Source organism: Protopterus annectens, chromosome 2.part1 (genome assembly GCF_019279795.1).
Source record: "Protopterus annectens isolate FY-2018-M chromosome 2.part1, PAN1.0, whole genome shotgun sequence".
NCBI classification, from domain to species: domain Eukaryota; kingdom Metazoa; phylum Chordata; order Ceratodontiformes; family Protopteridae; genus Protopterus; species Protopterus annectens.
In genome coordinates, this window is record NC_056729.1 from 1,619,833,526 (window position 1) to 1,619,905,614 (window position 72,089).

Consider the following 72,089-nt stretch of genomic DNA (forward strand, 5'->3'; position numbering starts at 1 on the left):
TGCAGAGAATTGATAGTGGATTGAACCTGCAAGAAATCTGAGGTATCTTCTGCAGCTTTGTCTGATTGGGACATGCAGGTATGCCTCCTTGAGGTCCAATGTTACCAGCCAAAACTCCTTGCCCAGCATGGGAAGAAGTTGCTGTAATGTGAGCATCTTGAATTTTGGTGCAGTAGAAATGTGTTTAGGATTGATAAGTCCAGAATGGGTCTCCAGTCGGTTCCTTTTCTTGGTACCAGGAAAAGTCTTGAATAAAAACCTTGACCTTGTTGGTGCGTAGGTACCTTTTGTATAGCCCTCATGTTTAGGAGCTTTGAAATTTGCAGTTGTGCCTCTACCCTTTGATTTTGTGGTAGGTTTGGCATGCCTCTCATTTTTGGAAGAGTGTGAAATTGAAATTTGTAGCCTCTGTTTATAATGTCCAGTATCCATTTGTCTGTTGTGACAATATGTCAATTGCTTGCAAATAGTGCTAGTTTCCCTCCCAAAGGTGCTGCCAGTTGAATCTTGCTTGGCATGGAGATGAGGGAGTCATTGAGTTTGCTTCCTGTACTGTTGTGCACTGTCTTCACCACCTCTTGGTGCTGGAGATTGCCATTGTCTGCCTCTATATGACCCTTGTGATTGCCCTCTGCCCCTTCCGCGTCTGTATCTGCCTCTTTGGGGCTTGTCAGTGGCTGGAAAGGACCAGTTTTTTGATGGCCAATTCCTGCTAAATCGTGGTGGCTGGACCTGTAAGAAAGCTTTGACAGTTTGCATAGATTTTGCTTTCTCTTCCATTTTTCGTAATATATCCTCAGCATTTGTACCAAAAAGAACATCCTTTTGTAAAGGTGCATCAAGAAGTTTTGCTTTCACATGATCAGGCAGATTTTGTTCCCTAAGCCATGCATGTCTGCGAATGACTGATCCTGTAGCGGCCGCTCTGCTGGAGGCCTCTAGGGCATCATAACCACATTGTAAAGTGTGTTTACCCACTTGTTCTGCACTATGCATCATATCCTGTAACTCTTTTAAATCTGGTTGTTCAGGTTGAGACATTTTGTTGTTTAATTGTGATAACAGGAATTGTTGATATTTAATCATATGAAACTGGCAGTTTAAGGCCCTCATGGCTAGGGTGGCCGAGGTATAAACCTTCTTACCCCACCTTTCTAGAGATCTAGATTCCCTTTCAGCAGGAAGTGGATTCTTAGCAGTGGAGGCCTTAATTCCCTTAGGGCCTTGAGAAATTGTTTCAGGGTCTGCATTATGGGCTTTGTAGAGGAATTGATGAGAACTAGGTACTCTATAATATCTATCAGGCTTAACTGGTGCAGGAGGCAGTGAGTCAGGATTAAAGCAAGCCTCCGAGTAGACATCATCCAGTACCTCCAAAACAGGGGGAATAGCCAAAGGTCTATGCTGAGGTAACCAAAGAAATTCCCTAAGCCTTTTCTTGGAGTCTGAAAAGTCTTGGCCTTCCCAGTGGAAGTGTTCCCTCAAGGTGTGCAAGGTTCCCCAAAAGAAAAATCCTCAGGGGGGGATACAGAAGGAATAGACTGCTCTGCATCCGAATCCTCAAAAGGGGAAAAAGAGTGTTCCTCAGCATCAGAATGCTCTGATAAAATGGATCCCTGGTCAGAAGAGGGAGATTCCTCCTCCACTCTGGGTCTCTTGTCCGAAGGGGCCTGAGAACCTCTGATAAGAGTGATAAGGTCCTCAGCCATTTTAAGCATGTGTTTCTTAGGCATGGGTCCAGGAGATGGGCCTTGTGCAGCAGGCCTAGTGTGATGCCTGGCTGCTTTGGATTTAGTGAAGGCCTTAATAGAGAAAGAGGATGAAGGCCTAAATACACCATGGGTGGATGTAGATCTGTCCACATTAGTAGGTTCGACATAAGCAGGGGCTTCGGTTGTAGTCTGGGAAAGGGCCGAAGAACCAGCGGTCTCGGGTACAGAAGACACCGCTGAAGGAGTGTCGTCGGTAGTCAGGGACTGCAAAGGTGTCCAACTGAGAACCGGACCACGTGGAGCCTGTTTCGGCGTGGTGTCGGTGGAGACCGCGGGCCTCGCCTGGTGGTCCTTTTCCTTGCGTTTTTTGGATAAAACGGTAGTCGGAGTGTCCGACGACATTTTATAATCAAAAGCTTTACCAAAAAAGTGTTGGGCGAACTCCGCCCGACGCTTGATAGTGCGTTTATTGAAGGTAGCGCAAAAGCGACAGCCCGAGACGTCGTGGTCTGGGCCCAAACAAGGTATGCAAAGGGAATGGAAATCCTTATGCGGTATTTGCTTCCCACAAGAAATACAATTATTAACTTTTTCTGACATCGGTCTGAGGCAAGAAAAGATTCCCCAACGGGGTACTTAGCTTTAAGAAGACTTCGGTTCCAAATATTTTTCGTAATTCAGGAGCTGGCCGACCGGCACTTGCGAACTGCTTCTGCCGGCACCGCGGCAAAAAAGACTGAAGAACATGGCGTCGGCTGTGTCTTATATACTCTGGCCTTCCTGACGTCAGAAGAGTACGCGACAACAACCGACGCCGGACCAAGACTTTGGAATTCGGCCGACCGAGGGACCGCCTGACGGCTGAAAACCCATATGTGATTACTGCAGCTGTATGCACGATGAACATCAGGTGAAGCATGTACAGATGGAACTTTTAGGAAGGCTGCATTCAGATAATTGATGTTTTAGGAAGGCTACATTTGGATAATTGATGTTTTAGGAAGGCTGCATTCAGACAACTGATGTTTTAGGACGGCTACATTCGAATAACTGACATTTTGGATGATCGGTTCTCTACTGTACAATGGCTTCTAATATTTATAATTTTCATAATTCTTCAAATATGTATGATTTAGTATAGTGTAGTATTTATTTATTGACAGCAAGTCACATACATAGATTAGCATTTGGCCCCCGGGCAACTGGCTAGTGTGCCTATGAATTAAGATGGCACTGATCCCAAATTAGCAGCAGCTCTCTCTACAAAATGTTTTGTTTTCAAATGCAATATGATGTATCACTGTTTGATTTTATTTGGTTGAGGATTTGCTCATAGGAGACTCCATTGTGAGACACACAGATGTGCCTCTCACCAGGCTGGATAGGGAGAAAGTCACGGTTAGTTGTCTGTCAGGGGCCAGCATCCACCCTATCACATATGCACTCAAGTCTCTCAACAATGGGTACTGTTATGACTCTGTCATAGTCCATGTTGGTGTGAATGACTTCAGATGTACCTCCCTGGACTATATGAAGAGAGACATGATTGAACTCGCTGAATATGTGTCCCAGGTGGGTATGTCCCCATCCTGAAGCAGCATTATACCATGACCCAGAATGATTCCTCAATACAAACAGAAAATGACTGACTTTAACATTTGGCTTAGATTCTTGTGTCATTCTAGGTGGAACCAGTACCTCTCAGCCTGGGAAGATATAATCGACAGACCACGATGCTTTGCCAGAGATGGCCTGCATCTGGCTCGCTTGGGCTTCAGGCTTTTGGCAAAGGCTCTTGCCTTCACCATACTGCCGTTTTTAGGAAAAGTGATGAGGTTAAAACTACCATCATAAAAATTTCAACAAAACGCAAACTAAAGGTCATGCTGCTAAATGTTAGGAATCTAAACATGAAACTGCACTCATTGCAAGCATTCTTAACCCTGGAAAATGCTGACATCTGAGCAGTCACAGAAACCTTACCTGGTTACTCATCCTATCATACATTCAGACCCCAAACTGTGGGCAATAAAGCCAAAGGAGGTGGAGTTTCAATATATATTAAAGACATACACACCTCCAGACTGGTCAAACAGTATGACACACTGGTTAACCATTGACAAGACCCCTATAGAAATCATAGCTAGCTACAGGCCCCCAAACCTGACTCAAGATGCCCACTCTCCCTCTTTGCACCTCTTAGAATCTATCAAGATTCAACCCTTTACACTCATCCTTGGTGACTTTAACTACCCAAACATAGACTAGAAGAACTACTCATACTAGAACACAAATGCCCAGAGATTCCTCGATTTTCTCAATGCAAATGCCTTTGAACAGCTAGCTGATATCCCCACAAGAGGTGATAATATCTTTGACTTCATATTAACCAACATGAGTAACCACTGCAGCATCCCTGCAGCTTCATCCTCCCTGGTATGATCCGTCCATAAAGCGGTCACTTTCAAAGTCACCATCTCCCCTGATCCCCCTCTAGTCAGAGTAAAAAAAAAATTCTCTAAAGCTCATTACAGACTCCTGAGGAATGGTATAAACAGCTTCACAGCCCCACCCCCTCTGTAGGAACTGGCACCAGTATCCAAAACTATACCAAAGCACTATACAAGAATTTATATTGATGCATGGAATCAGGAATACCCAACAAGACTAAATCATCCTCCGCAAGGAAGAGTAAACCTGTCTGATGGACATCTGCAATAAATAAACTCTATAACAAAATGAAAAAAATGCTGTCCAGTTGGAAGCAATCTTTTCTTAGCCTGAACAAGCAAATAAGAGCACTAGTGAAATCATACAAAGCAAACTTTGAGTCCTAATTGGCCACATCTACTAGAGATAATCCTAAGGCCTTCTTCACATATGTCCGCAATCTCAAAGGAAGCACCCAGATCTGTTCAGAACTGGTGATCAAAGATACCACATATACAAATGTCATAGCTATAGCAAACTTGCTGGCTGACATAGTCAGTAAAAACTTCACCCCTCTGTCCCCCCCAGCAGTAAATCAGGACATTCCCCAGTACCTGCTCCCTTCCCCTTATATCTAGGAAACAGGTTATCACTGCTCTCTCATAGGTTCATAGGTAAGTACTAGGCTATTGGCCCTAGGGTATAATTAAGCCTAGCCAACATATTTTGACTTTCGCCTCCCATGAGGTTTAGTTACCTGCGCCTCTGTCGAGCAGGGCCGCAGACATGATTCCTGGGGTGAATTTCTTCTTTCCCATCCACTCATCAAGATTCCTCTTGAAGAGCGCTAGTGAGGGGCTCTGCCTCACATATATGGGGACCTTATTCCAGAGCAAGGGGAGTCTCTGGGACACGAATCTGTCCCTCCAACAAGTCCTGTTTATTGTTGCTGTCAGGTTAATGTCCCTTGAGCGTATAACTCTGGTGGATTAGGTTTTCCTTAGGTGGAGCATTTCCAGCAATTTGGGGTTTGCCATAGCTTGTATGTTAGGCATAGGTCACCTCTGAGTAGTCGGTATGCAACCGAGTATAGTTTGAGTTTTTTTAGCCTCGTGGCATAGGGCATGTGTTTAAGGCCCATTATCCTCTTTGTGAGATACTTTTGAGGCCTCTCCAGTTGTTGCAGATGTCTTGTAAGGTACATCCCGAATGGGGCATTGTACTCAATTACGGGTCTAATGAGTGATGAGTAGAGGGGGACAATAACTTCCTTATTCCTAGATGCAAACCCCTTTGTGATAAGATGGGCCATGTAGAAGGATTTTCTAACCACTTTAGCAATGTAGTTGTCGAAGGAGAGGTTACTATCCACCTGTGTCCCTAGGTCTCTTATCACACTCTCTGTGATAAGTGGGCTGCCACCTATGTTGTAATTCATTGGTACTTGTTTTTTCCCAAAAGGTATGACAATGCACTTTTTGGCATTTAACTTGAGACTGTGATTTTGGCACCACATATCTGTATCAGTGAGACCCCTCTGAAGGATGTCTACATCAGTAGGAGTCTCAATTATGGCGCCCAGTTTGCAGTCATCTGCAAACTTTGTTAGCCATAATCCCTCCGTGTTTGCTTGTACCTCTGAGAAATAGACGCCGAACAGGAGGAGTCCCAATACTGAACCCTGTGGTACTCTACTAGTCACAGGTTTGGAGTCTGATCTAGTGTTCCCTATTCTCACTGAATGGGTTCTATCCATGAGCCAGTTGGCAACCCATCTTGTTATGTAGGGTTTTATGTTTAAGTTAGTGAGGCAAAAAACATCCGAGTCTGCATCCTACATGAACTCAGGCAGGAACATGTAATACCATTAGGTGACCTATTCAACCAAAGCCTGAGTACTGGCCTTGTACCAGCAGAGTGGATGACAGCCACTGTCATTCCTTTGCACAAAGGTGGAGCATCGACCGATCCGGGAAATTATAGACTCATCAGTCTAACTAGCCTGAGCTACAAGGCCATGGAATGGATTATCATGGACCTCATTAACAAGGACACTGGCAACCACAATACACTCAATCCCACACAGTTTGGCTTTGTCAAGGGGAGATTATGTCTGTTAAATTTGGTCGACTTCCTTGAGACAGTCACAAAAGCCATGGAAGAGGGGAAGACAGTGCACACCACCTACCTTAACCTGGCCAAAGCTTTTGACACTATTCCCCACTCAGGCATAATAGACAAACTCTCTCAACTAGGCAACAATCCGTATGTTACCAGATAGGTGGCTAACTGGCTCACTGATAGAACCCACATAGTCAAAATAGGGGAAGCCACCTCAAGCAGTAGACCTGCAATGAGTGGCATACCCTAGGGTTTGGTCTTCGGCCTCTGTTATTTGGGATATACTTTTCTGAGGTGCAGGCCAAATCTAGTGGGCTATGGCTGACCAAGTTTGCAGATGACTGCAAGCTGGGTGCTGTCATCAATTCCCCTAGTGATGTGGACATCCTCCAAGACGGTCTCACCCGAACAAATGATTGGTGCCAGAAACATGGCCTCAAGCTGAATACCAAAAAATGCTTCATCGTCCCTTTTGGGGAGAGTGATGTCTCTACAAATTATCACATTAATAACAATGTCCTAAGCATGCAATCAGTTGTGAGGCATTTTGGCACCCAGGTTGATAGCAACCTGACTTTTGACCACCGTGTTGCTTATGTTGTACGAAAGCTTTCTACATTGCCCACCTCATAATTAAGGGTATGTCATCCAGGGACAAGGAGGTCATAACATTCCTGTATTCTTCCCTTATAAGCCTCATTATTGAGTACAATTCCCCGTTCAGCATGTACCTTGCAAAGCGCATGCAGCAGCTAGAGAGTCCACAGAGGTTCCTCATCAGGAGAATCCAGGGCCTCAAAAATCTGCCATACACAGATAAGCTAAAAGCCTTATCCCTCTACTCAGTTTTATACAGTGTCTTCAAAGGTGACCTCTGTCTGGCATACAAGATGATCTCGGACCCCACTTTGATGGGAATTGTTGCATATCTCCAAGTCAAGCTCCACTTGAATAACCCACACGTATGGCCTCAACCTGGTCTGTGGCATCAATAGGGCTTGTTGGCAGGACAGACTTGTGTCCCAGTGACTCCACCTTCTGTGGAATAGAATCCCTCTCCATGTCAAGCAGAATACATCTTTACCCCTTTTTAAGTGCAACCTGGATAACTGGATGAGAAACAGAAAATACATCCCTGGGATTCCACCTGTGTCCCTGCTGGACAGGGGCATCGGGTGCTGACTTGTCTAAACATGGACTAAACTCTTGGCTAGGCTTATAAGGGCCTCAGGGCCAATAGTCTAGTAACTTCCTATGATCCTATGCAGTTTAGGTTATGGATCATTGGTATGTTGAGTAACAGTACAGATAGAAGATCGATAGTGATGACAAAAGTAGCCCTCAAAGAACGACTCAAGAAGTATAAAACCAAATGAAAAGTTTATGAAGCACTTTTCGTCAGGTTCGCTGACCCAACTTCCACAGATAACACCCAAATAATACATACAAAGTTTAAATACATTCAAAATATCATGTGATAAAGTCATTTACATAATAAACACGCTGACATAAATTAAACCATGTGTTTTTGAGGTTTTAAATTGTATTAGGAATGGCTTTAATTCTACTTAAAGCAGTGAATATTTATTATTATTTTTACTTATTTTTAATAACTTTTACTTGTTTTCTAGTTAATTGTTTAACTTTTTGTATTAGTTAGGATATTACTTTAAAGCAGGGTAGTTTAAAGAATGTAATGAGATACTATGTAGTTAATTGCTATTGAAGCAATTTATTATGTAAATGACTTTATCACATGATATTTTGAATGTATTTAAACTTTGTATGTATTATTTGGCTGTTATCTGAGGAAGATGGGTCAGCGAACCTGACGAAAAGTGCTTCATAAACTTTTCATTTGGTTTTATCCTTCTTGAGTCGTTATTTGAGGGCTACGTTAAGTTGTTTCAGCAGTTTCAGTACTTGCCTTTATACAGTGATGACAAAAGGATAAGTGGATATTGCATCATCTAAATCCTAGCAAATAATTTGGCAAAAGGAGACTTGGTTAATAATTATAAATCCTTGGGGACATTAAATATGTTTTTGGGTATGTGACTAACATAACATCCTTTTAGATTTCTTATAGGTTTGCTGAAGTCAGTTTGTCTTTATTTATTTTTCAAGATGAATTTTATTTGCAATTTAAAGAATAGCTATGGGGGGCAATAACTGCTATGAGTTACAATGCTCCATCTGTGGGGGTCATGAGGTTTATTCTATCTTTGTGGATGATTTATTTTTCATAATAGATGGGCGATTAAATTAATCTGAAACATTTTTTGATTTGTAGCCCAATGCATTCTAATTTCCTTTACACACAACATACAAATAAAGGAAATAATTTCTGGATGTTTCTTTGAAGATTGATGAAGGAAAGTTGTGTACTAGTTTGCACAGAAAGTGAGCTTCAGGCGATATGTTTCAGCATGCAGAAATATGCTTTCTTTCATTCTTCCACACACAGACATAGTTAATACAGGCTCTGCATTAATGAACATCAGAGAGAACAAGCTGTGTTCACAAAGCAAAGAGTTTTTAAGAAGCATCAATGCAAATGACTGAATTATACATCTGGCAGTTTCTTATTTCAAAATACTTCAAAAGAAGAGAGCAGAATTGTTAAAAGTGAAAAATGACATGGTAAAAATCAGAAGAAACTAAATAAAGATATGTATTGTGTGTGTTCCATTCTAGAGAAAGTATATGCAAATATTTGCAAACACTGAAACATTTTATTTTTCCAGATTTATTCATTTCAATTATATTTTTACATTAAACAGAAAAACATTGTGCAGAAATGAATACAAGTGTGGTAGCATACCTATCAACTGTACAGATTTTTGCAGGATGTCCAGATTTTTGCCTCATATTTTTGGCGTGTTCCTCCCAAAATCTGTACTTTTCTGGAAAATAGCTGAGGATTGAAGTTATTATATAATGACAAACATTTGAGTTTAAGACTTCACATCCTTCAGAAAATACATGCTAATGCAAAATATATTATTCTATCTACTTTCTAAGTTTGTAAGAGCAATATTTAAAATCTTTCTCTATTTGTCCCCCCATCATTTTAGGCTTTGTCCAGATTTTTTGCTCTAAGAGGTTGAAAGGTATGTTTGGCAGACAGGTTGGTGCTTTCAATAAAATGTTTAAATTCATGGGTTATATCTGTACAAAAACAGAAGCACTTTACAATGTTAGGGTTGCTCTTTCTTTTTGTGGAAAAGAGTTCTACATGGACTATAAATGTCAATAAATAAATAATGTTATGTGCCCTTTTATTTTAGCTGTAATTCTGAAAATACTGCATATTGTTTTTTCCCTTTCGCCCTCATGACTAAACAAAGCCAACTGTGGGTAAATAGAGCATTACCCACACAAAGCCATGGGTTATTGCTATTATACAATATTATTATTTATGAAAAAAAGTTACTTACTTTTCTTAAATAAATGTCTTTGTATAAATGCGGCGTACTGCTCGTCTATGTTTTTTACTGGTATCTTAGCACTTTTGTGATGTACTGCACTTGCATATGGGACTTTTGTCCCCATGCTTTATAAATAAAGCAAAAAAGGAAGATCTCTGTTGCTCATTTTTTTTTTAAATAAAGGTTGAAATTCGGACACTTAAGATGTATGAGAGAGATAGGATGGAGAAAATACAAGGAAAATCAGGTATGTTTCTTTAGTTTTAAATAATGTAACTGACTTTCCAAGTATTTTCTTCGTACTGTGTCTCTCATACCTCCGGACTAGTGACAGATGTCTCTCTAAAACATTTGAGACCTGGGATATTATGCTCAGCCTCACACTTTTTGTCACTAAATAACATTTGATGTAGAAACTTTTATTCTTTTCTGAATGCCTAACACACACTTTAAGGGGGCACAAAATAACTGAGACCATGTTTTAATAACACGAGTCTGACATATCAGGCGATAATATGATTGGGCGCTGCCAAAACCTCAGAAGATTTGTCTTCAAACCATATGGGATAAGATCATTCTCATTGTGCTTGGTGTGTTGAACGATGATCCTACTTGGTGTAATATGGTTTGTTTTATGCACTACCACTTTCACAGACACACGTAGAAACAGAAATGAAAGAGATTGTGTATGTTTGCCTTGATTTGTGGCAGAACTTGACATGCCCAGCATACGATGCCACGCATTCAAGTTGTTACCCTTTTAATTCATACAGTGACAGAATGTGTACATGATTCACTGAAGACTTTCACAGGTATCGAACCACAGTCTCATTTTGTGATGCTCACTTCAAGTTTAGAGGGATATGCATTTTTGGTACATCCTTGTGTGTTGTTGCATTGCTTACTTATGAAGGCTATATCAGTAAAAGCATTTATCTGTAAACTGACTTAAAAGACAAGTACCTGCCCCTTCATTGACTGTTTTTGTAAGGTTTCCATAGGTGTGTACTAACATAACCTAGGTTTCTATTACTCTAATAATGGAAGTTAAAAGCTTTTTTTTCCTTTGCATGTAAGCCAAGATTTACCAACTGTCCATCTTTTCACATGACAGTCCTGATTTGTCCAGCTATGTCCCGTGAAAAACGCCAAGAAAAATGACAAATACCCCAATATTTTGGGAGCAATTTCTAACATTCCTCTGTATATTGCAGTTAACTATGACACTGTATCTAATAGCTAGACAATAACACAAAACAACAAAAAGAACTACAGTTTTATCACATTCAGTTAATGCAGTGACATTAAGTATTTTGTGTCAGGTAGAGTATGGTTTGTCCTGTAAAATTCTTACCTGTCAGTAAAAACAAATCTCCCTTGCTGGGCATCTGAAAAGGCAGAATCACAGTAGCTTGCTACTGTCTTCCGATGCAGTTTTTTCTGATAAAATAAGCCCAAGTTCACTGACAAATTAGGAACGGAAACCCCAAAAAAGTAGGGTATGACTGTATGCATTGAGAGGCAGAAGTTACTTGGAGATATTACTTACTGAAGCATTCCAGGAGCTGTGGCTTTTCATGTTACCATATATAGTTGCGTGGGTTTCCTCCCACATCCCAAAGACATACTGTAGGTGGACTGGACACTCTAAATTGGCCCTAGGCTTGAGTGCATGCCTGTTTGTGCCTTCTGTGGAAGGTTGGGTGCCGGGCTGGCAACTCGACACCGTAAAACTCTACTGCCAATCGTGAGCGGGCAGGTGATCCACTGTGGTGACCCCTAACTGGGAAAAGCCAACAGAAGAAGAAGATATATCTGTGCACCCTAGGTAAAATGACAAGGCTTTTTTGGAACATTTCCTCTGCAGAAAAGCAATTGATTTAATGCACTGAGTACAGGAGAGACATGTCTTTATCTATTTTTACAACTTTATCATGAAATCAAGGACTTTAAACCAACTGCACATGCCTTTATTTTTATTAGGCCCATTAGGCCAACATAGTAAATTTAAATATTAAGGGTGTGCACTTGTGCTTTGTATCACCCTGTAATATGCTGCCCATCTATAATTTGTGGATTGCACCAGGTAGTACATTACCATTTTCCTGGGAATTATCAGTGCTTTGGAAAGGAAACAACTGAGAATGGAAGATCTCCATTGCTTCATTATTTATTTATTTAAAAAAAAAAAAGTAAAAAAGTTTGAAATCCGGACATTTCGGCAGTTCAAGAGAGACAGGGCAGAAATACAAGGAAAATCATGTATATTTCTTTAGTTTTGCATAACGTACCTGATTTTCCTTGTATTTCTGCCTGTTATCTCTCGTACCGATAAACTGTCCAGATTTTAGTTTTCATATTTCTTGACCTGAACCGTAGCAAATATTAATAGAAGAAAGTCTGGGCAACTGCACTTTTTTCTGTTGGTATATGCTGGATTTTACAACAGGCACACTGGTAGGGCTGGCCAATCAGCATGCACATTTTTGAATGTTAATGGCCACTCATTATATAATACTGATTATACAATGCCCCCCCCCATTAATATTCCAAAGCGTGCACGCTGATTGGTCAGTGTGCACGTTGCAAATCAGACTTATACTAATGGAAAAAGGTCCGGTTGCCCGCAAGATCTTTGTTGTTTTTTAGAAACTGTCTCGCTATGTTAAAGGAGTTTAACATAGCGAGACAGCTTAAAAAAAAGCAATGGAGAAAGGAAGATCTCTGTTGCTTTTTTTAAAACTGTCTCGCTATGTTAAACTCCTTTAACATAGCAAGACAGTTTCTAAACAGCAACAGAGATCTTGCTTTCTCTGTTACTTCCACCCACAGCTGTGATGTACTGCATAAGCATACGCATGCGCAGTACATCAGAACTGCCGCAGAATACCAGACAGCTGCGGAAGGGCAGCACTGAGGCATTATACAATGCCATTATTTAAGAAAAGTAAGTATTTTTTTTCTTAAATTATGTCATTGTATAATAGCGGGTGGCCACGGTGGTGCAGTGGTTAGCGTTGCTGCCTCACAGCAAGAGGTTCTCCGGTTCTATTCTCGGCTGGGGTGCCTTCTGTGCAGAGTCTGCATGTCCTCCCTGTGGTCGTGTGGGTTTCCTCCGGGTGCTCCGGTTTCCTCCCACATCCCAAAGACATGCAGTAGGTGGATTGGACACTCTAAATTGGCCCTAGGTGTGAGTGTGTGCATGTGTGTGCTTTCTGTGAAAGGTTGGATGCTGGGCTGGCAACTCAACACTGTAAAACCCCACTGCCAACCATGAGCAGACAGATGATCCACTGTGGCGACCCCTAACTGGGAAAAAGCTGAAAAAAGACGAATGTCATTGTATAATAGCAATAACCCACTTCTGGGTGTGGGTAATGCTGGATTTACCCACGGTTGTCTTTGTTTGGCCACTCGGGCTTTGCCTTCATGGCCAAACCACACCAACCGTGGGTAAATCCAGCATTACCCACACCCAGGCATGGGTTATTGCTTAAATAATCCACTGTAAAGGTAAGGTTTACTGGAACAAGAGAGGAACATTAGAAATAATTCCCTCAACAGCTCTTTATTAAACATGACAGTTACTCAATGTACTAATATGTTTTTAATTCAGAAAAACATAATGAAAAATGTTTTACACAAAAAGAAGCAGAATATATATATATATATATATATATATATATATATATATATATATATATATATTTTTTTTTTTTTTTTTTTTTTTAAAGGTCCCCTATTACGTGATCAAAACCTTAGGTTATCGAACACCTAAAGGTCGAACACTAAATGTCAAAGTCTGAAAATTGCGAACGGCCGTTTCCACACAGAGAAACGAGTCATTTGGCCGTTACATGGATTTTGTTCTTTCTCTGCTATAGGGCGATCTCAGAATTGGTATATTTAGTTAGGGGTCGTGTGGGTGGCACAGCCCCCCACTTCAATTCTGTTTAAAACTTTTTTTTTTATTTGGCCAGTGGTATTGTTTCCCTATGTGGAAACAGACATTTTCGATGTTAAGGGTTTGATATTTAGTGATAGACCTTTAGGTGTTCGATAACCTATGGTTTCAATCGTGTAATATAGACCCTATTTAAATAAAATATATCAATTCTGATAAGAATGAATAATGAACTGATGTGAACATATCTATTTCATCATCCTGTCTTATGAAACTCTAAATACTATATTGATTAAATATTATAGAACTGTAGATGTGTTAAATATATGTTTAAATGGAGTTTTATACAGGCATGTAGGTGTTTGCCTTACAAACACAAGGTTCAGGGTTTGAGTCTCACAAGGGATAATTGGCTAGGCTTACAATGGCTCGCAAGGGCAGTTAGCCTAGTACTAACCTATGAACCTACGTGATTTAAAAAAATCCATTTGAAGGCTAAATTGAGGCATCAGGATATACAATCAGTGATATTTGCATATTTTACCTCCTTACCTTGATGTATTTAAAAATACATTTAGAAGTATTGGTAGACAAGGGAAATAGAATTATAGGCAAGAAAGGGGCAGTTGAAATGGACTGCTTAGTCCCTAGCAAGGAATCAATATGTTACTACACAAAAGGTCAGTTAAAAATTAGATTTGGATTGGTCAAAAGGTCAAAGGGTAATTGAGCCATAAAGCAATGGCTATACACAGAAGGAAACAGTGAAAAAATAAATGGACTACACTCAGATGAAAAGATGATTAGTATTGTGTGCCACAGGACTCAGTCCTTGGGCCATTCCTTTTTAGTGAGCATATAAATAACACGACAGAAGGCCTGGAAGGAAGAGTAGCCTTTTTCCTGATGATACAAATAAATGCAAGCGTTTTGATTTTTAAGAAGGTATAAAAGGTGAAAAGGAATTTGGTAAAATTGGATAAATTGTCTAAAATATGGTAGTTTAAATTATTTTCGTAAATAGATATATCTGGGAAGCCATAATCTAATAAAAGAGTATTGAAATTATATAGAAAAATCAATAGTGAAAATCCTAACAAATAATGTGATAATGCACACAGGTCTGTGGGGTGCACTGAGAAAAAGACATCAAAGTACATATAAAGACATTATCATCCTTTTATCTGTTTATACTTACAAAGCAAATTCAGGACCTCATATTTGCATATACAGAGACATGACAGAGGCAGCTCAAACAAAGGCAATAAACACAGACAGATCAGAAGCTTTTAATAATTACAGTTGGGGAAAAAGACGGAGAGTTTAAGGAGAGAAAGATTTAAAAACATCAACTGAAATCATTGGTCCAGGGGGATACCATGTTTTAAACTTGCATCCGAAGAAAGAAGAAATTTTTAAAGATATGAGATGACTAGTATTTTTTCTCAGAAAGAGAGATAGATGTTTGATCTAGCCTTTCTGAAGAAGTTATGGAGCCAAATTCTATGATGGAATTCAAGAACGCAAGAGAGAGACATAAGGCTTTTTATGAGGAGTAGGACAACTCAGCTTCTTGTTAAACAGACTCTGTAATGTACCCATTTGATAGGAAAGTGGCAAGACTAAGTTGGCCAAGTTTGTTTCTCTTATAATACTTTTCTAAATATTTTCTGATGCAACAATAATTCTTTCAGTAGAGTCTGTGAAATGCATTTGCTGCATAGAAAGGCGTGCTAGAAGCAGTCCTTCAGAAGACTTAGCACACTAGTGCTTTCTATCACCGCTGCTATTCTGAAAAGGCACTGTACATTTGTTCTTCAAGATTTCAGATATTCAAAGGGGCTTTGTATTTCCACACACACTCTGCATTGCTGTTTTGTCTCCTTGGTCCTATATAGATAGCTGCATGGAAAACAACTTAGGCTCAGAGTGACTTGAAAATGTTACATGAAGTACATAATGAAATGTCTCTCCATGTCTATAGTATCCAAACCCAGACCAAGGTTAATACCTGTTTGCATCTCTGGCCATAGTTCATTAGTGCATTCAATATGCTGAGGAGACACTATGTTAAAATGCACACTCAGTCTATGTTTATAGTCAATGTAAACTAATATCTTATTAAACAGTACCTCTGTGGACAAAATATCAGAAATGAGTCTGTCTGCAAGGTAAAATCCTGCCTTTCTGGATGCAAAATGAAGATATACACAGGGCAGATTAAACAACATCTGCAATCACAGAATGGGAAAAAGGCAAGATGTTGCAGTACTCTTTGCAGCCTACTCAAGCCATAATTCAGGAGACAAAAGCATAATATATTATATAATATATAAAATAAATATAATATATAATACATAATATATAAAAAAAAAACATAATGCTTTCAGAAATGTGATGGCAGAAAATAATTTTCTTAATATCTGTTTATATGTACACCATGATATATATTTAATATTCCATGCCAGAGAGAAATGTATAACCACTAATAAGGAAGAAGTTATTTCTTTATGCTGCAGTCTCCTGGAAAATAAATGTCAAAGCTTCCTAATTGTTTACGACCACTGGAAGTCAAATTACACATTAATATGTCTCACCTATTCTTATAGGCCTGCAGGGAAATTGAAGTATATTCACTGGCTTCCTTGTTAATGATGGTAGCTTCCGGTTTTAAGTATTATAATAAAGCTTAACTGTAAGATTTTCTTTTTCATCAGAGCTGTTCTTTTGACACAGTAATTTCCAGATAAAATCAATATGCAGGTGCGGTCAAAGCGTGTAACACCCGTATATCATTTTCTACTAACTATAGCTCTCTTCTGCCATATTTAGATGTGTGTGGTACAGCTTAATTCAGAAAATCCTTTTAGGAAACAGGTTAAATGGTCAATATTATCGGGATTATAAACTAAGAATAAAATAATTAGGGATTGATTTAACAGAAGCTACAAAAACAAGTTTTGTTGCATGATCCTGAATGCATTCAAATACAGTCCAAGACTGCAAGATACCTTAGAATAATATTAAGCAATACTTTTCTGCCCCCTACTGGATAGAGACTATACTAAAAAAAGAAAAACAGGAATGAAAAACACTGACCCTTAAATGGGGATTGAACCTAGGGCTCATTGCATTCTGTATGGTCATCACTACCACGCGACTAACAAGGAGTCTCTGAACAGTTAGTTAATTTTCTCCTAAGAGCAGTTGTTACTGTTTGAACTATAACACCACTGTGATGGTGATGTTTTTAAACACACATGCATCCACTGCAATATAAACCAGTATAAAGCACTGACTCCTGTGTCTCGCCTGGGGATTGAAACCAAGACCCGCTACGTTCTGTGCAGTTGTCACTACCACGAGGAGTCTCTGGAGAGTCAGGTTTCTAGTCTGTCACAAAAGAAGTTGTTTCTCCTTTCAGGTAGGAAACTACTGTGATGAAGACTTTTTAATATGAAAACCAGTAAAAGTGAAGGGGGGTTGGAGATGACTTAATGGCTAACGTGTTTACCGCATAAACAAAAAGTACAGGGCTTGATTCACACTATTGAAGGGCAATTGGCTAGGCTTAAAAAATGTCTGCAAGGGCAGCTAGCCTAGTACTTATCTGTGAAACTATAAAAAAGAAGGGAAACAACGACCATTGTCTGGGGATTGAACTCAGGACCCCCTGTATCCTGTGTGGTTGTTACTGCCACTGTCCTAATAGGGAGTCTTTGGGTTGTTAGGTACATGGTCTCCCCAAAAGCAGTTACTTCTCCTTTCAGCTAGGACACCACTGTGATAGAGATTTTTTTTAATCCACAAGTATCCAATGCAGTACAAACCAGTAAACTAGTAATGTATTAACAACTAAACAGAAAAGAGAAACGTTAACACTTGCCTGGGGGTTGAAATCAGGACATCCTGCATTCCATGTGGCGGTCACTGCTATTGTCCTAACAAGGAATTTCTGGAATGTTAGGTACCTGGTTTCCTCCATGATCAATTGTTTCTCCTTTTAACTAGGAAACCATTGTGACAGCTTTTTTTATTTTTGTTAACACATAAGCACTGAATGCAGTACAAACTAGTAACCTAGTATCATATTAACACCTGAATAGTAAAGAAAAACACTGATCTTTGTCTGGGGATTAAGTCCATGATCACCCCTCCTGCATTTTGTGAGGTTGTCACTGCCACTGGACCAACAAGGAGTCTCAAGGGTCTTCCTACCTACACTTCATCCTTCAGTTCAAAAACTCATTCTGTTGTATCAGTAACATGGGCATCAAAATCAGTCCCCCTTGTATTTCTTTTACAGTTCAGTAACTGGAGCCAGAATGGCTACCGTTACTTCATACTCACTTCTGCCCAGTGCACTGAATAAGTCTCTTGCTCCTTAATGCACTCATCTGTTTAGCCTACTTAAAATAAGTCCTGCAAAATTCCACAAAGATTTTATTTAAAAAATATTGGCACAAAAACAGTTGATGGAGAAGTGGAGAAGAAGTTGGAAAATGGAATGCAAACATAAAAGTTTTTTTTATGGGACGAATTCACTCCAGCCACCATTTGGGTGCTTTCCATACTACACTCTCCCATCAAAGTATAATCACCTCTGAAGCCCCATACCTACAGAAAAAAAGAAAACCCTTACCTTCTAGTATTCCCTCTGATGGCTTAAACTGTGGTCACCATTCATGTCAGTTGTTCTGTTTGCTCCATTATGCAAATTATTATAGGTGTATTCTCACCTCTGCCTTGTACAAGATGTCTCACCTAGCATTAATGTAGCTATAGTCCCCTTACAGTATATACTGGCATTGTTAACTCTGGCTATAGCTGTTCTGTGTGGAGAAACATAGTTCTTCTCTGTGTTACCACTACTAGATCTACTTCTTCACTTAAACCACTTGCTATACTATTATAAAAGCCTTCCTGGGTTCCCTACACCAAATGATAAGACTTTGTACTTGTTAGTAATGCTACGTTTAGTTCTGTTACCATGCAATAACTGGAACAACATCTTATTCTAAATCCATCAGGTATTGAATGGGTCACCATATAGCAAGTGAACAGATGCACCTTGTTATCTAGCTCCCGTGTGTTGGAGATACAGTACTTTGAAGATCAGCAGCCTTCACTACTGAACCATGCATATCCTGGTGCCCACCAGCCAAGGTGAAGACAGCTCATATATGAAAACTCCCATCATGCCCTGCTACTCCTCTACGGATGTATGTGCAAGACTTCCCTCAATATCCCATGTGCTCAATTTCCTTCCATGTAACACTGATCCAATTCTATTGTTGAATTCCTGTTACATTTATTAATTTATGTAAATATTAATTTGGAGGGTTGATGTAATGGGTAAGGTGTTTACATGATGCACAGCTTGATTCTCACCTTTGGAAGTGAAATTGGCTAGGCTTAAAAAGGTCCACAACGACAGTTAGTCCAGTACTTTTCTATGAACCTGCGAAGTAAATAGGTGAATGAGCTGATCCTCCTGTATCCTTTTCCTCATGACATAGAATAATGAAACATTAAAAGAATGAGTTTATGGACAGCATGATCTGGTGTCAAGGTAAAGCTGAATTTATGATGCCTTGAGCATTGTGTTTTTTTGCCTACTGTTGCATTCACCTCACAGAATGTTGAGACATTTTTCCAGTTGCATTAAGCACCTAGTGAATTCTTATGTTTAGCTGCATCTACGGTGTTTGAATTATTGTGAGGTAACACTGTTTATGATTTCTGGATGCAAAGCAAGACTGTAAACAAAGGAGAATGGCATTTATACTGTCATTCCCAGCCATTTTGAAGTTGCGTTGCTATGGTACAGTGCCAACTTTTGATAATACATATGAAGTTATTGGAAAAATAAAAGAATTGTCTGTAAGTATAATTCTGTTACAAGTGGAACATAAAGACAAAGAGACTGTTGAACTAAAAGATGTTGACACTATAGGAGAAATAGAGGATAAATGGGAGGAAAGCCTGGATTTAACTGTGAAGAGACACCTGTACATGCATGCAGTTCCTGAAACAAGATGGCCAGACATACTGGCAAGTTCTACATGAGGGCATGAACTGTGGTATACCGGGTGCTGTCTACAAATGAAATACGGAAAATTCTAATCAACAAGTAGTGACAGCTAAAGTAGATTCACTAATGGGTAAGTGGCAGCTTTCAAATTGTTTGATAGTATGATATGTTTAGGTTATATGCGAATGAAAGCATAACCAGACAAATTAGATGCTAATAAAAACAATCTAACATGGCAGAGCTATTCAGGAATCTATAAAGTATTTATGTACATACCCTGAAATCCAAAACTCTTTGGAATACAGCCATGATTACACTTAAAAAAATGTTAGGGGTTGCTGCGGCCATCATTAACCTGCATGTGCAGCAGGTTTAAATTCAAGGTGCTGCTGCCAGACCTCAGCCAAGAAGAAGGCTGTGTGGACTCCATTTGCCTTATCATGGATTGGACTGCACGACACAGAAACTATAAAAATACTAAAGTGAAAATACTATAGTACCAAACCTAATTAATGAAGATCAAACTGGTTTCATTTTAGGAAGAAAGCTTCAAGATAACATCATTAGACTTCTATCTTTAATAGATATTGCTAATAAAAATAAAAAGTATTATCAGTACTAAGCCTAGACACTGAGAAAGTTTATGATTTAGTCAATTGGATATATTTACAAAAAGTGCTTAAAGAATACAAGATTTATTGAAATAATAATGAAATTGGATAATAATATTTTTTCTTTTGTCAAAATTGGATCTTTTATGTCTATTTCTTTTAAAATATTAAGAGGAACTAAACAAGGATGCCCTCTTTCAACATTATTGTTTGCCTTAAAGTTAGAGCCATTTGCTGTGTATATCAGAGATAATAAAGAAATAAAAGGTTTTTATACAAATGGTAATTATAATTATAAAATTCAGCTATATGTGGATTATATTCTGTTGACCACTGGTAATATTGAATTTTCAATAGAAAACATTGGTAAATCAATACAATGCTTTTAGAAAATATCTGGTTTAAAATTTAAACATAAGAAAACTGAAGCATTATTAATAAATAAAACAATAACTTCTACTTTACAATACTTCAAGGAATTTAAGTGGGGAAATAAACAACTTAAATACTTAAGAATTAATATAATTACTAAACGGAAAGAAACAATATTGTTAAATTATAATTATATAGTTTATAATATATTAAAGCTTATTGAAACACGGAATACACTGTATTTCTCAGTGGAAGACAGGCTTATATTGATAAAAATGATAATTTTACTGAAATATATCTTGTTCACGCATTGCTTTTATCACCATCCAAAAAAATCATTAAAATACTGAATACTATATTATTAAAATTCTCATGGCACCCTCAGAAACCAATAATATATTTTGATTGGCATAGAAGGGGTTGGGATGAGAATGGTATTGGATTCCCTAATATTGATCTTTACATTAATTCTGCTATTTTAGACATCGTGAGTCTTTGGCTAAATTCATCATAGTCCAAGCTGGAAATCTTTGCATGAAGCAATTCTGGCTTCTAATACTATACCTGGAATCAATTTAAAATTTTCCAACAAGTATAATGTACTGGGTTATAAAAGACTACTATATGAATAATAGAAATACAAATGTTTATAATTTTGCTATCAAACATATATTAGATACTTTCAAAATAGTAATATATGGTAATTATTTGACTAAGCATCTACAGTTCTTGATATTTCCTATAGCTTATACCGCTGGATGTTTAGAATCTTATAATACTCGTATAATAACTAATCTTGAAGAAAATAATTTAAAATTCTGGTTTCAGTTCTTGGATGGAAATAAAATGAGTACAGCAGAAACGCTCCTAGATAGATATAATACAAATAAGAGTAGTTGGTTGGATATACTGACTTTTAGGGAATTTGTGGATAATAACTTACAAATGGCATTAGTAATGAATAATAAATCCATTCCCAAAACATTAGAATTTTTCTCTCAGATTAATAGTGAAATATTTAAAAATAAATCATACTTGTCAATAATTTACAAAATATTAAGATCTGAATATGTGGGCTTTGACATGTCTCATTGAAATTATTCTACAGAACTAAAAGACATATTCTCAGAAGTTAACAACAATTATATTTAAAATCTGCAATCAATTCTACATCATTTACTTACAGGAACATTTTTACTTGGAAGTTTCTACACAGAAGGTTTTTAATGCCACATAGAATAGCCCTGTTTAGCAAAAAAGAAAATATAAGATGCTGTAGATGTAATATTCAATTAGTGGCAGATTGGAAACACATGATTTTGGAATGTGAAATGGTTGTTCCATTTTGGGAAGAATTTAAAAAGTTTGCTAAAGACTTATGGACAGACAATTGTAATATTACAGATTCTTTAATTTTATGTGTGCCAGTGATCCTATTCCTAGAACTCAAGTGTCTCTCTTATGGTCTATCCTGGCTATTGCCAGAAAGGTAATTACAATGCATTGGAAAAGTAAAGACACCCTCACTTTTTCAGATTGTGTTTGTCTAGCAAAAAGTGTATGTAACAAAGAATTACAAATTATACACAATAGAACCATGAATATCACGCATGAGAAATTATCTTGGCAAAACTTAAAGATTTATTAGAAAAATATTAATTATATTGTTTAATATTTTCATTTGTTATGGACTTTGTGTATAGTTTACTTGTTTTATTTGATGGTTGAATTTTAGATTTTGTATTTTCTTTTCTTTCTTTATGTGAACTTAAATAAAAAGTAAAAAAAAAAAATAAATTTCCTGCATATTTCTTACAGATTAATTTGCACATAAACTGAGATATGAATGGAATGTCACAGTTTCCCATCCGCAGAAGGCTGCTTCAACACTCCTCACATCCACAATGCTGCAGTTTTATCAAAAGTGTTATTCTTCAACACAAATATACCCATATTTACATACTTAAACTTCATTATAAGGATTCCATGCACTGTCAGCAACATTTCATAGCTGATGCTCTCAAGGGTCAGAGGTTATTATTTACAGGGATTTAACACAATTGCAAATGTACTCCTTTATGTTTATGGGATAATCCATTCTACGACTAGAAAGCAATAATTCCCAAAGTACTATTCCTTATAAGGCTTTAATAATTACGCGATAATAGCACTTTGGTGATGACATCTGATCTCACTCTTACAGTCTGTTTAGTAAAATATGCTTCACATATAGTTCTGTAACCCAGAAGCTCATGGCTACGAGCTGCTAACAAGCTCCCCTCATAACATAAGTGTGGTTACTGCAGTATCTACTACCATATACTGCATCCTTGAGCATGTCAAATAAGTAGGCCAAAGCTCGTGGGTCACCGTCTAAAGGAAGACACTTGTGATTAATATGGATTATCATGTTAAAATGTGAAAATCTATAGGCCTTGTATAAGCCTACATATCTTTGATATGATATTGACTAAGAACACATTGGGTTAACATATGGCTTGTGTTCCAGTAACAAAACATTGCACTTATAGTTGCTTTGGCCAGCTGATTCTCCATCACAGATGCTTTGCTCAAGCCATTTTCTACACTGTTGTAATCCTTATCCTTCGTGGATGCTGCTAAAGAGTCAAATTATAGGGCTTGCTATTTAGTTTCCTTTTTGCTATTATGCTGGATTAATGAGGCGATTTCAGCTCATCTTTTATGTGATCAACTTTTTTTTTCAAAAGAGATTTGATTTTCTTTCTGGTGTTTGAAGCAATTAAATAGCTCTGGCAAGGCCACAGGGGTGGATGAGATCTAACCAGAAATGCATCATGGACTGGGCATTGTTTATCTTTAAACCACTTTATTGATTTTAATACCTGGAATAATAAGATAAGTTTATGATCCATGGAGTTTCTGGGACTAGGACGAGAGATTCTTGCATATAAAGTAATAGCAGTAGATGAAGATGAGTTTGATACATGCAGATGGAGTAAAACTGGTTACCTGATACAGCACCTGATGAGTCTCCCTTATGTTATGCAGAAAAAATCAAAAAGAATGCCAACCAATGGAGGTAGCATGATCACATGATCATGGGAGGTCACTAGGTTACTGACCCAGGGGTCATTTCAAGCCTAGCCATTACATACCAATCTAATACCATAGATACTCTAGTCAATACCCAGGATTGTATTTAGCAATGACTGCCCATGTCCAGGAGGGTCGTGGGCACTATCCCTGGTATGAATTTATGGTGCCACATCCACTCATGTCCAGGCTCCTTTTGAATAGTGTCATAGAGGTGCTCTGCTTCACAAGATTTAGCAGCCTGTTCCAAAGACACGGTAGTCACTGGAAGACAAATCTGTCCCTCCAGCATGTCCTATTTAAGTTGCAGGCCATACTTAGGTCCCTGGAATGGGTAGCTCTAGTCCTGTTTGATCTATGGATGTGCAGTAAATTCATTAGGTTTGGGTTGGAGATTGCTCTGTAAGGCAAACATATGTCTCCCTTAAGAAGTCTATACAATACTGAGTATAGTGTCAGGGACTTTAGTTGGTCTGTGTAAAGCACATGCTAGAGTCCCTTGATCTTCTTTGTTAGAAACCCCGGAGGTTTCTCCAATTGCGGCAGATGCTTTGTGCGGTACATCCCAAAAGGGGTGTTATACTCAACTATGGGCCTGATAAGTGACAAGTATAGAGGGTTATAACCTCCTTTGCTCTAAAGGTGATGCCTTTGCTAATCAAGTGTTCTATGTAGAAAGCCTTCCTTACTGCAGCAGATACATGGTGGTCAAAGTTAAGGTTGCAGTCTACTTGCGATCCCAGATCCCTTACCACTTTGTAGGTGCATAGGGTATTGTTAATTTGATAGTGTGAAGGGGCATTGTTTTTACCAAAGGGAATGATGATGCATTTCTTTGCATTTTGTATGAGACCATGACTAAGACACTAGTCGTTGGTCTGTGTAAGACCCTCCTGAAGTATATTGACATCATTTGGGGATTCGATAATTGCACCCAGTTTGCAGATGTCCGCAAACCTGGTCAGCCAAAGCTCCTTAGTTTTTGCCTGAACTTCTGAGAAGTTTATGCCAAAAAGTAGGGGGCCCAGCAGTGACCCTTGTGGCACCCTGCTGGTGACAGGTCGGCTTTGATAGTATGTGACTGGTTTGTGAGCCATTTGGCAACCCATTTTACAACAAAGGGGTTTACATTCAGTTTGCTAAGTTTATTGGTAATTCCTGAGTGTGGAATTGTATTGAAGGCCTTGGCCAAATTGAGGTATGCATTGTACACAGATTTGCCCTCATCAATGGCTCCGGGCACATTTTTGAAGAAATCCCCCTGGTTTAATAGGCAGGATCTGCCCTTGATGAAGCTGATTTTGGTCAGATCTAGTGTTTGGAGGTTGCCTATATCTTTATTTATGAGGTCAATAATGATATGTTCCATGGTCTTACAGATGAGGATAGTCAGACTTATAGAACTATAATTCCCCAGTCTGTTGCTAAGTCACCTTTGTGGAGGGGAGTAACTGTTGCTGTTCTCCAATCTGCAGGAACATAGCCTATAGTTAGGCTGTGATTGAATAGGGTACTTAATGGTAATGCTAGTTCATGTTTTAGTTTGTTTAGAAGACAGCCTGAGATGCCACCCAGTCCCATAGAGGCTGTGTTTTTTTGCCTTAGACAAGGGTTTAATGACCTGCTCTTCAGATATGTAGGGTGGGGGAGAAGTTGGGAGCAAGGTTTTTTGATAAGGTTGGAGGGGATAAGAGAGTGAAATTTTCACCAAATCTGTCCATCAGCAGGTTTGCTATCTCTGTGGGATCAGAAAGCTATAAATACGAAGCTTATAGAATCTACAACAGATGAATTAGAGCACAGTAAGTAAGACTAACATGCTAGATGTGTTATTCATAAACTTTGTGAAAGTGGACAAAGCAGAGATGAGTGACTCTCTAGGGAAAAACATCTAAGTAAATTTGTGGTTCATAGTACCATAGGAAGAAGAAAGTACAGTTGTGTAAAATCTTACCGTAACTTACCATTCTGAAGAAGTCCACATTGCAGTGGATGAAAGCGCTAAATCGGATGTGTTAATGAAGCTTTGTTTTTTATTCTATTTTTATTAAACTGGTAGTATTATAGTTTGCTGAGTTTGTGCTTTCTACTAGAGTATCCGGACAATAGCGTTTTGCTGTTGACTGATTCTTGGTTGTATCAACGCCATTTTTTTTATTTTTACATCGGTAGATATCCTTGCCTTCACTGCTGCAGTATTCATTACCACATGGGATTCCCCACCACAGAAGCCTGAATGTCTGGCCAGTCAACCAAAGACTACTTGTTGCTTATTTAAAAGGTATGGCGAATGTCAACCAAATGCTCCTTACATAGCATAGGGCATAAAGGTGATGTTCAGGCCTACCATAAACAAAACTGATTGCCCCAATAGGAACACCAGTCCAAGGAACCCAAGAGGTAATCTGTACATCTAGGAAAGCAAGAGATAATGGGGATGAAGAGAGGGAGCGAATACTGCAGCAGTGAAGGTAAGGACATCTACTATTATGGTAAGATTTTACACAACTGTACTATGTCGTTACATTCAATGCTGCAGTATTTTTACCATATGGAAGAGTGCCAAAGCTCAACAGGAAACTGGGGAGGGGGATGGAGCAGAAGATTCCCCTAAAAAGCCACAAAGAATGGCACTAGCAAAACCAGCCCTAGCTCTAGAGATACCATCTAACTTGTAGTGCTTGGTAAAGGTATACACAGAAGTTGCGGTAGCTGCTTCAAGAACAGAGTTAGCATCTAAGCCCTTGAAAAATGCACCAGAAGAAGCCACAGCTCTACTAGACTAAGTCTTAACTGAAGAAGGAAGGCTTTTACCATGAAAAGTGTAACAAAAGGAAATAGCCTTAGAAATCCAAGAATAAATAGTTTGCTTGGATACAGGAAGACCCAAAGATCTAGGATGAAAAGAAAAAAATAACTGATCAGATTTTCTAATAGCCCTAGTCTTATCTAAATAAACTCTGAGTTGCATATGCACATCCACAGTATGCAGCACCCTCTCACTGTCATCTTGCAGAGAGGGGAAAAGTAGGCAGATCAATAGAATGGTTAAGTGAAAGCTCATTAACCACCTTAGGCATAAAAGAAGGTTTAGTGTGCAAGGACACAGTGTCCTCATGAAAGACTAAAAAGGGAGGGCAAGCCATAAGGGCCTGCAACTCAGACACCAGTCTGGCGGAAGTAATAACTAACAAATGAACAGTCTTCCAAGAACAGTGTAGCAAGGAGACTGAAGCAGCAGGCTCAGATAGACCCTGAGTTAACTTCTCCAAAACAAAGTTAAGATCCCGGGGAGGAGGAACAGGCTTCCTGGGAAGTCTAATATTAAGGACACCTTTAAGAAATTGCTTCACCTCAAATCTAGAAGCTAGAGGAGGAGAAAAAGGCAAACAAGCAGAGATACCTGATAAGTGGGTGTTAATAGAAGAATAGGTCAAATCAGCATTGAGCAACTCAAATAAATAAGAGAGAACCAAAGGAACATCCACAGTAAGTTGGTCCAGGTTGCAAGATAGACACCAAATAGAAAACCTCTTCCACTTGGATAAGTAGGATATCCTAGTTGTAGGTTTCCTGGCCTCCTGCAGAACTTGCAGCACATCCTCTGAAAACAGGTTTCTATGAGGAATCAAAATCCTATCACCCACAGTGTCAGTTGAAGTGTGCACAGGTGGGGATGGATGAGAGATTTATTTTATTTATTTTACATTTGTTAACTGGGATAGTTATTTTCAGTGGAAGCCCAGGAAGAAAAGCTCCACATGTGGATAGTTACATAAGAGTTAACAGTAGCAGTTTTATACAGTTGCATATAGATACCAGTACCGAATTCTAGGATTACATGCATACTTAAAAACTTGGAATGCATACATAATTAAAACTTAACAATATCCCTTGTCTTGTGTGATTAGATCCACCCTATGATGTAACTTGTGATGGTTGCTCTTGGCTAGATGTGGAAGTAGAGGGAACCAGTGCTGTCACAGCCAAAAGAGAGTCACCAACAAGATTTGGGAGCATCCTGTTGAATTTTGAACAGGACTTTCGGAATGAGAGGAAAGGAAGGGAATGCATAAAGAAACATCCCATTCCAAGAAAATGAGAGGGCATCCACCTTCCATACCAGAGGAGCTGGGACTCTGGTGCAAAACAGAGGAAGCTGTCTGTTCAGAGGGGAGGCAAAAAGATCCACTTGAGGAGCACCCCACTGGTGGATAATGTCCAGAAAGATGTCCCTGTGAAGCATCCATTCATGTGACTGAGTTAAGGACCTGCTCAGAGTGTCTGCCGCAACATTTTGACTGGAAGGCATATAAACTGCCTGAAGAGTCACTTGATACTTGACAGCAAGATCTCATAACAGAAGTGCCAACTGGCAAAGAAGATAAGCTCTCATTCCTCCCTGTTTGTTGATATACCACATCACTGTGGAACCTTCAGAGGCCCTGGCTAGAAAAGAGGATGAAAGGCCTGAAGAGCCAGCAGAAGAGCTCTCACCTCTTTGATACTGATGTGCCCCTTCTGCTGATGAGGCAACCAAACCTCCCTGTACATTCAGGGTGCCAAATGTTGCCCCCATCCCATGTCTGAAGCATCTGTGAACAATTCCTGAGAGGGAAGAGGGGGATAAAAAGGAACCCATGGTTTCAGAGACAATCGCTAAATCCATCAGTGAAGTTCCTGTCTGAGACAAGGAAGAAGAGGAACTACAAAGTCCAGAGGATGTGCATGTTGGAGCCACACTGACTTCAGAAACCACTGAAACTTTCTCATTTGAAGTTTGGCCAGTGGGAGCATCAGAATGGTGGATGGCATGAAACCCAGAGCTTTCAGAAACTCCCTAGCAGTAATGGAAGTCAGAGGAAGAACAGCGTGAAAGAAAGAAATGAGAGTTAAGGTCTTTGAAGGGGGCAGGGATGCAAGCATTGTCACTGTCTGAATCCTGCAACCCAGAAAAATATGATTCTGAGAAGGAGACAGAGAAGACTTTGAAATTTATAGTGAACCCCAGGCACTGAAGAAGGGAAACAGCAAAATGAAGATTTTGCAAAAGGGTCTCTGGAGAGGATGCCTGAATCAACAGGTCATCTAAGTAAGGAAATATTTGGATCCCTGAAAGCCTGCAAAAAGCAATCACAGGAGCAAGTCATTTGGTGAACACCCACGGGGCAGTAGAAAGGCCAAAGGGTAAAATAGAGAACTGAAAATGCCAGGAAGCAACAAAGAAATACAAAAACTTCCTGAAAATATGACGGATCAGAATATGGAGATAAGCATCCTTGAGATGATCCAGAGGCATCATATAGGCCTGAGGGAGCAAGAGAGGGAACAGAACCTGAAGGGACAACATCTGAAAGGAAGGCACTTTTAGAAAAGTGTTCAGAAGAGAGAGGACTAGAATAGAAGTTCATAGGTTCATAGGTGTGTACTAGGCTGATGGCCCTGGAGCCTTTACAAGCCTAGCCCTAAAAAATTTCCCTGGCACCGTGGCACTTGATGTTAGTTCACAGTGCCTCTATCCAGTAGGGCAACTGGAGTTATCCCTGGCGTGAACTTTCTGTTACCCATCCACTCGTCGAGATTCTCTTGAAGAGGGCCAGTGAGGTGCTCTGCTTGACATGAATGGGAAGCTTATTCCAGAGTATGGGCAGTCTTTGGGAGATGAACCTGTCCCTCCAGCATGTTCTGTTGATTGTGGTAGTGAACACAAAAAATACAGCAACCAGCACTCTTAGAGGGCTCTAACAATAATAAAAACAAAAATCAGAAAAAATTCCATAAAACTCTTAGTTTATTGTAACATTCAAGGAGAAAATAATAAATTCAAACACCAAAAGGTGTATAAAGCATACCGGTTTCAGCTAATAGCCTTCATCAGTGCTATAAAATCCATCAGACCTTCACATATAAATACTAATGAAAATCATCCCCCTTGAGCAAGAAAATCAGCTGTTCTTAATTACTCATTAATTACCAATAAATGTCCTTAAAAAAACACAGGACGTTACAGAAACTGATTCTGCTGCTCAAATCACAGCTATCTCATATACCCTTACATATATGGCAATAAAGAATTTGAACACAAATTTATTCCAGACCATATTTTGATATTAATAAGCCTTTTGTCCAATAACACTTTTATCTTATAATATTTATATTTAAGCTAAATGTAAGGTCTAATCCACATAAATATTCTACCCATATAAAATATTATTGGTAGAAATATTCATAGTTGTTCATTAATGCCTGGAGAGAATAAGGTACCTAACCTGATTATCCACTTTTGTTCCTTATAATTTAAAAGGAAGTGTAATACATCCTGAGACATATTTTTTTGTAGAATCCTATCAATAATTATAAAGGAGGACCTAGCAATAGGGTGTATCAAACAATGTTTACACAAAGCATTTGTATATCTAGCACATCTGATATCACTTAAATGTTGTGATATCCTTAACTTAAAGGGACGTGAGGTCTGTCCCACATAAAATGCAGGACAAGAACATTTTGCCATGTAGATAACCCAGTCTGAATTGCAATTGCCATAAATTAGAATGTCAAAAACCTTCGAACAGTTAGGAGAGGTGAAGCAGCTTGTTTTTGGTACAGATTGACAAAAGCTACAATGCCCACAAGGATGGCATCCCAAAAGATTCTTGCCATCAACCTCATCTGTATATCAACTACTCTCTTTAGCTGATTTCTTTTATAATGGTTAAACCAGCCCCCCATAGTCTTACCTCTCCTATATGAAAATCAACATCTAGCCATCAACATTTCTTGGAGCCTATCATCCATAAGCAACACATCCCAATGTCGATGTATAATTTTTTGCAGAAAAGTACTGTTACTCCCATAATTCATAAGGAATCTAATGGGTGACCCTTGCAGATTGGATTTCACTCGATACTGCAATGTTTGTTTTCTATGAATTTTTCAGACTGCAAATAGTGCCCGTGTAACATTTCCCATTCGATAACCCCTATCTTGAAACCTACGCACCATATCCTGGGCTTGCATCTCAAAATCATCATTGGTTGAACATATCCTCTTGAGCCTTAGAAACTGTGATTGTGGAATATTTTTTATCATATGTTGTGGATGGCAATTATTAGCATGCAAAAGGGTATTAAACTAAGAATATTTCCTATATATAGAGCTATTCAACATTCCATCTTCCATAACAGTCACCTGAACATCCAAAAATGTGACGGTATGGGCATGATAATTCACGATAAAAGTAATATCCCATTTGTTCTCATTGAGATATTGTACAAATTCCTGCAAATATATCAAATCTGAGCACCAAATAAGCCAACAATCATCTAAATAGCAATGCCATATATTCATGGCATCAAGAAAAATGTTATGTTTGTTATCATAAATCAGCTATTCCTCACTGTATCCCATGAACAAGTCAGCATAGATGGGAACAAAAGAAGCCCCCATCATTGTACCCTTAAGTTGTAGATAACAAGACTCACCAAATGGCTTTGTTAAGGGCAGGTCACCACTCCCACAAGAGGGGAAAACATATTGGACCTGGTCATCACCAACATGGGGTCTCTATGTTCCACACCAGAGGTATACCCCTCATTGGTAAGATCAGACCATAAATTAATCTCACTGGACATCCATATTTTGTCCCCACCCCCAGCCAAGGAAACCACGGTGAAGGACTTCTCAAAAGCAAACTTCACACTTCTCAAAACCGAGGTGGAATTCTTCAAAGCCCCCGGGCCAGTGGAAAATACGGCCCAAAATGCAGAATCCTTTACAAAAGCATTCTGTGGACACCTACAGGAATGCATGGAGCATGCTATCCCAAATAAAACCAAGACTCACTCCTCCAAAGGCAGGAGACCTGTCTGGTGGACCCCGGCCATAAATAAGCTATACAACAGAAGGAGGAAGCTACTACATGATAGAGCAAAATCCCAAAAGGGGAAGGCATCTCTGATCAGTACTAGCAAGAAACTACAATCCCTCATAAAATCATCTAAGGCCGGCTTCGAAAGAAAAATTGCACAAGACACTAAAGATAATCACAAGGCCTTCTTTAGTTATGTCAGGAACCTGGGAGGCAACTCCCAGATATGCCCTGAGTTAGTGCAAATGACAAAAAATACACTGAACCCACAGACATTGCCAAAATCCTGGCAGAAAGGTTCAGTGCAAACTTTTCCCCCCTTCCCCCCCAAAAGAGCAAATGTCTATCCCAACAGAGTGTAGCCTCCCTGAGATCACAGATGCACAGGTGAGAGCTGCCCTCTCCAAAGCAAAAAACACAGCATCAATGGGACCAGACGGTGTCCCGGGCTGCATCTTACACGAGCTCCAAGAAGAACTAAACCCTCACATAATGTCACTGTTCAATCTCAGCCTTACTACAGGATATGTACCCAAGGAATGGCGTACAGCAACAGTGGTCCCACTCCACAAAGGTGGTGCCACAATGGACCTCGGAAACTATCGCCCTATAGGCCTGACTAGCCTGGTATGCAAAGCTATGGAGCGTATCATCATGGAAATCATAAACAAAGACATTGGGAATCTCCAGACACTGGATCCTACCCAATTCGGCTTTGTTAAGGGCAGATCTTGCCTCTTGAACCTGGTCAACTTCTTTGAAACAGTTACCAAAGCCATAGATGAAGGGAAGGTAGTCCACACAGCCTACCTGGACCTCGCAAAAGCCTTCAACACAATACCCCACTCGGGCATCATAAATAAGCTCACCAGCTTAAATATCAACCCCTATGTCACAAGATGGGTTGCAAACTGGCTCATGGATAGAACCCACATGGTCAGAATTGCAGGTGCCATGTCAGATTCTAAACCAGTTACAAGTGGCGTCCCACTAGGCTCAGTCCTGGTACCTCTCTTGTTCGGTATATATTTCTCCGAGGTACAGGCTAACACGGGTGGACTATGGCTGACCAAGTTCGCAGATGACTGCAAACTGGGTGCCATAATCGACCCTCCGGCTGACACAAGCATCCTCCAAAAGGGTCTCACAGAGACGGATAACTGGTGCCAGAGCCATGGCCTAAAGCTAAATGCCAAAAAGTGCATAGTCATCCCCTTTGGGAAAAACAAAGTGCCCACAAATTACCACATAGGTGGTAATCCATTAAGTACGGAAGAAGTAATTAGGGACTTGGGGACCCAAGTAGATAGTAATCTCTCCTTTGAAAATCACGTTGCCAAAGTGGTTAGAAAGACCTTCTATATAACCCACCTTATCACGAAAGGGTTCACATCTAGATCAAGAGAGGTCACTGTGCCCCTCTATTCATCACTTATCAGGCCCATAATTGAATACAATGCCCCATTTGGGATGTACCTTACCTGACACCTGCAGCAACTGGAAAGACCCCAAAAGTACCTCACCAAGAGGATCAAAGTACTCAAACAGATGCCCTATGCAGTTCGGCTAAAGAAACTCCAGCTCTACTCAGTTGCGTACCGCCTACTCAGAGGCGATCTGTGTCTGACGTATAAAGCCATGTCCAACCCAGAATTAATGGACATGCTCCACCTCAGGAAATCCAAATCCCTTAGAGCTACACGCTCCAGGGACTTGAACCTCAGCACAGAAATAAATAGGACATGCTGGAGGGACAGATTCATATCCCAGAGGCTCCCCTCACTCTGGAACAAAATCCCAATCTATGTTAGGCAGAGCCCCTCACTGACCCTCTTCAAGAGAAATCTTGATGAGTGGATGGGAGATCGTAAGTTTACCCCTGGGATCTCTTCTGTGTCCCTGCTAGACAGAGGTACAGTAAACTAACCTTAATAGGGCTACCTTCTGTGACCTACTATACAGAGGCACAGTCAACTAATCTAAAAGGGTGGCAAAAGCCAAACACACTCTGGCTAGGCTTATAAATGCTCTAGGGCAGATAGCCTAGTATCAACCTATGAACCTATGAAGATCATGCCTCCTAAACCAGGTGGACTTCTTTGAGTAAGTTACCAAGGCTATAGACGAGGGAAAGGTGGTACACACAGCCTACCTAGACCTCGCAAAGGCCTTTGACACCATTCCCCATTCTGGTATTATAGACAAGCTCACCAGCCTGAACATAAACCCCTATGTCACAAGATAGGTTGCCAACTGGCTCACGGACAGAACCCACATGGTGAGAGTTGCGGGAGCTAGGTCCAACTCTAAACCGGTTACAAGTGGTGTTCCCCAGAGCTCAGTCCTAGGACCTCTCCTGTTCAGAATATACTTCTCAGAGGTACAGGCAAGCACAGGAGGACTATGGCTGACCAGGTTCACAGACAACTGCAAACTAGGGGCTATAATTGACTCTCCAGCTGACACAGACATCCTCCAAAAGGGTCTCACTGAGACGGATACCTGGTGTCAAAATCATGGCCTCAAGCTAAATGCAAAAAGTGCATAGTCATCCCTTTTGGAAAAAACAAAGGACCCACAAGCTACCACATAGGTGGTAGTACCCTAAATACGGAAGATGTAATAAGGGATCTGGGGACCCAAGTAGATAGTAATCAATCCTTTGATAATCACATTGCCAAAGTGGTTAGAAAATCCTTCTATGTGGCCCACCTAATCACAAAAGGGTTCGCATCCAGATCAAAAGAGGTCATTGTGCCCCTCTACTCATCACTCATCAGACCCATCATAGAGTACAATGCCCCATTTGGGATGTACCTTACAAGACACCTGCAACAGCTGGAATGACCACAGACGTACCTCACCAAGAGGATCACTGGCCTCAAACAGATGTCCTATGCAGCTCGACTGAAGAAACTCCAGCTGTACTTGGTTGCATATCGCCTACTCAGAGGTGATCTCTACCTGACATACAAGGCCATGTCCAACCCAGAATTGATGGACATGCTCCACATAAAGAAAACCATATCCCTTTGAGCCACATGCTCTAGGGATCTAAACCTCACCACAACAATAAATAGGACATGCTGGAGGGATAGATTCCTGTCCCAGAGACTTCCCATGCTTTGGAACAAGATTCCAATCTACATTAGGCAGAGCTCCAATCTACATTAGGCAGAGCTCCTCACTAACACTCTTCAAGAGAACCCTTGACGAGTGGATGGGAAACAGAACGTTTACCCCGGGGATCACTTCAGTGGCTCTGCTGGACAGAGGCACAAGAAACTAATCTAAGGGGGTGGTGAAAGCCAACACATTCTGGCTAGGCTTATAAATGACTTCAGACAGATAGCCTAGTACCTACCTATGAACTTAATAGAAAACATTTTTCATAAGTATATGCTCCGTTAGACATAACAAGAAAGTATTGAACCTAGGACTGTATATGGAAGCTTTAGTAAGCTAATAATCAAGCGCCATGAGTCCAGCTCAATGTGGGATGTTTGTACATAAGGCAGAGACATCTAATGTGCATAATAACCAACCTGCTTCGATCTGAATGTCACTAATGATGTTAAGGAACTGAGTTGTGTCTTGTATCCGCTAATGCACATGTATCAATAATGGCTTTAAATATTTAGTCAGAAAGGAGGAAAGAGGTTCTGTTAACGAACCTCTGCCAGAAACTACTGGCCTACCTGGAGGTTTAAGATAGTTTTTATGTATTTTGGGTAGCATATAAAATGTTTGTCTGGTGGGGTTTACCACCGACAAATGATATCTAATCTCTCTTGAAATGGTGCCCTCCACAAATGCCAATAGTAAAAACTGATCAATTCTTGTTTAAAAAGTGAAGTTGGATCAAGGTGCATCAACTGATAATATTTATGATCCGATAGTTGTTGAACAGCCTCATTATTATACATGTCCCAGTTCCAAACCACTACTGCCCCACCCTTATCAGCCTGACTAATGACAATATTTTGATTTTGACGCAATTCCTTCAAAGCTGAGCACTGAAGGCTTGTCAAATTATCTGAATACCTAGGAGCATAAGAACTTTGTGAAAAATGTAAATCTTTCAAAACAAAATTTTGAAACATAGCTACTTACTTGTTATGAGAGGCATAAAGGAAGACGCTCTAAACTTGAATTCAGATGATTCTGAAACAGTATGTGTTTTGTCTGCAAAAAGTAATTTCAAATTTATATTTCTACAAAAAGCAATCACATCCTGTGCAAAAAAAATGTTCAGAAACCACAAAATTAGGAACAAAACCCAAACCCTTATCCAACAATTCACATTCATGTTTTTGTTAATTCGGTAGTAGAAATATTATGAACATTCTGACCAATATTTATTTGCATATTAACATGGCCAGTATCGACTTCAGATCTGTACTTCCTACACCTGCTTCCTTCCACCCCTTCTAGTTCCCCTAAAGGGAGATCCACAATACCCCTCTTATTAGGAAGAGAACTTGAGGGTGTAGTACTTTCATTGTAGTTGATGAAAACTCATCAGCTGAGGTATCAGAAAAGTTTTTGGGTCTTTTAAGAATAGACCATTTCCTTTTCTGTTTAAAATTTGTGTTAGGGGTAAATTTTGTATCACTTAACTGGATTGATTTTTTGAGCTGAAACGGTTTGCCCATAGAATAGTCTTTGGTATCATGCTGACATTTCTTAACCATCCTAAGCTTAAGTTCCTTTTCCACCACCATTAAACCACTCGAAAGTGAAGAAATGTGTTCTGAATAGCTAGATTTCCCTTGATAGGATTTAACCTGATCACACAAATCCATAACTGAATTAGGGAGAACTGAAATCCTACGTTCATAAAATTCTGTCAATATCTTGACAAAAGCCATTGAGGCAGATTGTTGGGCTTCATGCCACTGTGTAAGTAATATTTGATCCATCCCTTTCACAAAAGGTTGTACCCTAACTCTAAGTCCCCTAGGTGAAATATTTTTATTTAAATAAGCTTTAAATAACCTCAAATGCCATATATGTGTCCTTAACTCTTTCATATCTCCCAAAAGTCAATGAAAAAGATCGCTACAAGTATTGGACTTTGACAGATTATTATGGTCCATATTAGATAAATGGGAAAAAAGAATCAAAAACCAACAAATCATCTTTGTCAGCTGATAGACCCTTAAAGATCTGAATAAGATCCATATTCAACACAAAAACTGACAATACTAGGACAGCTGATATAGACTTATTTTTTAATTTCCATCACTATTGGTGCAATGGGGTCTACTTTAGAACAGCAAACGATCAGATGATCGAACGCTGTTAGTTCGAACACTACATGTCGAACCAGCAACATAGTGAACACCGAAACAGCGAATTTTTTCCCAGGGAAAGAAATCGCTGGGCTGGCCATTCAGGTTGTGCCATTTCCTCCACTGTAGTGTGATCTCGGAGCTGGTATATTTAAGTAGGGGGGTGTAGCCCCCCACTTTATTTAGTGTTTAGTGGGGTTTTTTTTGTTTTTTTTTGGGAATAGAGATTTTTTTCCATGGGAAAAAAAAATTGCTGTTCGGGTTGTTCGCTGTTTTGTATATTTAACATTTAGGGGTTGATATAACAACATTAGCTCATCTGATCATTTGTTGTTATAATATAGACCCGGAGCAATGACTCCAACATATATAATCAGAAACAAAAAATGTTATGATATCCTATCTCGCCATAACTCTTGCAGGTTGGGTTCGGAGCCATTCACGGCTCCAACTCGGCCGAATACTAAAGCGCAAGAGCTTCCACTGGCTCGAGGCTAACCCCTTTCCCATGATGCTCTGGACCACACCCCTAGATCTTGTTTGCCACTCTAGCTATTGAGAAGTGTTCCTGCTGGCTCGTTGGCTAAGTATAGTTTTTTTCGCATTCTTTTTGTCTAAAGTTTCTCTCTCTTTGCTACCTTTCTTCCAGATAGTTAGTTTTCGTGTTTTCTGTGTCAGGCCCTTATAGTATTTAGTTTTTCCCTTCCCAGCTACTAGTGAGAGTTCCATTTAACTTAGCGGGCTCTTGCAGCCCGTTTAAGTTAGAGGGCCACTTCCCCTTAGGTTTAGAATCCATTTTAGTTAGAGAATTCTTATACCTTTCCCCTTCTTTCTTCCTGCTTCACCTCCTTTAAAAAAATGGTATTTTTATATTTGTATCTGTATCCTTTTGCCTGTGATTTATAGTGGTAGTTACAGTTTGTTGTGTGTTTTTTTTCCAGTTATAGCCTTTGTCTTAAATTAGTTTGTCAGTCAGTTAATTTGCTTGGCTGTAGTGTTAGACAAGTTGTCTAAAGATAAGGAGAAGGAACCCAGGAAGCATAAGAAGTCAGGGTTCAAGAAGTACAATAAATGCACTCAAAAGATGTCTCTCATGGATGGGCACACAAGTTGCGTTTACTGCCTTGGTGCCATCCATTTACAGGACCCCTGCACCATTTGTCATGCATTCAGTAGCAGGGTGCTCCATGAGAGAAGGAGTAAGTTAATGGCAAGGGGATTATTGAAAGGGTCCTTTCAGGAAACTTTAGATAACCAGAGCTCCAAATCTTCTTCCCCTTCTTTATCCCACACTAAATCACAAAAAAGACCGGCTTCTACTGCTCCAGTTTCGGAGCCACCAAAGAAATTGATTTTATTGGAACTGAGGGCTCTCGATTCTGACAAGTCTGGAACCAAGGAATCCTCTTTGGCGTCTAGAGTGTCCATGGAGCCAATAGAGATATCAAGGAGTCAGTCTCCTTTATTGGTGCCGATATCTCCAACACTGATATCTCCTATATTAGAGAGAGGCAGATGTCCTTTCTTGTCCACCCGTTCTTCGAGGAGTTTATCTGATGATGATGTGGAGCGGGTAGTGAAGAGATTGCTCCGAACACTGGCCCTGGCTAAAATATTGTCATCTCCGGTCCCAAAGGAATTGGAGTCACATCATTCAATGCCTGCCATTTTGATCCATTCTTCGATCACCCTGGAGTCTTCGGAGCCAGAGAAATTGGATCTGATAGTAGTGGAACCGTCGGCACCGAGACCACCTTTGGAATCTTCGGTTCCTACTTCGACTCTGATGTCCTCATCTCCTTCTGACGTCGAGAAATCTAGGAGCCCACACTCACTAGTCGGGTCCAGGGAAGAGAGTTGGCACAGACAGTCATCCGATCTGACTCTATCTCTCGGTGCCTCAGATAAGTTGAGCTTGGCTCCTACTTCAGTTTCAGAGCCACCAGCATTTGCTTCGGAGTCAACTTTCTGTTTCTTCGGAGTGGAGAGTCCCTTTGGAGTGGGGTGGGGGGCTTTTGAATGGATGGAGAGGGTGCTGTCACCCCAGACAGCCCCACTCTCGGAGCCAACCACTTGTCCCTCCCAGGTGCCAGTGTTGATCTCCTCACCAATGCCCCCTCCCAAGCGTAGAGACCCAGAGCCTCAGGAGGCCCCTGCAGGTGGTGTTGTCTCTTCCAAAACTTCTCCAGAGTACCTCTCCAAAGTCCCTAGGGAGAGACTGTGCAAGAGAAAGCACATAGACTCCCCTGAGTCTGTCACTTCTGATACCAATTTGGATAACTCTGAGGGGTCATCACGGTCCGCCTCTGAGGATGTCTCTTTCTCCGACATCCTTGAGATCCTGAAACAGAGGGGTGGCTGGAAGTCCATCAACCCTTCAGAGGACAAAACGGTATACCTGGAGGCTTTTGGGTCTTGCCTGCCACCTCCTGGGTGACTCCCCCATTTGACCAACTATTGGGTGTCATTTCTCGTAAGGCCTGAACATCGCCTGATACAGTGGAGCCTGTTCTGAGGAGGCTTAACAAATTTATTACTGCCCCCTCAGAGAAGGAATTCCTGACTAAGGGTGTCCCTGTAGATGCGATGGTGGTGGTGGCAGTGGCCACTAAGAAGGAGGTATCAGAGACCTGCTTGTCTGTCCATCTTCCTAACAAGAAGTCTAGGACCATGGACAGATATAGAAAGCTCGCCTTTTCTTCAGTGGCCTTCACCTTACGTTCACTGAATTACTTTACCCATTTCACAAGACTTCAAAGGGATCTCCTGAAAGAGTTTGGAGATACCCTTCTTGGTGCTGTGGCTCAGGGGTCTTCAGACAAAGTATTCTCACAACTCTCCACCCTCAATTCCATAGCTGACTCCTCCATGAGACTCACTTCATATGTGGCTAATGGAGCGAGTAGAGTGGCAGCAACATGAATTTCCCTGAGGAAACATTCCTGGATGTGCCTTTGCAACTTTGCCAAGCCCTTCAAGTTTTCCTTTACCAATGCCCCCTTTGATGGTTCATCCCTTTTTGGACCAAAGGTGAAAGCAACTTTGACCAGGTGCGATCAGGACAGGAAGACCTTATCTGCCACTGGAGCCCATTTTTCTGCCCCATCTAGACTTTATCCCAAAGGTCAAAAGGGCAGAAAGATGTGGTTCCGCATGTCCCAAAAAAGGGTTTACTGATGCATGTGGTGACTCTTCCCCCAGGGGCAGAGGGGGAAGTTATAACGGAAGATGTCAACCTCATGGCGGGGGGGGGGTCCACAAAAATCAGGGCGACAGAGATAGTGACAGGCCCTTCCAGTGCTCCTGAAAGGAGGCCCACCTGCTCTTCTATGGAGGCAGTTGGGGGTCGATTGTCACTGTACCCAAATGCCTAACAATAAATCTCTCAAGACAAATGGGTACAAACAACTATATCCAGAGGCTATTACATACCATTTTCCATTCCCCCTCTGGTAAACCAGTCCTTACCAGATGTTCCACCCGGTCAAAAGGACTATGCAACACAAGAGATACCCTCGTTGCTAGTAAAAAGAGTCATCCAAGAGGTCCCCGCAGACCAAATGAGATCCGGAACTTACTTAAGATTTATTTATTTATTTATTTATTTCCAGTTTGATGACTGGAGAGGTCCACTGGGATCAAGGAGCCCAATTTCAGTGGAGGCCCAGGGAGAAAAGCTCCATATTACATAGTAAAAATAGTAAAATTAAGCACATTTTAATATTATATAGTAAAACTAAGCAAAGTATAACAGCAAAATAGATGAATGCACATTACATACTTACATGCTTACAGATCTGAGAAAAAATAGTACAGAGTTTAAGTTGTACAGAGGTTGAAAAACTAACATTTGTAAGATGGCAGTAAATAAGATTAATCCCAGGAAAGGGGAGAATACGGTGGGAAGTACATTAAGTACAATGAATGCATTCATGTAATAAGCAGGTTATGCAGGTAGAGTATAATTGCATTTCCAATTTTGGGAGAGGTAGGAATGGAGCTGGGCTTTAAAATGTTCAAAGTTTTCAGAGATTCTTAGAGAAGGAGGGAGAGAATTCCACTTTTTGGCTAAGGAGAAGGATAGGAGAAGCTGACCAGTGGGACGATTTGGTTTGTATACAGTAATTAGATTTTGGTAGGAAGATCTTAGAGTTCTGTGTGGGATGTATGATAGTAAGATGTTTGTTAGAGCTGGGCATTTAGTAGGTTTAAAAATAAGCTTGTGGGCTGTAGTGAGTTGGAGGTAGTCAAGGTAGTTGGGAAGCTCAAGCCAATTCAGCAGGTGGAGAGAAATACAGTGGTGGGTGAGGTATTTGGATTTGGTGGTGAATTTTGAGATTTTGTTGTAACAGATTTCTAGTTTGGAAGAAATAGAGGAAGATAGGTTGGTTAGTAGGGGAGCACTGTACAATAGAGATGGTAGTAAGCAGGTAGCGGCAAGTATTTGTCTTGTAGTAGGGGAGAGAAAGTGGGAGTTTCTGTAGAGCATGCCAAGTTTCTGATGTGTTCTTTTTAGTTCCAAAAAGGACAGGGGACTGGAGATCCATTCTAGATCTCAGCAAGCTAAACAAAGCAGTGAAGAAGTCAAAGTTCTGGATGGTAACTCTGCAGGCAGTATTCCCATTTATTGTGAAAGACAATTGGATGTGCTCAACAGATCTTCAGGATGCATACTACCATATAAAGATGGACAGGTGATCCAGGAGACACTTGTGCTTTTGGCTGGGAGCCAGTCATTACCAATTTCGAGCCCTCCCCTTTGGTCTCACTACAGCCCAAGAGTGTTCACCAAATGCACGGCAGTGGTCATGGCTCACTTGAGATGTCAGGGATTCCGTGTATTTCCATATCTAGACAACTGGCTCCTATCCACCACCACCAAGCATCTACTACATGAGCGAGAGATGAAACAATGTCACTTTGTGCCAGACTAGGCATCACAGTATACTTAAAAAAATCTGCCTTGTCGCCGTCTTAGCATATTACCTTCTTAGGCGCAGAACTGGATTCAAGAAATATGACTGCAAAACTTACTCCAGACAGAATACAGTCCCTTCATCAGCAAATCAGGATTTTGATGTCAAAGAAGAAAGTTCAGGCCAGATATGTTTTGCGAGTTCTGGGTACCATGGCAGCAGCTATTCTTCTAGTTCCCCTAGCATGACTACACATGAGGATCCTGCAGTGGTTGCTATTTGCTCAATGGTCAATGCAAGATTTCCTCTTTCACATCAGATTATTATCATGGATTCTTGCAGAAAAGATCTCCTTTGGTGGCTGCAGACAGACCAGTTGTGTCAGGGCCGACCCCTTGTCCTTCCTCAACCCAATGCAGTACTGACCACGGATGCTTCCAAGATCGGGTGGGGGGCATTATCTGGGGATGACAGTCCAAGGCCTATGGCAAGAATAAGAAAGCCACTTGCACATCAATGCTCTGGAGATGAGAGCGGTGCTCTATGCATTGCAGGCATTTCAGAACTCTCTACCGACAGTGACGGTTGCAATTCAGACAGACAACATGTCAGTAGTGTGGTACATAAACAAGCAGGGAGGAACCAAATCCTACCCATTATGTCGGGAGGCACAACGACTTTGGCAATGGGCGATCACTTCTCAATGCTTTCTGATAGCAATGCACATCCTGGGGAAATCCAATGTGATAGTGGACAAACTCAGGAGAGCTACTCTGTTGCTTCACGTGTGGTCCCTGAAAACAGAGATTGTGGAAGAGATCTTTCAAAAATGGGGCCAGCCTTGCTGCGACCTTTTTGCCACTGCCATTAATGCCAAATGCAGCAACTACTTTGCCCTCATTCCTTCTCTAGGGAAGTCACCAAGGGATGCACTGGTTCATGATTGACCCCTGGGACTGCTCTATGCCTTTCCCCCATTCCCCTTAAAACCCAAAGTACTTAAAAAAGCCAGCATGTGGAAAAGCAAGAGGATTCTTATTGCACCTTACTGGCCTCGACAAGTTTGGTTCCCTTTTCTCTGAATTCATTTGCTGGGGGAACCGTGGATTCTGGACCCAGTCCAAGACCTTTTGACCCACTCATCGGGAGCATTCCATCCATCCTTACAAACCCTCAAGTTGACCAATTCCATGCTTAGCCAGGTGTTACTCTTTTTCCTCTGCAGTGAGTCATATTCTGACCTCTTCCTATAAATCGTCCAGGAGGAGATTGTATTCGAGTAAGTGGAAAAAATTTTCATGCTGGGCTGCGGGACAGAACATAGAACCTTTTACAGCTCCTATTACCGCTATACTGGAATTTCTCTTTAAACTCTTTGACGAAGGAGCTGTAGTGGCGACAATCAGAGTTCAATTGGCAGCCATTTCTAATTTCCATACTGGGGAATTGGGAGCTCCCATTATGTCTCATAAGTTATGTAAAGCTTTCCTTAAAGGCACTTTTTTACTCAGACCCCCGATCAAAGAGTCCCCAGCTCCTTGGGACCTAAGTTTTGTTCTAAACTCATTGATTTCACCACCCTTCGAACCCGCATCATCTTGTGATTTGACGTTTTTGTCAAGGAAAACTCTCTTTTTAGTAGCCATAACCTCTGCCAGATGGGTATCGGAAGTACAAGCTATTTCTATTCATTTCCCTTATATCATTTTTCACAAGGATAGGGTATCCTTGAGAACTAATCCATCATTCCTTCCAAAAGTCTGTTCAGAGAATAATATAAACCAATCCATTGAATTGTCCGTGTTTTTTCCAAACTACAGAAACAAGGCAGAATATGGATTGCACCGGCTGGATTTACATAGGCAGCTACGCTTTTACCTTCATAGAACAAATGGCCTCAGGAAATACAACCAGCTTTTTGTGTCCTTTTCTGACAAAAAGAAAGGGCTACCAGTTTCCAAAGTAACTTTGTCAAAATGGCTGACTGATTGCATTTCTTTCTCTTACAGTAACAATAATAAACAACTGCCTAGGAAGATAAAAGGACATTCCACAAGAGGAGTCTCTACATCCTTGGCCTTTCAGGCAAAACTTCCTATAGACTTTATTTGTGCAGCTGCCACATGGGTGATAACTCATACCTTTATCACTCATTACAAATTAGATGTGACCTCCCGGAACAGGTCTTCCTTTGGATCCACTGTATTAAAGAGTATTTTCTCCTGAGCCACCCCGGGATTAAGGTGCTAGGGACTCTGTCTCAGCCTGCAAGAATTACAGCGAGATAGGACAACATGATATTAAGAAGTTATGTACTTACCATAACATTCTATGTTTGTTGTCCATCTCGCCTACATTCTTGGTCCCACCCTCCTACCCCCTTCCTGCGTTCCTGGAGGAATGAGAGGACAAGTCTATTCTTATGTACATAGTTATGATGATTTGGAGTCTCAGGGTTTTTTGTCTCATACCAAACATCTGTACTTGGATATATATATATATATATATATATATATATATATATATATATATATATTTTTTTTTTTCTGCTCTGTTTTTTTGGGTTAGTCTAAATCTTTCACTTGCAAACAAGATCTGGGGATGTGTCCCAGAGCATCATGGGAAAGGGGTTAGCCTCGAGTCAGTGGAAGCTCTCGAGCTTTAGTATTCAGCCGAGGTGGAGCTGTTCAACCTGCAAGAATTACGGCAAGATGGACAACAAACATAGAACATTATGGTAAGTACATAACTTTATTTCTTTCTTTTTTACAATATGACAGAAAAGAGGGCCTTCAATCTAATCCCCACTATATACCAACTAAGCAACATATAACCATATATTGCTATCTAAATTATTCTAAACAACATACATAAAGGCTAGTTTAATATATAAATATACCAATCCAGCCCAATCATATTATTATAAAAATCAATTAGTATATTAAATATAACAGCCGAATGTGGCAAAACTTGCAAGCCTCAAAATGATTGTAAATTTGATATCTTATTCTATGCAGAAACTGCCTAAATGTCAAAAAATATAAACTCATATGGACTATACAAAAAAACATTTACTATGTCGAGTCTTTTACCCAAATTGTCCTACTTTGTTTATGCTATTTTGTTCAAAAATAGTATACAAAGTCCGTTATCAAAAATATATAAACTTGTGAATTTAGTAATAACCCAAGACACTAAGATTCACTTAGCATTACTCATAACTAATACTAAATTCCCAATAATCAAAACAGATTGGGAATGACCCGGCCAATTATTTAAAAATTTGAGATAAAGGCCTAAAACTTGCGTGTCTTGATCATTCATATAATCTGAACCCAATAGCAAAAATAAACTTAGTCATCAACCAACTGGCCAGCTTGAAATTGAAAAACCAGAACACTCCTAATGCTAGGGTTCAAAGCACTTATTAACACTCTCAGCTGGACACCAATTTAAATATCCATTCACCCAAAAGAATTTTTTAAGGTAAATAATCTGACCAACTAAGTGTACAGACAAATAGAGGTCAAAACATGGCGTCTATCAAAATAGAGGGGCTGACACTACTTAAATTAACAAACACAGGCTGCATATATCTATTACATTGAGCCTAATGTACATAAAAAACAGCCTGAATCATTTAACAGTTCAAAACCCTTTTTAGTACTTTAAACCGGAAGCCAAATCAAATATCCATTCAATCAGAAGAACTGAGGTGAATAATCCGACCAACTATGAGTATAAACTTATAGAGGTCAAAACATGGCATCTTTCAAAAAAGAGGTGACATCATTTAAATTGACAAACACAAGTTTCATATATCTCTTGCATTGAACTTAATATACATAGAAAACTGCCCTAATATTTAGCAGACTCAAACAGTTGTGCAAGTAATCATACATATAAGCATACATTTAGTTATTAGTCCATATTCAACTTGTTGTTATTAGTTCCTGCAGAGCTGATCCAAAATGACCAACCTTGACACTTATAACTTGCAAGTTTAAACCAAAATGAAAACACCAGGTCTTCTTAGACCATATATAAAACATGAAGTGCACTATAGTAATTAGTCCATATTCTGTCTTATAAACCTGATCTCAAGCTGACAACCTTCACGCTTGGATTCTTCGTGCCTGAATTTGAAAGTGATGCAAAAAAATTCCAAACTTCTCAGTTAATTGGAAAAACAGAGACTCATAATCCCCTTTTACCTGCACAGAATGGCGAAGAAATTTTATTTTAATGTCCAAACAGACCCAAGTTGCTGGTTTCCTCTCGCCCACTCGTGCCAACAAAAGTAAAAGGTATTTGCTACACAAAGGGAACTTAGTCAGTATGCAAAAGAATGGAAAATGAAAAGGATTCCAAGATAACAAAATAAGTCAATCCCAATAGCACAGGCTGAAACTGATTACAGTCTTTAAACCAACAAGAGTAAATACACTGTAAATCCCAAACAGACTTTAGTTTGAAAACGCTGAAGTCACCTAGCCCGGCTAAAGATAATGCATACTTTGAAGCCCCAGATGTATCAAATGATGGAGCAAAAACTTAATCAAAGTCTATGAAGAAAACCAGCAAACCTGATGTTAAAAAATTCTTCAGTGGCGAGCAGGAAACATTATAAGCATATACCGAATCTCTTTCCCAGCAAATAGTTCCAAACCAAGGAGGCTGACAATAAGAGAAAAACACACTGGAAGGAACTTCCAACTCCCGATGCATACAATAAACTTTGTAAGGCTAAGCAAACCAGCCTGAAAGTGGAGCCATTGCATCGACAGCGCAGGAAACCAAAGATCGACAGCTGAATCCAACCCCTATGCAAGTACAGCAAGGTGCCAGGCCCAAAATGTAATGAATCCAAAAAATACAGCAGCCTGGTAGTGAGGTTTTGATCTCTAGAGCAAGTGGCATGGGGGGATTGGGATTTCTTTAGGTGTAGCATTTTTAACATAGCTGGGTCAGATATGGCTTTGTAAGTCAAGCGAAGATCACCTCTGAGGAGACAATAAGAGACTGAGAACAGCTGAAGTTTCTTGAGTCTGTCCATGTAGGGCATGTGTTTAAGGCCTAGGATCCTTTTGGTGAGGTACTTTTGTGGCCTCTCCAGCTGTTGTAGGTGTCTGGTCAGGTACATGCCAAATAGGGCATTATATTCGATGATTGGACTAATGAGGGATGAGTAGAGAGGGATGATGACCTCTTTCTTTCTGGATGCGAACCCTCTGATTATAAGATGTGCCACATAGGACTTTCTGGCTACAGTGGCAATTAGTTGTTCAAAGATGAAGTGGCTGTCAACCTGGGTGCCCAGATCCCTTATGGCCCCTTCAGTGTTTAGTGGGCTCCCATTGATGTGGTAATTTGTGGGAATTGAGTTTTTTCCAAAGGGAATGATAACGCATTTTTTGGCATTTAGCTTAAGGCCATGGTTCCGATACCAGTCATTGGTCTCAGAGAGGCCCTTTTGTAGGATGTCTGCATCACTTGGGGAGTTGATAATGACTCCTAGCTTCCAGTTATCAGCAAACTTGGTCAGCCAGAGTCCCTCTGTGTTGACCTGGACTTCTGAGAATTAGATGCCAAACAGGAGAGGGCCCAGGACCAAGCCCCGTGGGACTCCACTTGTGACTGATCGACAGTCTGACTTGGAATCCGCAACATTCACTCTGTGGGTCCTGTCTGTGAGCCAGTAAGGATTGATGCCTAGTTTGGTGAGTTTATCAATGATATCCGAGTGGGGAATGGTATCAAAGGCCTTTGCCAGGTTGTGATAGGCTTCATGCATTGCCTTACCCTTATCCACAGCCTTGGTGCCTGCCTTGAAAAAGTCAGCCAGGTTCAGCAGGCAGGATCTCCCCTTGATGAAGCCAAACTGTGTGGGGTCAAGAGTTTGGAGATTGCCTATATCTTTGTTGAGCAGGTCCATGATGATGCGTTCCATAGCTTTGCATACCAGACTCATCAGGCTAATGGGGCAGTAGCTCCCAGGGACTGTAGTTGCTCCCCCTTTGTGGAGAGGGATGACTGTGGCAGTGTGCCATTCGTTAGGGACAAAGCCTGATGTAAGGTTGTGATTGAACAGGGCACACAAGTGTGGTGCCAGTTCATTTTGTAGTTCATACAGGACATGGCCAGGGATATTATTAGGTCCCATGGATGCTGGATTCTTGGCTTTGGACAATGCAGCTTTTGCCTGTGCTGCTGAAATGGTGGGTACCAGACTTTCTTCTGGTATTGTGATAGGGCCTTTGGGGGAGGAGGGGTAAGGCTGGCAATGAATCTGTTGGCCAGTATGTTAGCTATATCTGTTGGCTCAGTATAGGAGGTACCATTGTGCAATAATTCGGAGCAAATCTGGGTATTGTCTTGGAGGTTCTTGATATAGCTATAGAAGGCTTTGTGGTTGTTTTTGGTATCAGCTGCAATTCTGCCTTCATAGCTGGCTTTAGAGGATTCGATAAGGGATCTCAAATTTTTGTTGTGTCTGGTAAGGGAGTTTTTCCAATCTTGTGACTTTGTTTTTTTCTGCAACAGTTTCTTCCTTCTGTTGTAGAGTTTATTGATGGCTGGGGATCACCAGATTGGCTTCCTTTTTTTGGAGAAGAGTGTCTTGGTTCTATTTGGTATGGCAAGATCCATGCATTTGTATACATGCTCGTACAGTGCATTGGTGTATGATTCGGCAGTCATGCAGCTATTTTCCATTGGCATGGGTGCTGAGAAGTTAGCCACCTCTGTTTTAGGAGCCCAAAGTCAGCTTTGGAGAAGGTTTTCAGGGTGGTCACCTTAGCGGGGGAGAGTAGGTGGGATGGAGATTTCCATGCTGATCAGTTTGTGGTCAGATTTAACCAGGGAGGAGTTGACTATGGGTGTGGAGCAATGATCTCCCATGTTGGTGATAAGGTCGAGGATGTTGCTTCCTCTAGCAGGGTTCAGAATAAGCTGGTCCAGGGCATTGGAACTGATAAATTCTAGGAAGCATTGGGCCTGTACATTGGTACTAGAATAGTTTTCCCAGTTGATGGAAGGGTAGTTGAATTTGCTCAGTTTGAGAGAATTGGGTTGGACCTTGATAGATTCCAAGGTGCTTAGGAAGTTGGAGTGAGACTCAAGGGACATGGTTGGGGTTCTGTAGCAGGCTATGACTTGTATCGCCATCTTATCCAGTGTTAATTGTACCTTAAGTATCTCAGTTGCATTATGCTGGGCTGTACCCTTTATGAATATGGAGACACCACCGCTTTTGGAGCTTCTGGACGTATTCTGGGGCTGAAAGGTACAGAATGAGTTGTAGCCTGGGAGTGCAGGGGTGCTTTCTGCCTCTTTAAACCAGGTCTCCATTACAGCACAGATGTCGACATTCTCCATTTTGAGGAGAGCTTTGAATGAGTGCATCTTGAGATTTAGACTTCTAGCATTGAGCAGCATGACAGCCAGATTGTATTTGTTTGTAGCTGTTACGGTGGAATTTTGGTCTTTGGAACACTGCCTAAAAAAGGCACTATAGGGGTGGCAAGAGCCTTAGCCAGTAACCGGAATCCCAGGGGAGACAGATGCAGACCGTCTCTGGCAAAGCATCAAGGTCTGTCAATCATGTCATCCCGAACCCAACCTGCAAGAATTACGGCGAGATAGGACAACATAACATTTTTTGTTTCTGATTATATTTGTTGGAGTCATTGCACCAGGTCGATATTATAACAACAAACGATCAGATGATCGAACATTGGCAGACAGATACTAGATCCCTGTAGAATGGCACCAGAAATGTAGCCAGTTGTTGAAGTTAATCATTTTCTGCTCATGCGGTGGTGGTGCTGCAGTAGCATTGTCACCTCACAGTAAGTCGCTGTCTGGTTCGATTCTCAGCTAGAGCGTCTTCTGTGTGGAGACATGCGTGAATGGGCGTACCTTCATTGAAGGTTGTGCATCAGGGCTGGTAACTCGGCATGTAAAAATCAACTACCAATCATTAGCGGACCGGAGTTCCGCTGTGGTGACCCCTAGCCGGGAAAAGCCGAAAGACACAACAACAACAACAACAACAACTGTGGTATTATTCTGGGTGACAGTAGAATACTGCTCAGGGCTAGGATCATACCTGCCTGGGCCACAAAAGCCAAGAGTTCCATCACATCTCTTTTCATGTAGTCCAGGGAAGTATGTCTCAGGTCATACACACCCACATGGACAATGACTGAGTCATATGTGGAGTGACCTGAGTGCATGTAATATGTGGCGGATCCTGGCACCTGATGGACAACTGACTATCACCTTCTCCTTGCCCAACCTAGTAAGTGGGACATCAGTGTGTCTCACTATTGAGTCTCCTATGATTAGTACATTAAGGGCTTAGGTTGAGGGGCCCCCTGTAGTGGTGAGCTATGTGTTCTGAGGTTGACGTGTTGTGGTGGTCGACTGCGTTTCTGTCTCAGGGGTCTTCGTTGTTTGGGTAAACTGCAGCAACTCAGTACCTCTTATGGATATCAGAGACCTGAGCACAATCCCACTTAAAAAAATTATATCATCCTAGAGAGTGTGTCCCCAAAGGAAATTTCCTCAAAAGGAACATCTGGGATAATAGATTCCTCCTCCTCTGACCCAAAGTCCAAAGGAGAAGGAATTTGAGTAGAATAAGTCAGGGATTCATTATAACAATCCAACTCATCCTCTGAACAATCCTGTTATCTAGGCCATTTAAAGGGAGTAGAGGACCAAGGACGAACAGGAACCAAAACCCCTCGAGGACTTTTAAGGACATTAAAGCAATAAATAACCCTTGAGTGTCGGCCTGCCACTCACATTGTGGATCTGTAGGAACAGAAGAAATATGTTTTTTTTTTTTTTTCTTTTTTAAAGGAACTTCCCCTCCAAAAAACTGAAAAGGCTCAGACCTGGGACAGCAGTCGAGAACCATAATAGGAAATTCTTCCCCAACTAAAGGTTGAGCAACTCTCCTAGGTTCCTCAGAAAAAAATCAACCGTGGTCCCCCCCTAAATGTCCAAGATGGACACCTGCAAAACCTCTCAGGACATGCTGCCAGCCAGACCCTCACCGGCCTATGACACGGTTGCAGTAGAGTAATCCAACAAAACAGCTGGGTGAGCCTCCATGTTTTTAATAACCTTGGGAGAAACACCTGGCTGAGGCTGGACAGTGGAAAGTTCCAGTTGTATCTTTTTCACCTTCTTCTTCCCTAATGGCTGACCCTAAGGGTGGGATATTCCTCCCACTGTATTTTTAGTGAAAAGCTTAAGATGCTGGTTCTCAAGATACAAGGAAAGGGAATAAAGTCTACTGTGAAGGGTTTTCAGAACAAATACATGACAAATAGAACAAGACGTATGGTCATGAGAGGCTCCTAGGAAAAAAAGACACTTATCGTGGCGGTCTTTATAGGGAATCTCCTTAGCAGCACTAAAAAAAAAAAACAAGAAAAAACAAACCCTCCAACAGGGTACTTATCTGCAACTGCAAAGCAGTCAGAAAGCAGGCGTAGGTAGTCCCTGGATATTGAAAATGCATTCAACTGGCAGAAAAGGATGCAGGAAAACATACCAATGGTGAAAAGAAATGTTCGGAACTGGCAGCAAAGAATTTCTATTTATGGTAGGCCTCAGTGTCACTTTTATGCCCTATGCTATGCAAGGAGAATTTGGGTGATGTTTGGTGTACCTTTTAAGTAAGCAACAAGTAGTTTTTGGTAGACTGGCTGGACATTCGGGCTTCCGCAGCAGGGAATCCCATATGATAATGAATACTGCAGCAGTGAATGTAAGGACATTTAATAGAAGTACGGATGGAAGCATTGCACTGCATGGCAACTAGCTGTGGAAAACTGGAAAATAGGATGGTGAATGACTAGTCAAAGTAACCACAGGATAAATAAAAATAATAAAAGACATGAGGGAAATCATGGCAAAGATGCAAGGAGGAAGAGGAAGAAACCACAAAAAAGGGCAAAGAGGAAAAGGAACTCATGAAAAGGAGGAGACCAGATTGTACAAGGGAGTAGGAAAGGAAGGGGCATAAGGAAAGTGGAAACGAGGAAAGAAGAAGAGTTAGCCAAGGGACAAATGGATAACAAAATGTTTAACTACATATGGAGAAGAGGTGAAAAAAGATATTGGGGCACTGAAAAAGGATGAATGCATCTACAACAGAGCACAGTGAACACAATAATTTCTTGGTGTTTGCATTTTCTAAGGAAGGCATGACTATATCATGGAAATGGCAGAAGGTACAGAATGGAGCAAATCAGACAGTGTGGATGTATTAGCAGAGAAGAGTTAGTGGAAGGCGTGTTCAGGCTTGGTTATATAACTAAACAGCAACAGAAAGGCATTTTTGTTATTTTTTTATCACAGTTTATTCATGAAACATCAAAATGGCTATTGTTTTATTTAAATATACACAAGCTATTTCATGCTAGTTTATTTGTTAGCTTTCTTTTTTTCCCACTTTCTATTAATTTTTATTGTTGCGTAAATGGGAGTGCCTTCGTTGAAGGTTGGGTATCGAGCTGGCACCTCGGCATTTCGTAAAAATCTACTGCCAATCATTAGCGGACCGGCGTTCCGCTGTGGCGACTCCTTACCGGGAAAAAGCCGAAAGACTAAGAACAACATGTATAAACTATTTACTGCCTAGATTTACCAAAGTTACGTGTTCTTGATTGTTTCTTGTATTGCTTGTAATGTGTTTTTGTAATGGAGCTTTTCAACGTGGGCCTCCGCTGAAAAAGGGCCACTGGCCCAGTTGGACATCCTGGTAAACAAATGTAAAGTAAATAAATAAATAGACAATCTGGAGTACCCACTGCAGCATTACAGGAAATGTTTTAAAGGAGCCTTTGCTGCCACCTACTGGACAGATACTGCACTAGACATGAGTCTAAACCTCAAAGAATTGTTCAGAAGATTTCTAAACAGCATTGGTTGTTCTGCTACACACATGACTAAATTGGGCAACACATACTTTTGTTTTTGTACTTAGCACCCAGGCAGAGCCTTGACTCCATGAAATTCTTGATTAAATAAATACCATAGAATAGATTACCAATAATCTTAAACATGCTGTCTATGATATGTAAGGCTTAACACTGCGAAAAGTAGCATGAAACATAAAATGCCAAGACAGGCACTGCCTCACTTTTTCATTTTCTTTCTGAGGATTAATAAATCATAAGGATAAGAAGCAAGTGAAAACTCACAGTAGTTATAGGTGAAGTCTTCCCTGTCATTGCTACATTAAAATATTTTAATAAATAATACACCAAAGAGAATAGCTGTTGCCAGACTTAATTTTATGCCATAATATGCCTTTGAGTAACTAGAGTTGCAAAATACAAGGTAAGTTAGTTTCTACAAGTCCCAGGTGAATACTTTTGTCATAGCATGTGAAGTGGACCAGCTGGAATGACCAAAATATGAAATGGTGACACAGGGAAAACTCACCCAAAGGAATGGTGGCATAAAAGTATTTCCTTTTTTATCTAGAAGAGTGAAGCATCAGAGACTAATTAGACAGTAGTCTGTGTGAGGAAGAGTCACCACACGGTGGCTAGAATGACTTTGTCACATAAAACTTGTTTTACATTCCATTTTAGCTTCCTCACTACTTGTCCATCAACGTCCGGTGTGTAGACATCTTAAAGCAAAACATTTTAAAAAGGTTAACAGGTTCTCTAACTGGAGCTTTGAGGAGGAACATAAGTGATCAGTGAAACATGCAAGCGAGAGTATGAGCAAAAATCTGAGCTCTGATCCATTTATCTAACTGTAAGGGAAAAACAAGAGAAATTATTTCTGATATCCATGTTACTGAAAACAGATGGTGAAAGGACAAAATTAGTTTTTCAGAAGCAGTGGGAAGTGGAGATTGGAGAAGATGGCTCATGTGAATAAATATTGTTGAGGGCTCAGAAAGAATACCACCACTGACGGTAACAACCACAGCCAAAAGGGCTGCTCCACGATCACGGAAAATGTGACTTAGGATTATGTTAGCTGCAATGAGGAAAATACCTAATTCTTGACTAATTTGCATGTCTTTAAATCAGTTTTGTGTGATAAGCATCTCTAGCAATCCATGTGTTAGCACAGGAACCCCATCATTTATTCTCTTACACATATGCAGACATTCCAAGACACATGCTCTCAAACATACCTCATACTCATCCCTGAGCTGATGGAATGTCCCTGATGTATCGTTATATTTTTGTCTCTGCCCTCAGAAATCACTGATCCTTACAGTTTAAGTCTTCTTATTGTTTGTAAGGTGTCTCCACCATTGTGCCTTTTTTAGGTAATGTCCCAAAGACAAATCTTCCAACATAAAAGATCTGTCAAAAAGCAAATTGAAGGTCATGCTGCTTAATGCTAGGAGCCATAACCTGAAAATGCACTCACTGGAGGTTCTCCTCGCACTGGAATATGACATCTGTGCAGTCACGGAAACTTGGTTCAAGGCTGTGGAGAGCACCCCTGCCTTACCAGGTTATACCTCATTCCACATATTCTGACCCCAAAATGAGGTTGGGAAGACTAAGGGTGGTGGGGGTTCTATCTTCATTGAAGACAAGCACACCTCCAGACTGGTATTCCAGCATGACACACTAGAACTACTCCAGGTGCAACCGACAGTTGGCAAAACACCCATCCAAGTTATAGCCAACTATAGGCCCCCTCCATAACTCAGGACACACACTCCTCCTACCTGGACTTACTTAACTCCATGAAGGTACCCCCTAACACCCTGATCCTTGGTGACTTCAACTACCTCACCATAGACTGGGTGAACTATTCCTGCACTAATGCAATCACTCAATGATTCCTTGACTTCATCAGTTCTAACACACTAGACCAGCTCGTCTCATCCCCCACAAGAGGAGATAACATTCTGGACTTGGTTCTCACCAACATGGGTGACTGCTGCACCACTCCCATAGTAAGTTCTTTCCTGGTGATATCAGATCATCTGTCTGTTTCATTCAAGGTTTCAATCCTGCCCAAACACCCCCCCCCCCAACCATAACCAAGCTAAACATTTTCTCAAAAGCTGACTACAACCTCCTAAGGGAGGGTATCAGTAGCTTCACACTGCTGCCCCCTCACAAGATACAGACAACTGTGCTGAACAGTATGCCAATGTAGTATACAAGCATCTGTACAATTGTATGGATTCAGCCATACCCAACGAACTAAAACCTGCTCCTCAAAGAAACACAAACCTGTCTGGTGAACATCCTCTATCAACAGACTTTACAACAAAAGGAAGAAACTGTTGCCCAAGAATAAAAAGGAACAAATTCCAAATTGGAAAAACTCCCTCCTTAGCCTCAACAAGCAAATTAGATCACTAGTGGAAACCTCCAAAGCCAATTAAGAATCAAAACTAGCTTCCGAAACAAAGGGAAACCACAAAGCCTTCTTCAGTCACATCAGGAGCCTCCATGCCAAAGCCCAGATTTGTTCCAAATTAGTACTTAATGGTACCACTTACACTGATCCTGTTGACTTAGGGCCGGATTCACGAAGGCTTACACGGAGTCTAAGAGTAGTGTAAGACTCCATGCAGCCTTCGCGATCCAGGAACAGCCCAAAGTCCGTGTAAGAGTCAGGCTAAAATGGCTCTTACACGGAGTGGGCGTGGCTAAGCTAATCAGCCCACTTGCAGCCGAATAGCATGCAAATGAGGCTGATTAGCGATCCAGGAAGCCAAGAACAGCCCGTGTAAGAGCCGTGTTAGCTGCAGAAATGTACTCAGTTGACAACTGAGTACGTTTCTACAAACACGGCAATGGAGCCATGTCAGCTCCAAATAAAGGGTGCACATGTTATAGGCAGCATGCCAATGGCCAAATATGTGGCCATTGGCAAGGTAACCCCATGCAAAAATATTAAAAATATATATATTTTTTTCGGCAATTGCCGATGTGTAAACCCAGCGCAGCCCCGCGCAAACGGGCTGCACTGCATAGAACATAAAAACGAAGGTTTTAAACCTACAAATGTAGGTTTTATGCAATACATGGAATGTCAATGGAGGGATCAGCAGAGCAAAACCAACATGGCCACCGTGTAGTGGTTGTCAAGGGGGGAAGCTAAGTCTAAGAGATGTAACTAAGCATTAGTAGGCAATCTGATGCAAATGAGGGTAAGGATACTGAATTCCACTGTCACATAGCAAATGAGCACATTCTGAGTAGTGTAAGAGTTACAGAAGGGGGAGGAACAGAGTAGGAGATAGGTGACATCACAGGGGGGAATGGTAGATAGGGATGGAGTTCATTGGAAGGTAGAGTTACATGACAGATGTCAGACAGATATCAAGGAAGGAGGTGTGCCACTAAGTAAACATGAGAAAGTCAAGAAATGGAAGGTGTACACTGTTGCCTACACCAAAGTTTCTTGCTGGACGTGTATGCGCACGTGTGCGCCATGAAGCAGTAAGGCGATGTGCGCGCGTGTAAGGCAGTGTGCGTGTAAGGCAGACTCAGCATGTGGGAGCGTGTTGGGAGATGTTTAACACTGTTTGCGCGGGCGTGCACGCGTTTAAAACCGAATAAGCAGATTTAAAACTGTGTAAGTATGTGTGCGCGCGTGTAAGCCACTGTGAGCGTGTTTCTGCTGGTTTGCACACGGCTCCACCCTGAGGAAACAGAGAGGAAAAAGGAAGCAACAGATGTACTAGGAAGTTAGCAGGGAATACTGCTGGAGCTAGCAGGTGAAAACAATTAGATGCAGGCAATTACACAGGCAGAATAATAGGCCAGCCCAGCACTTAAGGCTCTGCAAACAGCAGTACAGAATGTTTCTCTCAAGAGACACTGCAAGACAGGAGTTAAGTTATCAGAAGTGAAAACTGAAAAAGCTGAACTCAGAGCAGAAATGTTAGGGGCTGCCATAGCTGTCATAATGAGACATAGGCGACTTGCTGAGGGTGGTGACAATGCAGATGGTGCCAGACAACCCGCAGTGAGGAGACGGAGAAGAGTGTACAGGCCCAGGGTCACCTACCACGGGTTACATGAGCTGGAGATAGTAGAGTGCTATAGAGTGGACAGAGACCTCCTGCAGCAAATAGTGGAGCTGTGCAGGCCACGCCTCACATACAAAACCAACAGAGGGGAACCCATCCCAGTGGAAACCAAGGTATGTGTTGGCCTAAGAATACTAGCAACAGGTACCTTCCAGAGACCAACTGGCGATATGATGGGGATATCACAGGCATCAGCTTCCAGGGTACTGCACCAGTTCCTGGATGCCATGTCAGCACATGTCGGTGATCATGTATACTTCCCCAATGCCCGTGAGGTATTGGCCAGCAACATGCGTCTCTTCCAGCAAATAGCGGAATACCCTGAGGTATGCAATAGACTGCACGCACATATGCATCAAAGCACATGCCGGTGAGCGGGGTAGGGCATACATCAACCACAAGGGCTTCCCCTCCATCAACTGCCAGGTCGTGTGTGATGCCCAGGGCATAATAATGAATGTGTGTGCTGGCTGTCCTGGGAGCTACCACGATTCCCACATCTGGCATTTGACACAGCTGTACCAGACATTTGCCAATGGGGACATCCCGCACGGACACCTAGTGGGGGATGCAGGATATGCACTGGAGCCGTGGCTGATGACACCCATCAGAAACGCACACACACCTGAACAGGAATGCCATAATGAGGCACACGCACAAACACGTAATGTAATAGAGCGTGTGTTTGGGCTGCTCAAGTCACGGTTCCGGTGTCTGGACACATCTGGTGGAGCCTTGCAGTACACACCAACTACATGTACCCAAATTGTCATGGTATGTGCTATGCTACATAATATGATCTTGTGAAGACAGCTGCAGCAGGACCAGCATAGGGCTGGGCCAAACAGCCCCCCACCATCGCCAAGGCCACCACAGGCACAGCGTGACTCGGAGGAGGAACAACCTGAGCCTGCCCCAGTAGGCAGAAGGAGGCATGCCCAGTATGCCCTGGCCTTGGCAAAGAGGCAACGCATAGCACATACATTGGCTCAGTAGGAACCTTGGGAATGATACCCCTCTCTGACTCACTCATATAGTAACAGGGATGCCTAACGTGACACAACCTGCTCACAAACATGTACAGGAAAGTGTAATATGTGCATCCGACAGAGGCAGCCCTGCAGCACCACCTGAGGCATGAATGCTATGTGTTAAGTAATGTAACACCAAGTACCATATGCACACCTGAGGACCCCGACTAGCATCCTACCCTCAACAAGCAGCATGCCACAACATGACAACGAGATGATGAAGTGCAAAAATTGACTGAAGTATTGCAGTTAGGCAAAGGGGACCCAATGTGTGCCAGTCTGGGATGACATGCTGAGCATGACATGATGCACCACCTGCTAGGACTGGCGTGCACCTATCAGTGCAGGCCGTATGGATACTGGCAAAGGCTGTTGTCACGCACAGTGTGCCCTGAATAGGTAAGGCTCAAAACACAAACCTATCTCCATAGGTACCAGAAGGGATAAGAATAAGATAAGGGATAAGTTGAAACAGCAAGATGCATGCAGTCTAAGCTCACCCAGTATGGAGAATGTTGATAACTGTGCTGTAACAGAAGTCTGAGGCAAGGCTCACAACAGCACCCTAACACTACCAGGTTACACCTCATACTGTGCTGTACATCCTCAAAACTTGGAACAAGCTACAAAAGGAGGGTGACTAGCAAGAATTGTCAAGGATAACCACACCCCCATGTTGGTACCACCACAAAAAGCAGCATGGACTAGCCATGCTCAAGTAACAGTGGCTACAACTGCCCCCCAGTTTATAGCCTGCTACAGACTACTGGCCCAACACCAGGAACTGCATCCGGCCCATGCTGGAATACATGAATATATCAAGTCCTCCAAACCACATTATATTGGGCGACTGCAAATACCCAGACATATAGACTGGGAGCATTATACCAGCTGCAACAGTGTAGGACAAAAGTTCATCAAATCCACAAACCAAAAGGCCCAGGAACAACGTACCACCCCCACAAGAGGGGTAAGCATACTGGATGTGATAATCAGCAACATGGGTACGGGATGTCAAGATGAGAAGTGTATTGCTCACTGGTAAAACCAGACCATATATGCTTGGGATGTCATGCTTGACAAGCCATGCAGCTGCCCTTGGGATGGCCTGCACCTGTTACCCCTGGGCGTCTGAATAGTGGATAAGGCCTTTGCCACCTCCATACAGCCTTTTGTAGGCAAGGCTGAAAAGACTGACCCACCACCCGAGAAAACATAAGTGGGAAGAAACATAAGGGAAATGCTGACCAATGCCAGATGTGTACACCCCAATATGCATGCTCCCGAGGCCATCCCCAGAATAGAGAACATCGATGTCTGTGCAGTGACAGAAACCTGCTGCAAGGCTCCTGACAGCACACCAGCACTACCAGGTTATACCACGCACCATGTGTCATGGCCCCAAAACCTGGAACACTACATAAAAGGAGGTGAGTATCCATAGGCAGCACAGACACCCATACGTCCAGGTAACTGACAATGCACAAGGCAGTGGAGTTCACCCATGTGCAACTAACTGTAGGCAAGACTGCTGTGCAGTCTGTAGCATGCTACAGACCGCACTCTCACACACAATAACCCCCAACCGTCCTGAAGACACTGGACAGTATGAATGTCCCACCAAATACCAAACAAGGTACCACGAAATACCACATAGGTGGTAAACCATTATGTATGGAAGGAGTAACCAGGGACCTAGGGACACAAGTGAACAGTAACCTGTTATGTGACACCCACATTGCCAATGTGGCTAGGAAGACTGTCTACATGTGACACCGTATCAGGAAAGGAGTCACATCTACGGCAACAGAGGTCACTGTGCCCTATACTTTACCCCAATCACACCCATAATCCAGTACAATGCCTCATATGGGATCTACCTTACCTGACACCTGCAGCAGTTAGAAAGACCTCAAAGGTACCTCACCAAGAGGATAAAGTGTCACACATATATGTCATATGCTGCCTGGCTGTAGACACCCCAGCTGACTCCAGTCACAGACTGCCCACACAGAGGCATTGCATGCCTGTTGTAGGAGGCCATGCCCAACACAGGAGTAATGGACATGCTCCACCCCAGACAACACATATCCATTGGAGCTGCGAGTGAGAGATGTCAACCTCAACAAATAATGAAATAGGATGTGCGGTGGGACAGATACATAATCCAGAGGCTCCCCACACCCTGGACCAGAATCCCACTCCATGTTAGGCAGAGCCCCTCACTGACACTGTTCAACAGGAATCTTGCCAAGTGGATGGATGATTGTAGAGTTACAGTGGGGGTCTTCACTGTGTCATGTCCAGACAGAGGCACAGCAAAGCAAATCATAAATGGCCATAATATCCACATAGCAAGGGGTCTCAAAAGCCACACACACTCTGGCTAGGCTAACAAATGCCCAGGGTGGATAGCCTAGTATGAACCTATGAACCTATGTAGATACAAATTGTACAGGACACGAAGGATAATCCCAAGGCTTACACAACTGATGGTAGGAGCCATGTTGGGAATTCACAGATATGCCCTGAATCACACAAATACCACAAACACACACACATATTGCCAACATACATCCTGACAGGTGCAGTGCAAACCCCCCCACCCCCACGAATGCAGAATATCTATCCCAGCAGACTGCTGGCCCCCTGACATAGCAGATGCTGAGGTAACAGACAACATCTCCAAAGCAAAACACACAGAAGCAATGGTATGAGATGGTGTCCTGGGCTTAGTGCAACATGGAGTCTAAGATGAATGGAATGCCAAACCACACTACTGCTCAATGTCAGCCGTACCACAGAATATGTACCCAAAGAGCAGTGTACAACAACAGTGGTCCTTCTCAACAAAGGTGTTGCCTGAATGGATACTGAACAGTACTACCCCAGAATCCTGAGAAGCCCAGATTGCACAGCTATGGAAAGGATCAGCATGTACCACAGACATAAGGATGTTGGGGACCTACTGACACCGGACCCAACCCAGTGTGGCCTTCTCAAGTGCAGATCCTGCCCCTAACCATGTTTGACTCAATTGAAACAGTCATTAAGGTCATTGAAGAGGGCAATGTGCTCCACACAGTGTATCTGGACCTTGCAAAGGCTTCTATACAATACCCTACATGTTCAGTATAGATAGGCTCACCAGCGTAAATATAAACCCACATGTCAGTAGAGGGTTGCAAACCAGACCAAGGACAGAACAGACATGGTCAGACATGCTTCAGCCATGTCAGACTACAAACCAGATATAACTGGCATCCCACAAGGCTTTGTCCTGGTATCTCCCTCGTCTGGTATATATGTCCCATAGGTACAGGCAAACATGGAAGGACTGTGTCCTAACATGTTTGCAGAGGACTACAAACTGCTCACCACATATGATCCACCAGCTAACACATGCATCCCACAAAAGGGCCACATAGAAACAGACAACTGGTGCCATAGCTATGTCAGCAAGCTAAGTGCAGAAACGTGTATAGTCAACGCACGTGGATATACAGTAAGTGCCCACCAATCACCACATAGGTGTTAACCCATTATGTAGTTAACATGTAATGAGAGACCTGGGGACACAGGGTGATAGATATCCTGCATTGGACAAACATGTGCTGTAGTGTTTACAGAAACATACCATATACCCACCTAATCATGAAGGCTGTCAGATCTACATAAGGGAGGTCATTGTGGCTCTGCAGTCATCCTGCATCAGTGGTACAATCGACTACAATAGCCCCTGTGGGATGTACCTCAGCAGACACCTCCATCAACTGTAAAGTCCCCAACAGTACCTCATCAGGAGTATCAAACAGCCTACACAGATGCCATGTGTTGCCTGTGTTGCTGGCATCAATAAACATGCTGCACATAGTACAATCTGAATGGCAGTGAGATATGCACATGACAGACCTGAACCCCAGCACTGACTTACATAGGACAAGCTGTACTGTGTGATCCATAACACAGAAGCCACTCCCACCCATGAGTGAACCCTCAGCACAGGCTACCCATAGAGTCACTTATCAATCTTCCTCAATAGGAATCCTGATGGGTGGACGGAGATGGTAGGTTTATCCTGGGTATCACTGTCATGTCACAGGTAGACAGAGGCACAGTATACTAACCATGACATATGTCATGGCAAACTCCTCTTACAATGTGTGTTGAAGGACAAACACACTCTCCAACGCATTAGACATGGACTAGGGCACATCGCTAGTGTTTGCAATTGTACACCTATGTTGTGGAATACACTAACAATGTTGGACAAGCCTGGTGTAAGTAGTTCATATCTGAACAGAATGCAACATGGTCAGATGTACACAACTGGCCCCAACCAGGCTGTTGTGCCCACTATCGAAATGTAAAGCAGTGATAGCAGTAAAGCCCAGGTTACTGTCCACCACAGTCAAAGTACTACCAGTACACTATACAGTACTACAGTGTTAGGTCAGTGTGAAAGGATGTTGACAACTGTATGCAAAGTATCCCATGCAAACACTGCAGGCACAGTATAATCCTGTTGTGTTCACACACAAAGCAGTTGTACAGTAACTACACAACATGACACACAACCCACAACCATAAACGGGTGATAGTTTGTGAAGTTCACACACATCCACAAATGTGGTGGGCTGCAGAGTCCAACATATGGAATGCTCACACTGGGCATGCTCACACACTTTGACAACATGCCATGGGAAGGCTGAACTGGGCATGCTCACACACTTAGTTTGTGAAGTTCACACACATCCACAAATGTGGTGGGCTGCAGAGTCCAACATATGGAATGCTCACACTGGGCATGCTCACACACTTTGACAACATGCCATGGGAAGGCTGAACTGGGCATGCTCACACACTTAGTTTGTGAAGTTCACACACATCCACAAATGTGGTGGGCTGCAGAGTCCAACATATGGAATGCTCACACTGGGCATGCTCACACACTTTGACAACATGCCATGGGAAGGCTGAACTGGGCATGCTCACACACTTAGTCCAAATCTTGGTTTAGCAGTTGGACACACATATCTGGTATTGTTATGTGTTATGCCAGGAACCAACCACATTACAGCAGTCTGCCCAGTGCACACAGTTAAATGACTACAGAGACATACGTGATATAGTGGATCCCTCCCATATGCAAACATTTTCCACAGATGCAGAAGTTGTTCATACCAACAGGGAATGCTATGGCAATAAAGATATGCAAACAGTCTATCAGCAACAAATAATGTGCATTTGACAATTAAACATAATGGTGTAGAGGTCAACACTAGGCTGTTTGCCCTAGGGAATGACAGCTTAGCCATAGTGTGCTTGGTGTCTGCCTCCCCACAGGATGCACATTCCCCTTTCCAAACACAGATGATGTCAGCACCCTATAAGTACAACAGGAGAAATGAAACTTCCCAGTAATCCGAATAGCGCGCTCTGCTAATGCGTCCGTCTCAAGTGTCATTACATAGTTAGATAGGGGTTTCAAATCCTGCAAGTGCTCAGTGTGTGTGTGTGTTAGTGGGGTTGGTGTGTGTGTAAGTCTGTGTGAGGGAAATGTCCCTTTTGGCAAATAGGAAAAGACACTACAGGATGCACATTCCCTTTCTAAACATCGATGATGTCAGCACCCTATAAGTACAGCAGGAGAAAGGAAACCTCCCAGTAATGCGAATAGCGCGCTCTGCTAATGCGTCTGTCTCAAGTGTCATAACATAGTTAGGTAGGGGTTTGAATCCTGTGAATGGTAAGTGTGTGTGTTTGTCTGAGAGGGGTTAGTGTGTGAGGGAAATGTCCCTTTTGGCAACTAGGTGAACAGACTACAGGATGCCCATCCCCTTTTCTAAACACCGATGATGTCAGCACCCTATAAGTACAGCAGGAGAAAAAAAACCTCCCAGTAATGGGAATAGCGCTCTGCTAATGTGTCCTTCTCAAGTGTCATAACATAGTTAGGTAGGGGTTTGAATCCTGTGAATGGCAAGTGTGTGTGTTTGTCTGAGGGGGGTTAGTGTGTGAAGGAAATGTCCCTTTTGGCAACTAGGTGAACAGACTACAGGATGCCCATCCCCTTTTCTAAACACCGATGATGTCAGCACCCTATAAGTACAGCAGGAGAAAGGAAACCTCCCACTAATCCGAATAGCGCTCTGCTAATGCGTCCGTCTCAAGTGTCATAACATAGTTAGGTAGGGGTTTGAATCCTGTGAATGGCAAGTGTGTGTGTTTGTCTGAGGGGGGTTAGTGTGTGAGGGAAATGTCCCTTTTGGCAACTAGGTGAACAGACTACAGGATGCCCATCCCCTTTTCTAAACACCGATGATGTCAGCACCCTATAAGTACAGCAGGAGAAAGGAAACCTCCTAGTAATCCGAATAGCGCGCTCTGCTAATGCGTCCGTCTCAAGTGTCATAACTTAGTTAAGTAGGGGTTTGAATCCTCTGAATGGCAAGTGTGTGTGTTTGTCTGAGGGGGGTTAGTGTGTGTGAGGGAAGTGTCCCTTTTGGCAAATAGGATAAGACACTACAGGATGCCCATTCCCTTTTCTAAACACTGATGATGTCAGCACTCTATAAGTATAGCAGGGGAAGAAAAAACCCCCAGTAATGCAAATAGCGTGCTCTGCTAATGCGCCCATCTCACGTGTCATAACAGTCAGATAGGGGTTTGAATCCTGCAATTGGCAAGTGTGTGTTTTTGGCTGAGGGGGGTTAGTGTGTGTGAGGACAATGTCCCTTTTGGCAACTAGGTGAACAGACTACAGGATGCACATTCCCCTTCTACACACTGTTCAGCAGACGGCCATGGCTCTGGCACAAGTTGTCTGTTGCTATGATGCCCCTTTGGAAGATGCTTGTGTCAGCTGGGGAGTCGATTATGGTGTCCAGTTTGCAGTCATCTGCATATATGGACAGCCACAGGTCATCCGTGTTGGCCTGTACCTCCAATAAATATGTACCACACAAGAGGGTCCCAGGACTGAGGCTTCTGGGACACAACCTGTAACTGTTATGGGGTCCGGCATGGCTCCAGCAATGCTAACCATGTGGGTTCTGTTCTTGAGCCACTGTGCAATCCATCTAGTGACATAGGGGCTTATATTTAAGCTGGTGAGCTTCCCTAGAATGCCCAAGTGGGGTATTGTTGCGAAGGCGTTTGCAAGGTCCAGGTAGGCTGTGTGAACCACCTTCCCCTCGGCAATGGCCTTGGTGACTGTAGCAAAGAAATCAACCGGGTTACACCCGGTAGTGCTGGTGTGCTCTCAGTAGCCCTGAACCAGGCATCTGTTACTGCACAGATATCGATGTTTCCCATGCCAAGGAGTGTTTTGGGTGCATGCATCTGGAGGTTTAGACATCTGGCGTTGGGTAGCATTGCTCTTAGTGTCTTATCCCTTGTGATACCTATGAAGGTGGGTTTGTCATTTGAGCCCTGCCTAACATAGGCACTATGGGGGTAGCAAGAGCCTTTGCCAATATCTGATAGGCCAGGGGTGACAGGTGCAGGCTGTCCCTAGCAAAGCAGGTAGTTCAACAGGAGATGAATGTGTGAAGGTGTAGTGCCTGTGACTACTTAGCAGTAGCATATATGACTGCTCATGTGGACACATGCCAGGCAGGTCATATGCACTGTGTCACAGGCAATGTACATGTGAACAGGTCAAACAGTGGCAACCTGTCAAGTGGGACATGGCCATACATATAGTAGGCTATGCAGATGACACTAGGAGTCCACAGAAGCTCTATAACTATGCATTGCAGGTGTGATCGGTATTCCAGGGTAATTGCAAGCAAACATGCATGCAAACAAAGATACAGTGAACAGGGCTCCATGTAGTCCATTGTACAACAAACAAGCTGTACCAGTTCCATAAGGTAACACTGCAAATATGCAGGCGCTATGCACATGTACATGGAAATACACTGGTCAGATGGCTAGGGTCCAGTCTCAGTGCAGACAAGTGTACGGAACATGCATGTACTGTCAGGATGTACAATAACTGGATCGAAACCCATGTGCCCATACCTGCAGTAATACACATGTCAAATAACAGACACCGAGCCTTCTCTCAGTGGTGCCATACTTAGTAGGATGTATGCTCCCTGGCCTGCCACCACAGTATCCCTGACATATATGGGGACTCTCCCTCCTGTGACAGTTAGTTATGTGTGTTGGTGCTGTCTAGCATGGTATGAGATGTGTGCATGCAGTGCTAGTGTGCTCCTGTGTGTCCTGTACCAGTTGTGTAGTTCTGCACACATATCAACATCCTCAAACATCTGCATTGCAGAGTCTAGTGTGGGCAACATGCCACTTGCAATTTACATGTCCATCATTGTGTATTACTACATTCATTACCCATCCCCTGTGCTACCTATGTATGTAGCCTGCTGTTGACATCATTACCACCAGGATGCCAACATGTGCAGATGATACACTATGGTACTTACCATGGGTGTAGACAACAGGACATGACAATCACACAAATACTGCATCAGGCATGCTGTGATATACCCACAATTAATTCAGCACACAGTACTGTTAACAACATGATACTATTACTACACATCTATGTGGTCACCCTGTGCATCAGCAACATGTTAACCTGTACCTGCACAGTTGTTACAGAATGCAGGAGGTGGCACAGTTTCATCATATGCACAGGGTGTGAACTTGGTATGCCTGGGTCAGCCACCCATACCACCAATTGACATGTATGTGTATGTGTGTTGGTGAGGGACAGCAGTAGAAGGTGGGGCAATGTTGATGCAGTGTGTGCGTGTCACGGTAGCCCTAGGTGTTGTCAATTTGCATGTGTGTATGGATGCACACAGTTCCACCTCATGGCTGCCATATACTGGTGTTTGTGGACAGCCACAGACTGTACCTGCCAGGTCATACAGATCAGTGTCTCTGGCCACGGACACGGTACCTGTGCCTTGCAGGGTGCTACGGACCGTATCCGGTACCAACCCAGACTGGGTACTGTCATCAGAAGCAGGTGTTCGTTGACTGGACATAGATCCCTGTCGGGCCTGGCCAGAGCCACGTGCACATGGTCTCCTGGGGCGGTCTGATGACAGCACAGACCCAGCATTGCTGGGGCTGCTGCTGGCACTACGGGCGCCGCGCCCTGTTGTCGCGCCGACTGCCAGCTGCTGCTGTTGCTGGCATACGGCCACGTCAACGCCTCAACCGCCCACCATCACCCTGGCTCATGGACATGTAGTTGTGGAACCGGTCTAATATGTCCCCACAACGTCTGTCTACGACATCGGTGAAATCACGGATGGCGGCCGCAATGTCACGCATACTGTCAGTCATGGCTGTGCGACATGCTGCCAGCTCCCTCAGACCCTGTCTGGTGTACCGCTCCATACGTGCCTGTGCCTGCATGACAGTCCGAAACATAGCCGAGGTTGTAAGACCTCTGTGGGCACGTCTGACAGGGGCAGTACGCCCATGGATGCTCCCACGAGAACCCCTGGACATCTGTCTGTGTGGTACCATCTCTGGGCCATGCCCATGGCTGCTGTGTGGGGAAGCATGTGCCACAGATACCACATTACCCTGGTCAATGCCCACTGTATGCTGTCCATCACCTAGGGACAGTGGTGACTAGGGGTGTATTGGCAGGATAACTGTGCGCATTGATGGGGTCGACAGCTGTGTACTGTCAATTGGCTGACCAATGGCGGACCCTGGCATACCTTCCTGTGCCATTACACCAATGTCATCATTATCAGTACCCACGGCACCTGACTCAGGTTCCCTGCTACATGACACCAGAGCAGCAACAGAACCTGTGGGAAGGAAACAGGAAACACAGTTTACAATGTCTACACATTACCAGCGATGCACACATGCACAGGTGCACACATGCACACATGCACACATGCACACATGCACATGCACAGGTGCACACATGCACACATGCACACATGCACAGGTGCACACATGCACACATGCACAGGTGCACACATGCACATGTGCACACATGCACAGGTGCACACATGCACACGTGCACACATGCACACATGCACAGGTGCACATGTGCACACATGCACATGCACAGGTGCACACATGCACACATGCACATGCACAGGTGCACACATGCACAGGCGCACACATGCACACATGCACATGCACACATGCACAGGTGCACACATGCACACATGCACACATGCACACATGCACAGGTGCACACATGCACACATGCACACGTGCACACATGCACAGGTGCACACATGCACACATGCACACATGCACAGGTGCACACATGCACACATGCACACATGCACACATGCACAGGTGCACACATGCACACATGCACACATGCACACATGCACACATGCACAGGTGCACACATGCACACATGCACACATTCACACAGTTTCACACAATTGTACAGTACTCAGTATGCGTGATATCGACACACAGACACAGACACACCTACATGCATACAAAGAGCACTACTAAGTGTGCCAAATAGTACTATTACTATCAACACTTTTACAGGTATTGTAAATAGACACTCACCAGCATGGATAGGCTGCAATGCAGTGATACCAGAGGGTCCTGCAGACATGAGGAAACTAATGTTAGTGGGCACAACTGTGCCAATGTTACTGAGTATGATACAGGTCAGGAGTACAACAGTCAACTTTCACAGGTCTGCAGCTAATATTGAGGATATCACGCTTGCACATTAAATACTATGGTGGCAGCTACGAACCAAGGACACACCACACACATGCATTAACTACCAGTGTACACAACAGTCAACTACACATATGACATATTACCTGCACGTTCACTGTCCTGCTGCTGTGTGGCTCCAGCCTCCATCATGATGCATGTCTGCTGCTGTTGTTGTTGCAGGTGGACTGGAGCCACTACACTCAGGAGTAGTCCCTCCAGTCTGGTGAGTGGGGGATGTGTAGCCACCCCACCACCTGTGGCGACCTGTTGCCTGTGGATATCTGACGCACGCTGATGGACATGTCTGATCAAATCACTGCAGTGATGTCGTACCTGCTCATATGTCCTATTATGCATGCCTATATCATTTACCCGATGGACAAGGTCCTGCCACAGTGCAGCCCTCACCTGCTGATTCTGGCTGGTGCGGGAAAAGGTGTTGCATAGTCCCGCACCAGGCTCTGGTGTATCTCCTCATCCTCAGCCGTGGAGTAGGTGGGATGCCTTGGGTGGGCCATGTACCTGAGAAAGAAGATAACCTGGTATCAGCAATATATGTCAGCAGACTTTGGCACACATACTACACATGCTACTTGACTGTTATGATACCACATATCTCACATATGTAGCATCTGTCTGTCTATTGGTGGATACACATGTAGATGGCCAGGTATCAGTGCTCGGCCAGCAACTGTGCAACAGTACCTGCCAGGCTCCATACGACATACTACCAAACACCAGCAGTCAGAACACCAATTCAGGTCAGGAGCACCTCCTCACTCTGGGGTTTGTATCTAGGTACTGTATGGCGTACATCGGCGAATACTGTGGGCTGACCACACCCTGCTTGCCCTGGATATACATATCCCACCTCCACCACCAGCACAGATGGCTACAGTGCACAACATTACAGATACAGACATTACACTTTGTAACAGTGATATGGTATCCTTACAGCCCACTGGGCCAGTGGCAGAGACAACCCACAATGCTGACCCCTACACAATTGCTTTCTACAGACATCTCCAAGAATGCATGGCTCATGCATTCCCATATATGGCCAAGACACTATCCACAAAGGGACAGCATCCTGTCTGGCGGACCCCAGCCATATACAGATTGTATTACAGAAGATGTAAGCTACTGCAAGACAGAGCATCAGTCACTGAAGGGAGGGCATGTCTGAGCAGCACTGGTAAGGATCTATTTCCCATCATACTGACTACATGGGCAATGTTGAGTGAGGCATCAAGCGTGACACTACAGATGACCAGGAGGCCTACCTGAGTTATGTTAGCGACCTGGTCAGGAGCCATCCTCTATGCCCATAGGTAGTACACAACACATATTTCACTGACACCACAGATAGACGACATTGTGGCGGACAGGTTCAGTGCAGGTGTCACCCGCCTCTCCCCTGTAATAAGGCATAGTTATCCCAGCTGACCCTAACCTCCAAGTCATCACAGATGTCCAGGTGAGAGACACCCGCAGGTCAGCAGAATACACAACATGGATGGGACCTGCTGGTATCCCCAGTTGCATGCTACATATCCTCTGACAGGAGCTAAACACACATATAGAAGTGCTATGTTACACTACCTTGACTACAGGGTATGTACCTGTACACTGGCGCACAGCACCAGTGGTTCCACTCCATGAAGGAGGCACCTCACCATTCCAATACAATACAACACAATACATGACATTATAATACAATACTATACAATATGCTAATGCCCCTGTGTCTACAACAGCGTACTGTTCTGCTAACCTGACCATTGTGACACATGTGGTGTGATGGTACCTGCTGCCGTCACACAGTTACACAGGGTGACTCATATGGCATATTACCTATCTGACTAACATTCAGCAGGGGTATGTGTGACATGTACACATGGGGAGTCTCGCTTCTTAACACTGTGTGGTTTGTTGCAGGGTGTGTCCTATCTGTGAGTTGGAACCCGTACCTACACATGTGCACACTATTGCAGTGGCACAGACGACACACAGCAGACATTTAGGTTGTGGATGGTGGGTGGTGTTACTATGGTTGTTGGACATCTGTCATGGGTGTGACCTCCATATGTGCATCTGGAGGTGGTAACCTCTACGTGGGTAGCATATGTGTACTCTGTGGTGTTGTCAGTCACTGTGCATTGGTACTGTGTTTGGGTGCATTGTCACAGTGTTGTACATGTCACTGTGTCCTTCTCCATATCTGTTGCTGTCATGTGAGGTCCATACCATGGCATCCATTATGTGCTGTGGGGGGTACACCGACCTACATGTCCATGCCTGACTCACCATGTCTGCGGACACATACCATGTGCAGCTATTCCAGGGATAGTGTGCCACTGTGACTATCATTGGGGTCACTATTGTACACATGTCTGACCCTGCCCACCCCTGACACATGCAGTGGTGGGCGGACACTCACATATATGGTGGTTACTGGTGTAGGTGATCTGGAATGTGGAATGTTACTCCGGATTTGACACTGGTGTTCACTCCGTGCCTTTGTCACCAGGCACCTGTTGCAATACATCTGTACACATGTGCCTCACTCAGACTCTATATACATCTCTCTCTCTCTCTCTCTATACATATATATGTATATAGATATGTCTATATGTATATATATATATATATATATATATATATATATATATATATATATATATATATATATATATATATATATATATATATATATATGTAAATATGTCTGTATACATTTGCACATATATATATATATTGATGTACATATTCTGCTGTAGATGTGGAGGGGGGCGCAGAGGGGGTGTGGGCGACAGGGGGGGACAGGCTGTGTTGCAGGTCATCATATACAATCATACCTGTAGGTGGTCAGATCAGTCTGTCTATGTATATGTATCTACATATATCTATCTCTGCATGTGTGCATTACATAGATATGTTGCTACAATATTCTATCGACATCTGTCTATGTAGTCCTACATCTCTCTCTCTATGTATGTATACATATATGCATATCATATGTATATATATACATATATATATATACACATACATATGTTGACATACATACATAGCCATATGTTAGACAGGTATATCAGCATATTTGTCTACCTTACTGTATACACACACTAACATACTGCTAAACATACATAGCTGTGTAACCTAATTTGTACATGGCAGTACAACCTACAATCAAACAACATTTATATGTGCACATAGATGCTCACACATACAAATGTATGTACAGCCTTCACTGATAGGTGCTGTATGTCTCCTGCCCTTTACACATCTTCATATACATATGGATACAGACCAATGACACATATGGAGGGTTCACAGTATGTACACCTTTATAGTATTACTTTACAGTACCTGTGTTTGTCACAGCTGCTTCTGCTACTGTCTGGCTCTCTGTCCTGCTGCTCCACTTCCCAGTTGTCAGCTTCCAGGTAGCTGTTGCTGAGGGATTCGTTTCCGTCTGCTTAGTTGCAGTCTAGTCCTCTCTATCTCTCTCTCTCTCTCTCTCTCTCTC